The sequence below is a fragment of the Miniopterus natalensis genome, chromosome 14, assembly GCF_054644295.1.
Source record: "Miniopterus natalensis isolate mMinNat1 chromosome 14, mMinNat1.hap1, whole genome shotgun sequence".
NCBI classification, from domain to species: Eukaryota; Metazoa; Chordata; class Mammalia; order Chiroptera; family Miniopteridae; genus Miniopterus; species Miniopterus natalensis.
The window spans coordinates 14974145-15045715 of NC_142094.1; the positions used below are offsets into that span (position 1 = coordinate 14974145).

The following is a 71571-nucleotide window of genomic DNA, read 5'->3' on the forward strand; positions in this document are numbered from 1 at the left end:
GGACGAGAAGTGAGATATGGAAGCCCCAACTCCAAAGGGCTGTGTTGTAGCCAGTGACTTAGTTTCAGGCTAGCCCCTAGAACTGTAACCAACAAGAATATAGCTGAGTTATAGTGCAGACTGCAAGCCTGAGGTGTGGATTATGGGAACAAAAAACAGTAGAGGCAGGAGGAAAAGAAGAAGCTGAGAGTGTCCTCCCTTTTTCTTGGACCTAGAGTTGGCTATAAATAAAATTTGAAATGGAGGAGCTTGACCTTTATCTTCTTCTGACTTCCTCCTTACCCTCTGTCCAGATCTGGTCCAGTCTGGTCCCAGACCCAGTGCTGCTGTTACTCTTCCCGGGCTCCACTCTGCAGCACCTTTGTGTTTATTCAGGCCAAGGGTGGGGGGTGGGGGGAAGGAGCTTGATTAGAAGAGGGACTTGGTGTTCACCCTCTCCTAATTCTCAGCCTCTTGATCTTGAGCAAAACACTTTACATTTTTGAGCCCTACCTGTCTTACCTATAAAGTCAAGATAATAATAAAACCCACCTCACAAGCTTCTAGCAAGAATCAGATTCAATAATGTGTATAAAATACCGTGTAAGCTGTAAGGAACTCTGTTATTTGGGAATGTTGCCTTATTAGGGCCAGACTACCAAGGATCTTCACATTGGTCAGAGCGTTTGGGTTGAAAGTGAGAAAATCCCACTCCAGCTAGCTGAGGCCAAAGGAGGGGAGATTACTGGAAGGATACGTCACTCACAGAATCAAAAGGACTTGAAGCCAGACTGACTCTGGAAACTGGGGACTGATCACGCAGGTTACCCAGACCAAGAGCCCCATCTTCTGTCTTTCCTAATGCTCTGAATTTTCCCCATGTAGGAGATGTCACTGAATAACTCTACCCTCTAGGTTGGAATGAACAAATCCCAAGGAAATTTAGGAACAAATCCTAACTCTGGTCATATGCCCCTCCTGGACCAATCACTGTGGTGAAGGAGAGAAGATTCCATAACTGGACAAGGTCTGGGGCATGTTCCTATCCCTGTGGTTAGTAGGGCAACACCTATGCTAAGAAAAACGTTGCATATGTAGGACCAACATAATTCCTGGCACAGTCTTCTACGCGTATGCCTGGTATTACTTAGACCCTAAGCAGTCGCTGAAAGGTTTTAAGCAGGCTAGTAAATTGTTACTTTTGTGCTTTAGGATCCCTAAGGCTGTAGCAGGAAGAGTGGACTGGAGGAACAAGATTGGAGTAAAGAATGGTTTGGAAGGAAACTGTTGCAGTGGTTCAGGAAGGTGACGACAAGGATATGGAAAGAGGTGAACAGATTCAAAAAACATTTAGGAGGTAGGCCCTGGTCGGTGTGGCTCAGGCGTTAGCGCGTCAGCCCATGCACCAACAGAGTTGCAGGTTTGATCCCTGACTGGGCCACCAATCGATGTGTCTCTCTCACATTTATGTTTCTCTCTCTCTCTCCTCCACCCCTCTGTCTCCCTCCCTCCCTCTCACTTCCACTCTCTCCAGAAATCAATGGAAAAAATACCCTCAGGTAAGGATTAACAAGCAAAAAAAAGCATTTAGGAGGTAGAACTGAGAGATGAGACATCATCTGGCTTCATAGACAGTGATGCTGTTCACTGAGACAAGGAATCCAAGTGACCTTGTGTGTATGTTTGGTGAGGGGTGACGACTTGGACCTCTTGCATTTGAAGTGTCCCTAAACAGAGGAGGGAGGCCCAGTTTGCTGTTTGGAGTTCAGGAGCGACATCTAAGCAGAAGCTATAAATTTGGGATTTGTGTTCACCTCCTGTAACAGCAACCCAACTACGTTGCCTTTAGCCAAATGGTTTTTGTTGCTATTTTCTGCTGCTGTTGAAAAACTCTGACATAACAAAAAGTCTAAAGGTAAGCAGAGCCAGGCTGGCCAGCAGCTCCACAGTGTTATTCAGGCCCCAGTCCACTGTGTAGATCTGCTCTGGCTGGCCTTACTGGGAAGCTTTCACGCTCAGAGTCAGCCTCTGGTAATTCAGTGGCTGCTCCAGCTCTAGCTCCAGCTCCAGCTTCCCACCTGCCTTCCAGACGGGCGTAAGGACAAGCAGAATGCATGAAGGAGTAGCACCTGTGTTAGAAAGCAGACCTTTCCCAGATATCCCCACAGACCGCTGCTCATGCCTCACCAGTTATCTGGTCACATGGCAAGCCTTAGCTCCAAGGGAGGCTGGGAAATGCAATTTTTAAAAATTAGGTCCTTCAGAAAGAATATATGCACCCTCATGTTCATAGCAGTGCAGTTTACAATAGCTAAGCTCTGGAAACAGCCCAAGTGCCCATCAGTAGATGAGTGGACAGAAAAGCTGTGGGACATTCACACCATGGAGTACTATGCAGCTGTAAAGAAGAAGGTTCTTGTGCCCTTTGGGACAGTATGGATGGACCTGGAGAAAATTATGCTAAGTGAAATAAGCCAGGCAGAGAAAGACAAACATCACATGATCTCACTTATATGTGGAATCTAAAGAACCTAATAAACTGATGAACAATAGATTCAATGACATGGAAGCATAGATGAGACTGATGAATGTCAGAGGGAGGGAGGAGGGCGGGTGGGTGGAGGGGGAGAGAGTAACCAAAGAATGTATATGCATCTATGCACAACCCAAGGACATGGACAATGGTGGGGAGAGGGGCTGGAGAGGGGGGCAGGGTGGAATGGGTCATTGGGGAGATAAAGGGACATTTGTAATATTTTAAACAAACAAACAAAAATTAGGTCCTTGAGCCTGTTTGGAGAAAGGAGAGGATAGTGGATACTGAGAAAGCAGCACATGGAGGATAGTTAAAGTCATGGGAGTAGAGGAAGTTGTCCTGGGGCTGGGAAATGAGAAGGGAAAAGGGCCGAGGCCGAATCCTGATGAACACAAAATTGGAGAGGCCCAGGGAGAGAGGAAGAGGTCATGAGGCAGGAGGAGAGCGGGAGGGTGGCGTGTACAGACGTCAAGGGAAACGAGTGTCTCGGGAAGGAAAGAGTCGTCCTAAGTTTTCAGCACTGCAGGGAGGGCCCACGAGACACGGCTGAAGAATGATTATTGGGTTTGGCAGCTCTCATGAACTGTTTCAGTGGAATTGTTTGGTCAAAAGCCATTTAACGGTGGACTGGAGAATAAATTAAGATAAAACGGGTTGTTAGCTGGACGATGATGAGGGTAACAGCTGAGGGAGAGATTTCTTTTTTTAACGGAAGGAGAGATTTGAATATGTTCAAATGATGAAGAGAAGTAGCAGTAGAATATGAGAGACTGAGGAGTCTGGAGGAAAAGAGATGATGCTTGCGGGGAAGGTGGGAAAGATTGGGGTTCCAAACAAGAGGGCAGCCAAAGGCTGGAGGACAGATGGAGACAGAAGTAAGGAGGGAAAACGCAGTGAGGATGCAGATGTTTGTGGGTTTCATGTGAGTTTCTGAGCGAAACAGGTTTCCAGAAAAATGTAAGTGGGATTTTGGTGGGATCCAAGGATTTCAGATAAACTTAGGAGAAAATGAGAGAAGCTTCTGAGTAGAGGCGAGCAGGAGGGTCTGAGGAAGGACTGGGCGCCCAGCTGAGACTGGAGACCCTTCATCGGTACTCAGCAGCTGGGGTAAGTACAGGCGCAGAGAACACGGTAAGATTGATCAAAGGAAGGCATGGGAGAAAAACTGGTGCAGAGGATTCAAGGATATTGGAAGGAAAGCACTGGAGATGTTGTATCATGAGCCTTGGCAGGTAGGAAAGAGAAGTGACAGCTAGAAGGGCGAGTAGATGGGGAGAGAAAAGATGGGGTAGGCTGGAGGGCCCGCAGTGACTGCAGAAGATAGTTATGGTTGTAGGACGCTATGGTTTAACAGAGGTATGTATCCATGAGAGTGGGTGATTGAGATGGAATGATGGGATCAATGGCCCTTGGGGTGAGGAACTCAGGACCCAGAGACCAGTGGGAGGATGAGTCACCCAGGAATGTATGGAGTACAAGCAATGACAATAAGCCAGGTCGCAGTGTCTTCGGTGGACCTTTCATTCCAAGCTCAATTCTGCATTGATGTTGCCTTTCTTGAAAGAGAGGTCAGAGAGCCCTGGAGAAAGGCAAACAGAAAAAAAACATTAATTTATAGTCTGTCACCCAATGCCGCCTGCCCTGTTTGTCCCAGAGCAATCCATTTTAAAGAATCTGCAAACTTCCAAGGGCCTCTTGCTCCCATTTGCACCTACAGCCATGAGATTTCTGTCCTGAGACTGTGTTCCCGACAAGACTAAAAATCTCTGATAGGAGCACAGATATGTGTGAGCCCAAGACACAGTGGAGCACATTCTAATGTGTTAACAGATGGTGGTGACAAGGAGTCCAATCATCTCACCTCAGTCGTCCCATCCATAAACCAAAGGTGGGAGAGAAGAAGGTTGTACCTTCCAGCCCTGACTGTCTGTGAGTCAACTATACTATAATTACTCCAAATGGGAGATGGTTTTGCCAAAGAACAAAGTCCCAAATGTGCCCAGTTAAGACCTCGGCAGGAGAGAGCCAATCAGAGAGGTCAAGAGCAAGGAAGGATTCGTGGGTCAGGCTGCTGGGCTCAACCCCAGCTCTGCCCTGAAAGCTATGCCCACTCAGGGAGCTGTGGGATTTGCACAGATGTGAAAGTCACTTGACAGTATAAAAACTGTTTCTTCTGGAATAATCTCATGTAAACTGACCTCCACAAAGCTCTGAATTTGTAAAATAAATGTGAAAAGGAGCCTCAGGAACTCAGTCTATAAGTGATAGAACTAGAACTATCAGCTTTATGTCCAGACCTGAGTTTCCTATTTGTCTCAGTCTGCCACGCAAGGCTGTGCCCTGGAGTCATGAACACGGGGACTTGGGGATCAGCTAAGTCCCTGGGACCTCTATGCTCAGGCTCTGCCGGGATGGACCCTGATAGGACCCACCCCCACCCCCACCCAAGAAGGAGGGAGAGAGGTACCTGAAGGGGAGCAGAGCACAGGCATGCTGCAGGCATCACAGGTGCCTCGCCCTGTCCCCTTACTGCTCTGGGGGCTTTTAGCTGGTTCCCTGGGAGAACCTGACTCTCTCAGGGAGCTTGCTGCCACCATGTGCGCACACTGCCACCTAGGGGACAATTGGCTGAACTCTGCGTTTATAGAGCCACTGGGGGGGGGGTGTGGGGGGGAGAGGAGAGGAGGGCTTTTCAGTCCTTGTCTGATACTGTAGATCTCTCCTTCCTTCCTGGAGAACTCGTCCTCTTGTCTCTCCCCTTCCATTTACGCCCTCAGGAAGGACCACAGACTGCACACCCAACTCCTCTGAGTATCCTGAGCTCCCCTCCCTGTACATGTCGCTGCACCTCCAACACTCTGCACTGTGGGGGGAAAACCTAATTTTTCTCCCGTCTTTCTAAGTTATTCTGGCTTGACTAATATTCAAGTTAACATGAGCATCAATAGGAGAAAACGTCCAAGGATATGAGGCCCAAGGATGCACTGGGCAATTGAGGCTTACCTGCCATTCTGGACTGAGGAGAGCGGAGCAGAAGCCTGGGGTTTCAAAGGGAAAACAAGCAGTTTACAAGTAGATAATACAGAGCAAGTCTGTGGTAAACAAGTTCCTGCTGAGCCACTCAGAAACAATGGGACACGGGGGAGCCTAGCAAACAGGCTTCGCTAGATTTCTCCGTATCTGCCACGTTTAGTTTATATTACAATGGTAAGTTGATTCTCCCTTCCTTTAAGCAGGTTTATCTATCTGAATTCCGTTAGTCAGGTAAGGAAGAAGGTCAAAGATTATTTCTGCGTCTTTAATTTCTTGAAAATAACCAGTTTAAAATCAATACCCCAAAAAGGCATATTTCGGGAGTGGCAAAACTTTAGTACCTCTCAGCACTAAGCCCCCCCCCCACACACACACACACACACCATCTCTGCGAGCTTTTTGAGGTCTCAGCCACTCCTGTGTCTTTAGGTATCTCCTGTGTACTGGCCACACCGCATGTTTATCACCACACTGATCTCTCTCCTGAGCTCCAGCCCGTCTGGAATGAAAACTGACCCCATCATCCCCCTGCCCCAAACCATTAGTTCATTTCACTGAATATTCTACAGAGGCTGACCAGGCCTGGTCACTGTAACCACATCTCTAGCCACAGGCCCACTCATACTTGGTGACTCATCCTGCCACCTCAAGCATAGTGGTGGCCACACTGACCCCCTTCAAGACCAGGTGTTGGAATTTGGTAGCTCAGGAGGGCATTGCCTTGCCCAAGGCTCACCAAAGCCCCTTTCCTCATTTCTGGACAACTGATGAGTGATCCCAGCTCCAGGCTCCTGGGGGGTCAGCTGAAGTCTCCCTTGAAGTGGCCTTACAGTTCAATTTCTCCCGCCACATCCTGCCTCCCCCGCTTCCTGCGCCCACACCTCTGGATCAGCTTCTGCTTCCTGCGCCCTTGGCCTCCACACGTGCCATCACTTCATCTAATGTCTTTTGCCTGTTCCTTTTGCCTGCTCTTTAGGATAAGTCTGGAGGTGTCCCCACGTCACTGGCTCCCCATGTCTGTGGAAGTGGAGCTCTTGCGATGTCACGAGGAGAAGAATTTCCTGAGACTCGCATGGGAGGATGAGTGATATTTATTCAGATGGAAATAAACTCCTGGGTTTCCAATGTCCCACTTCCCTCAGTCCCGCCATGGAAAAAGTCCAATGGTGTCTTCAGTGGGGCCAGAATAAAGGCCACTGCCCATAGTGTCCGCTCAGGCCAGCCCGGCATCCTGTGTGCGGAGTCTGCACAGCCATGGCCACGCGCAGCTAAGGCCACGCGGCTATGAAGGGAGAATGCACCCACGCACAGGCAAGTGTCTTGGAGCAAGGGAGAACAAGGAGCTCTGCCTGGGAATTTTAACCAGGAGCTTCTTCACACTAACCAATCAACCTGCCGAGATTTTGCAGGCTTCTGATGGGGTCCACCCCCAGCCAATCCATTGTTCCCCAGGCTAAACTGACAGGCAAGCAGCACCCCGACTTTTACCGCGCATGTGCCATCTCCCCTTTCTCCCCACAATAATCCAGCACCAGATGGGGGGGCGGGGAGGAGTGCTAATCCCCTTGGAGGGACACTGCTGAGCGTCCCTGGGTGTGAAGCTGTGGCTTCCTGGTGAAACAAACAGGCTTATGCTTCCCTGCCGAGTGTGCTGAACAGCGCCTGACTGCCTCTGCTCTCTTCCTTTCATTAATATTAATAACTAGCTAGTTACAACACTGGTGTCTCACTTTGTTTCTACTGCTCCAGCTGCTTCTGGCCGACTGGTCCCAGCTTCTCCTCAGAGTTCCTGGCCTCCTCTGTGAGTCGTTGGCGTTTGCCCCCTGCCTCTCTGAGAGGCACATTCAGGTGTCCCAAGAGTGAGTTGCTGATTACCCTGGTCAGCTGTCACCATCCACGTCCCTTCTTGGCCAGGTGCCTGGCCAGCCCGTGAGATCCTGACAGTGTCCAGGACCCTCCCTGGTCCAGTCGCTGTTCCTGGGATGGAGGATTTGTGGTACAGAGCTCTGGGGAGGCACCTCTGATGAGAGGTATAGCATGGCCTGGGCTCTGAGATCCCCAGGAGAGGGCAGTGATGCCTGGCATATGGGCATGTAATGTCTATCCCTCCTGCTGCAGGGCTGCTAACTACAAATTATTAAAAAAAAAAATTGAGGTCCACATATTAACATTTGTAACCGGTTTTACTATGAGTATGCAGATCTGGTTTTGTGATGATTATATTCCTATTGGCAGTTTTCAAAGGTGTTTGAAACATTTATGAGACCGAATCATTAGAATTAGGAAGAGTGTAATTGATTACATTTAATGTTTAAATGTTCAGGGAAATCTACTTTATTAAAGTTACAAAATTTCAATGTGTTAATTGTAGAAGTCGTATGTGAATAATTAGAGAAACGTTAACTTTCAGTTTTCCTATATTGCACATTAGACAAGGTGTGGAATTGGATGTTTCTCTGTGGGCAGAGCTCCTGGGCCCTGAAGAACTGCTTGGGGAGCCCTATGGGTGCTGGGAATCCATCCAAGGAGCAGAACCTGTTCCGTCTGTGCTCCAGGGGGTGGGAGGGTGTCTGTCCTGTGCACTAGGATGAGGGGTTTGCTGCTGGTGGCCCCTCAACCCTCGACCTATGCAGGACTGAAGTTTGCCCCAAGGCTCTGTTGAGTCACGAAGGTTGGGGAAGAGATGAGAGCCAGGTGAGGGCAGCAAAGCCTCTGCCTGGCAGAAGCTCCAAAGGCTTTCCGCTTCAAACAGGGAGAAGGAGAAACAACAGGAGAAATTCCTTGCTGGGCGCATGCCCAAGAGAAGCCAAGGGCACAGGGGAGGTGCTTCTGCCACGAGGCATGTGCAGTAGGAGCCAAGGTGGGGGCCGTAAGCCTGTCAGTCTCGCCTGGGAACAGGATTGGCTTGGATAAGGGACACAGACCCCCCACCGAAGATCTAGGAAGTGGGTTGATCAGGGGAGGACCCAGTGCATCCCACAAATTGGGAAATTGGTTAGTTTGAAGAGATGCCTACTTCGTCCCAAGCCCGACAAAATAAGGCCAAAGAGCCTGGCCCGTTGGCTTCCGGAGCAGCCTTGGGGCCCTAGCCGTCACCTGGGCCTGCAGCAGCCGGAGCACAGCCGGAGACACAGACTAAGCGAGCAGGGACATGACAGAGACACGACTGAACCAATGGCACAAAATGTCTGGACACTGGCCCTCTTCTGGGCCTCGTGAAGGCAGGGCTGGAGATGGGACACCAGAGCTGAACCCAGACAGTTCTTTGGGTTCGCTCCAGCTTCCTCAGTAGACCCCGCCACTAAGCCTTATCCACCCCATGTGTGGGTCCCCGAGCGCTTTCCTCGCCACCCCATCAAAGGACACACTTCCACTGGCAGCATCAGCACTGTTCCTCAGCATACTGAAGGCGTGTGTGACCAGCCCGCGACTAAGCCGTTCCCAATGGTGTCTTACTCAGTGGAGTCAAGTTAAAAGCGTCTCCTCTAAAATTGGAAGGCAAGGATGGCCTCTCTCCCGGTTCTATTCAACATAGTACTGGAAGGCCTACTGGAGCAGCTAGACAAGAAAAAGAAATAAAAGGAATCCAAATCAGAAAGGAAGAAATAAAATCTTTGTTTATAGATGACATGATATAGAAAACTCTAAAGGCTCCACAAAAAACTGCTAGAACTAATAAATGAATTCAGTGAAAGTATAGGATACAAAATCAAGATACAGAAATCAGCCGCACTAGCAACAAAGTATCTGAGAGAAAAATAAAGCAAACCCAAGAACCAACTAAGTTAATAGCCACCTCCACCCAACAATAGCAGAATACGCATTGTCAAGGGCACATGACATGTTCTTCAGTATAGATCGTATGTTAGGCATTCAGATAAGTCTTAAACATTTAAAAGCCTTGAAATCATACAATGTATGTTCTCTGACCACAGTGGAATTTTTAAAATTAGAAATCATTAACAGAAGGAAATTTGAGGAATTCACAATTATGTGGATATTAAACAGCATGCTCCCAAGTAAACAAAAGGTCAAAGAAAAAAGTCACAAGGTAAATTAGCAAATATTTTGAGATGAATGAAAATGAAAACATAGCGTACCAAAACTTCTGCAATCGACAATGCTTAGATGGAAATTTGTAGCCGTAAACACCTATATTAAAAAAGAAAGATCTCGAACCAATAACCTAACCTTGCACCTTGAGATACTAGAGAAAGAAGAGCAAACTAAACCCAACACAAATAGAAGGGAGGAAATAATAAAGATTAATGCCAAAATAAATAAAATAGAAAAATACATAGAGGAAATCAACATCAAAAGTTGATTCTTCGAAAAGATTGACAAAATTGACAAATCTTTAGCTAGACTGGCAAAAAAAATACTCAATTTATTAAAGTCATAAAAGAGGAGCCCGGCCGGGCGTGGCTCAGCGGTTGAGTGTCAAACTAGGACCCAGGCGATCGGGGTTCGATTCCCGGTCAGGGCACATGCCCGGGTTGCGGGCTCAATCAATGACCCTCTCATCATTGATGTTTCTCTCTCTCTCTCTCCCTCTCCTTTCCTCTCTCTGAAATCAATAAAGATATATATATATTTTTTAAAATCATAAAAGAGGAACCATTATTATCAACTTTTCAAAAATGAAAAGGATTGTAACAGGAAAAAAGAAAAGCAGTCCCTTTTACAATAGCATCAAAAACAATAAAGTATTTAGGAATAAATTTGACCAAGGAAGTGAAACACCTGTACACTGAAAACTGTAACACACTGATGGAGAGAATGAGAGTCACAAGTAAATGGAAAGATCTCCCATGTTCTTGGATTGCAAGAATTAATATTGCGAAAATGTCCATACTACCCAAAGCAATCTACAGATTCAATGCAATCCTTATCAGAATAGCAAGGCGTTTTTCACAGCTATTGAAAAAACTCATAAAAGTTGTATGGAACCACAAGAGACCTGACTAACCAAAGGAATCCTAAGAAAAAACAAAGCTAGAGGTCTCGCATTTCCTGATTTCAAGCTACATTACAAAGCTATAGGAATCAAAATAGTATGCTCCTGGCATAAAAACAGGCACATAGAGTGGAATAGAATAGAGAGCAGATGATATGATTGTCTAGGTAGGGTTTTTTTTAACAGATACTCTATCAAGTTGAAGTTCCCCTCTATTCCTGTTAACTGAAGGTTTTTATTATCAATGGGTTTTGGATTTTGTTAAATGCTTTTTCTACATCTATTGACATGGTCATGTGACTTTTTCCTTTTGATGTGATAGTTCGCATGAACTGATTTTTTTTTTTTTTTAATTTTGATTTTTTTTAATTTTTATTTTTGTTTAAAATATTACAGATGTCCCTTTTTCTCCCCAATGACCCGTTCCATCCCGTCCCTTCCCCCTCCCCCGTCCCTCTCCCCACCATTGTCCATGTCCTTGGGTTGTGCATATATGCATATACATTCTTTGGTTACTCTCTCCCCTCCCCCCACCCGCCCCCTTCCATTCCTCTGACATTCATCAGTCTCGTCTATGTTTCCATGTCATTGAATCTATTGTTCATCAGTTTATTAAGTTCTTTAGATTCCACATATAGGCAAGATCATGTGATGTTTGTCTTCCTTGCCTGGCTTATTTCACTTAGCATAATATTCTCCAGGTCCATCCATACTGTCCCAAAGGGTACGAGATTATTCTTCTTTACAGCTGCGTAGTATTCCATGGTGTGAATGTCCCACAGCTTTTTTATCCCCTCACCTACTGATGGGCACTTGGGCTGTTTCCAGATCTTAGCTATTATAAACTGTGCTGCTATGAACATAGGGGTGCATATATTCTTTCTGATGAATGTTTCAGGATTCTTAGGATACATTCCTAGGAGTGGAATCACTGGGTCAAAAGGCAGCTCCATTTCTAATTTTTTGAGGAACCTCCATACTGTTTTCCATAGTGGCTGCACCAGCCTGCATTCCCACCAGCAGTGTACTAGGGGTCCCCTTTCTCCACACCCTCGCCAGCACATGTTGTTTGTTGATTTATTGATGGAGCCATTCTGACAGGTGTGAAGTGACACCTCATTGTGGTTTTAATTTGCATCTCTGATGATTAGTGACGTCGAGCATTTTCTCATGTGTCTCTTGGCCATCCGTGTGTCCTCTTTGGAGAAGTGTCTATTTAAGTCCTTTGCCCATTTCTTAATTGGGTTGTTTGTCTTCCTCTTGCTGAGTGCTATGAGTTCTTTGTACACTTTGGACATTAGCCCCTTATCAGATGCATCCTTGGCAAATATGTTTTCCCAGACCGTGGGGTTCCTTTGTATTTTGAGGCTGTTTTCTTTTGCTGTGCAGAAGCTTTTTAGTTTGAGGTAGTCCCATATGTTTATTTTTTCCTTTGCTTCTCTTGCCCTAGGAGATGGATCAGTGAAGAGTCCACTACGTGGGATGTCTGTGACTTTACTGCCTATGTTTTCTTCCAGGATTTTTATGGTTTCGTGACTTACATTTAAGTCTTTTATCCATTTTGGGTTTATTTTTGTGTGTGGTGAAAGGCGGTGGTCTAGTTTCCTTCTTTTGCATGTATCTGTCCAGTTTTCCCAGCACCACTTACTGAAGAGACTGTCCTTCCTCCATTGGATGCTCTCGCCTCCTTTGTCAAATATGAACTGACCATAGTGGCGGGGGTCTGTTTCTGGGGCCTCTGTTCTGTTCCATTGATCCGTACGCCTGTTGTTGTACCGATACCAGGCCGCTTTGATTACAGTGGCTTTGTAATACAGCTTGAAGTCGGTAATGTGATCCCTCCCACTCTGTTCTTTTTTTCTCAAGATGGCTGCAGCTATTCGGGATCTTTTCTGGTTTCCATATAAACTTTCGAAAGGTTTGTTGGTGTATTAAGAATGCCATTGATTTCCGGATGTTGATTTTGTATCCAGCTACCTGCCAAATTCGTTTATCAAATCTAGTAGTACTTTGATGGAGTCTTTAGGGTTTTCTATGTACAGTATCATGTCATCTGCAAATAATGACAGTTTTACCCCAATTTGGATTCCTTTTATGTTTTCTTCTTTGCTCTGAACTCTGCTGTGTCTGAACTTAATAGAGCTCTTCTGTTGCCTTTGGGTTAGTGTTAGCATGGTATATCTTTCTGCATCCATTAACTTTTAATATACATGAATCTTTACATTTAAAGTGAGTTTCTTGTAGATAACATATAGTTGGGTCTTGATTTTGATCCACTGTGACAACCTCTGTCTTTTATTATTGTATTTTGACCATTGACATTTAAAGTGACTATTGATAAAGTTGGATTATTACCTACCATATTTGTTATTGTCTTCTATTTGTTGCCCTTTTTTTTGTTCCTACTTTTGTCTTCCACTTTTTTTCTGTCTTTTGTGATTTTAACTGAGCCTTTTATATGATTTCATTTTCTCTCCTTTCTTAGTGTATCAGCTATGTTTTTGTTGTTGTTGTTGTTTTACTTTTTTGTGGTTTCCCTAGAGTTTGCAGTGTACATTTGCAACCAATCCAAGTCTACTTTCAAATAACACTACATTCATGGGTTGTGTCAGTACCTTATAATAATAAAATAATTCTAATTCCTTCCTCCCACCTATTGTATCATTGCTGTCATTCAGTTTACTTATACCTAAACATGCATAAGCATAGATGTGTGTGTGGGTTTGATCCCCAGTTGGGGCACTTGTGGAAGGCAATCAATCGATGTGTTTCTCTCTCTCTCTAAAAATCAATTTTAAAAATAATAAAGTAATTGTTGATAGATGCATATTTATTGTCATTTTATTATTCATATTTTTCATCTTTTTTTCTTCTTCTTAAGAAGACCCTTTAACATTTCTTGTAATACTGGTTTGGTGATGATGAAATTTTAGCTTTTTCTTATTGGAAAACTCTTTATCTGTCCTTCAATTCTAAATAATAGCTTTGCTGGGTAGAATAACCTTGGTTGTAAGTCTTTGTTTTTCATCATTTTGAATATTGTGCCAATCCCTTCTGACCTGCAAAGTTTGTTGAAAAATCAGCTGATAGTGTCTAATGGGAACTCCCTTGTAGGTAACTAACTACTTCTATCTTGCTGCTTTGAAGACTCTCTCTTTGCCTTTAACATTTGGTGTTTTAATGATGGTGTGCCTTGGTATGAGCCTCTTTGGGTTCATCTTGTTGGGACTCTGCATTTCTAGACTTGTATGTCTATTTCCTTCATCAGGTTAGGGAAGTTTTCTGTCATTATTTTTTGAAATAGATTTTCAATTCCTTGCTCTCTCTCTTCTCCTTCCAGCACTCCCATGATGTAAAGGTTTGGGACACTTGAATTTATCCCAGAGGCTCCTTAATCTATCCTCATTTTCTTTGGATTCTTCTTTCTTTTTGCTGTTCTGATTGGATGTTTTCTGTTTCCTTATCTTCCAAATCGCTGATTTGATCCTCTTCTTTCATCTAATCTACTCTTGATTCCCTGTAATATACCCTTCATTTCAGTTAGTGTATCCTTCATTTCTGACTGGTTCTTTTTTATGTTTTCTATCTTCATTTCTATGTTTCTTATTTTTTTGTTGAATTTCTCATTAAGTTCATGTACTCTTTCCCTAAGTTCATTGAGCATACTTATAACCAGTGTTTTGAACTCTGCATCTGGTAGATTACTTCTTTTTCTGAAGTTTTGTTCTGTTCTTTCATTTGGGACATGTTTCCTTGTCTCCTCACTTTGGCTGCCTCTCTGTGCTTGTTTCTATGTATTAGGTAGAGCTTCTAAATCTCCCAGTCTTGGTAGAGCGGCCTTATGTAGTAGGTGCCCTGTAGTGCTCAGTGGCACAGCCTCCCTGGTCACCTGGGCTGGGTGCTTCAGGTGCACCCCTGTATGGGATGTGTGCACCCTCCTATTTGTAGTGGATCTTTGGTTGCTGTTGGTATGTAATGGGAGGGCTTTATCCCCAGACCGTTCAGCTGTGATGACTGACCCCAATCGCCATAGAGGAGTTGCTGTGCAGAGGCTGACTCCATGGGGCAGGACTTGCTTCACCAGGGCTCCAGGGCTCTGGTGTCTGCTGATTCTGCCCTTTGACTATGTTGCTTGTGGAGGTGATTAGGTGGTGCTTCAACATGTCTAAAGCTATCCACAGGGTGTGCTGGCTCTTGGGCCTTCTGGAAGGTGCAGGCCAAGGTCAGCCACCACCTGTGCCCTGCCTGGGGCCACCCACCATGAGCTACAAAGTGATCTGCAGATGGCTGTTTCTTGTACCGCACTTGTAGCTGCCTGGGAGAGGCCAAGCTGTTGACCAAGGCTGGCTTCCCCGAGTGCCTGGCCTAGGGCCACTTAGCAAGAGGTACATGACGCTCTGAGGCTAGATACTGCTTGTTTGGGAGATTTTAGGAAAGTCTGCAGCGTGAGCCAAGATAGGCTGTTTGTATGGAAAAGCCAGTGGAAATGATTTGGGTGTGCCCGAAATTTGGGTGGGGCAGGTTGTCAGGGCAGGGCTAACAATGTTAGCCAGGTTGATGGAGACTCAGATATGGCACCTGCCCACTTGCTCTGTTGGGGGAGGGCTCAGCAAGAGAACATGCCTTTTGCCACCACTTCTGTCTGGAAGAAAGCTGCCCTTCTGGCTCTTGCCCTGATGCCAAACAATTCAATTCCTCCCCTTATGTCCCTGGTACCTTTCGAGCTGAGGTCCCTGCACTGGAGCTCAGAGCAAATGAGTCCTAGTCAGTCTGTGTGCAGGCCCTTTAAGAGAAACACCTGGGCCTCCAGAGGCCCTCCATCTCACTCAGCCACAATCTCCGCTGGTTTTCACAGCCAGAAGTTATGGGGACTTCTCTTCCTGGCACTGGAACCCTGGGCTTGGGGGCCTGGTATGGGGCTGGGAACCCTCATTCCTCAGGGGGGACCTCTGCAGCTGAGATATCCCTCCCGATTTTAAACCCCCACATGTGGAGGGGGGCACCAGCCCATTCAGAGTCTCTGCCCCTCCTACCAGTCTCGATGTGGCTTCTTCTTTATATCCTCAGTTAGAGGACTTCTGTTCAGCTAGACTTCAAGTGGTTCTGATTGATGGTTTTCCTGTAGATTAGTTGTAATTTTGATTTGGTTGTGGGAGGAGGGGAGCATAGCGTTTGCCTATTCCACCATCTGGACTGGAAGCTCCAAACTATGTTTTTTTTTGCCTTTTAGTATACCTTTTAATTTTTTTCTTGATTGCTGGACAAAATGTATCAAGTAAAAGGAATTGCTGTTAGTAGTATGGTGGTGAAATTTAGTAGCATGTGTGCGCACATGACCCATTGTCACATGTTTCAGAATACTTGCTTTTCTTCTCCCCCTGCCAGAAGCATGAGGAGACTTTTCTCTAATATTGTGAGAACCTGGTCAAGCTTCAGGAGGTGAAACTCACAAAAGTGTGGGGTCTGCCCATGACTTAGTCCTCCCGGAGTTGTTTTTTGTTTTATTGTTTTTTAAATATATCTTTATTGGTTTCAGAGAGAGGAAAGGAGAGGGAGAGAGAGAGAAACATCAATGATGAGAGAGTCATTGATCGAGCCCACAACCCGGGCATGTGCCCTGACTGGGAATCGAACCCCAATCGCCTGGATCCCAGGTCGACGCTCAACCGCTGAGCCACGCCCGGCCTGGCCCCCCGGAGTTTTTGGCTCTTGGAATTGTCCACACTGAGCCTCCAGCAGTTCATCAATTACAGCTGAGGTATTTCCATCCTGGGATTGGTACCCGCAGAGGCTTCCCACGTGGATTTCTGCTTTGATAAGTTGTGATTCTCTCCAGATTTGGGGACAGCAGTTTGCCCTATTTACTCACTTGTCTTACAGCTCTAAGAGTTGTTGATTTTCTAGTTTGTTCACCTTTTTACTAGTTGTTAGGACAGAAAGTTAACTTCCAAGCCCCTTACATGCAAGCAGGAAGCTGGAATTCTATTAACCTTTTGTTGATTTGTGAGAGATGGTATTTGGAAAAGCAGCCCTTTGTGCTATGAGTTCCCAGTGTGCCTTCCCAGCTACTTGTTGGGCTTTTGACTTTGCTTATGGTTGCCTTTGCCATCCAAGCTGTGTTAGTTATTGAGAGTGGGCTCAGTGCCGGGTGCTGACCAGGAAGAACAAAACCAACATGTCCCTGCTTTCCTGGGATGTCCAGTCCATTGCTGCAAAGGAGCATCGGTTCAGTAACAGCAGCACCAGAAGTGAACAGAGCTTTGGACTCCAGGTTTGGTCCTGATGAAGAAACTACAGGGCCTATGGCACCAAATCTAGAGCAGCACCTACTCGGCACAGATGGAGAACCAGGTTCAGTGAAGGAAGAGAGCAGCCCAAGGTTTCATGTGGCACAGCTCTGGAGACTTAGCTCAGAGCTCTTTTCTCTTTATTAAAAAGCTGCTCCTGCCCAGCTTTGGTTCTTGTAAATCATCTCCCCAGAACTCTGTTTTCCCTCCATACGGTAAAGGGGTAAGATCGAGATTTCAGCGGACTCAGCCTGTGCTGGAGGAGCATTTGGAGTAGGGAGTGGGACCAGCGCATCTTGCTGGATGAAGAGAGCATAGTTCAGAGTTAGAGGCATCACCTGCCAGGAGAAACGCTCCGCAGGGCCCTCACCGCCTGATGGACGGACCTGGAGAGGCCTTTCCAGGGACTTGGCCCCTCCCACGGGCCACTCCCTTGGCCTCTCTCATTCTAACTATGGCCAGACAGGCTCTGAGGACTCCTGGAACGAGAAATTTCTCTCATCAACTCTTTGGTTACTTTGAAGTAGCAAAGGCAGATAAATGCTTATTTCTTTTTCTTTATTTTCCAGGTTTTAAAATGAATTGATGTTTTTAGCATCATCCAAATATTTTTTTTTTTTTTTAAGGATCATTTTGAACTCATGGATTTGAACATATCTGGTGTGTTTTAATCCAATGCAATTATAGGTGTTCAAATTGTCTCATCTTTAGCAAGAGAGGACCTCTTCCAGGTAGGTCCTGGGTCCTTTCTTTCTATCAGCCTTCAGTGGTCTTTAAGAGCTCACTTGATATCTAGCTTGACAATATATTCCAGCCTCATCTTGTACATTTTCTGCCCCAAGCCTGCAATCAGCCATTTCTCCAAGGAGCTCCTTGGATATTAAAAGCTCACAGTCTGGGCTCAACCGTCTCTTGGGAGAGTTTTTTCATGTTTCTGGCTGAAACTTGAAAATCAGAGCATGAGTGTCTCTTGCCTAACTCCAAAACACATAGTCTGTCCAAGGTTTAAATATAAAAAGGGGAAATTCCTTCTGCCTCTCTAAGACTTCACGTTGTTTCCCAATTTAAGGCAATGGTTCTTCACCCTGCCTCCATACTAGACCGCCCTAGGGAGCTTTAAAAAAAACACTGGCACTTGGATTAACTCCAGAGATTCTGGTTTAACTGGACTAGGATCTGGCCTGGGAAATAGGCTTTTTAAAAGTGTGAAGCAACCAGGTGGTGCTCAGCCCTGGCTGTACATTGTTTATCATTCCATACGTGTTTTTACACTTTACCAGTATGTGTGGAGCTCTAACCAGTACTGTTGTGCATGCCTTAAAAACGTATGCAGATCGCGTCCGACTGAGCGTGCCATTCCTAAGCTCGCTCTTTCCCCCGGCATTGCCTTGATGCACCCCGAATTGATAGTTACACCTCTGGGATATTCACTGTGACTGTCGTAGCACATTAACGCCTTCCCTTTCTCCATCATTTTCTGCCCCCCTTTCCTGCAAAATGCACGTGCAGTTAGCTGCTCAGGCCGAGAGTCTTGCAGTCGTCCTTGACCCCTCTTTCTCTGACATCCCGCATCTGCTCGTTCAGGAAGCCCTTAGCTCTGCCTGCAGATACGCCCAGCACCTGACTCTCCCCCTCCGCTACCCCCTGGTCTGCCTGCCATTATCTCTTGCTTGGATTATCGCGATCGCATTCTAAGTGGTGTCCCTGGAGGAGCCTTTGATCTCTATAATCTGTTGTCTCGGAGCAGTCAGGATAAATAAATCAGGTTATGTCGCTCCTCTTCTCCACACTCTCCAATGGGTTCCCATCTGTCTCAGTAAAATTCAGAAGTCCTTACACGCCCCGCCAGAACCACGTGGCGAGCGTCCCTACCGTCCCACCACCTTCCGATCTTCCTGCCTCTGCTCCTGGCTCACGTTGCTCTAGCCACGCTTCCTTCATAATGTTCCTGGAATGTAACAGCCCCGTCCCCACCTCTGGGCCTTTACACTTGTTGTTCCCTCTGCTTAGAATGTCATTCCTCCAAAATTCGTAAGAGCAGCCTCCTCACTTCTTCCAAGTCTCTGCCCAAATGGCACTTTATGAAGGAGGCCCTCCCTGGCCAACCTGTCTGCACCACTCCCTGTGCGTGTTCTGAATGATAGGAAGAAACTGATGCTACTCTTAGTCAGCTGGGTTGGCCGGGACCATCATTATATGAAACGGAAAGGGGACCAGAGGTCCCTGGGAAGGGGCATGCCCTTGAAAGGATCGCCCTCAGCATCAGGGATCCCTCCCACGAGCGCCCTTTACGTAATTGTTTAACAAACCAACCAAAACAAGAAAGGATTTGAGGGGTTAAAGAAACCTTTTCCTTCCCCTTCCCTCCCAAACATAAACTCACAAATACGTGCCTGCCGACCTGACCCACCGAGACATCAGTAACCGGGGAGGGCGGGAAGGGGGCGCAGGCCGAGACCCTCTGCGTTCATCTACCAGCCCCGCAGCCTCTCCGCACAGCGCACCTTCCCTTCCCGGCCCCGCCCCAAAGGTATGCCTGGCGCTGGCAGAAGGGAAAGAAAGGAGCCACAGGCCCTGCTTTGTTCCCTCGGTAAAACGGTGTTTTGTCCTGTTTCGTTTTAATTTTAAAATAGTCATGGATGTGAAAAGGCAGTTTCTGAGAACTCGGTGTACTGGGGAGGACATCCATCCAGCCCGTAAACAAAACAGACGTCTCCTCCCTGTCCTCCCCTCCCGTCCCTACTGCGTGCTTTCCCTCTCGCCATGCCCTGGCTCAGGGCCCTGATCCTGCCTGAAGTGACCTCACCCTCTCCACATATCAAAATAGTCTCTATTTTGAAGGTTCGGTTCCAGACCGGGTCCTCCCACATCCATGTCCACACCACCCCTGACCCTTGCCGCCTAAGGCTATTTTCCAAAACGCATCAGAGGTTATTGGAAGCAGCCTGGTTTGGGGTAAGTTGCGCTGTGAGCTCTGGGGTCCCCAACTTGACACTGAGCTCCTTCAGGATGCTCCTCAGCCTCGGATGCGTGTTGGACTCACCCAGAGCTTTAAGAAATATTGTTGCCAGGTCTCATCCCAGAGATTCTGATTTAATGGGCCTGTGGGTGTGGCAGGGGCATCAGGATTTTTTAAAACATCCTTCTCCAGGTGGTTCCACTGTGTATCCAAACTGAGCACCTTCAGCCTCTCAGCAAGGGCTCTTTGTTGCTTTCTGCTGGTAGTTTGCATTAAGATGGGTTCTCGATTTGTTTATCAGATAACGAAAAGGGAACCTGCTAATGCTGTTCAGGGACTTGCTGAAGCTTCAAGCCGCCCAAAGTCCACAGATATTGTCTTTGATTTATAGGGTCATTGAGATTCCTTTTCTCAGTAGAGCATCAGCATCCCCTGGAGCTTGTCAGAAATGCAGAAACTCCAGTCTTGAGGACTGTGAAATGCTCAGCACAATGGTTTTGTCCGCCTCCTACACTAGACTTGCACAAGCAGCTCAAGGCTGTTCCCCTGGGACAACCCAGCCCTCCTGAGTCCAAGTCCCTGGCCTGGGAAAGCTCAAGGCTGGCAAAAGAATTTAGTTTGTTCCAGCCAAACATCTGACTGTAGGTCTCTGACCTCCCTTTTCTTCGAGCATTCAAAAACTTGCAATTGTAAATCATTTCTTTGTCTCTCTGAGATGTGTAAGTTTGTATCTCCTGAAACCCAGGAGTGTCTTTCTCAAGGACCTGGGAGCCAGCCCTTTAAAGTGCAACTATCAGGACAGACAGGGCTCCATCTCCCAGTCTCTGGGAGGGTGGATGCCTATGTGATGCCCAGTTAGACACAGATGGCCCATTCACACGGACCAACCTCCAGCCCGCTTTTTGTGATTTTCCGCCTCCCTGACTCCGTTCAGGCCCCCACATGTTCCCCCTCACTATTCCATTCTCCCCTAAAATTCCAGTCGCCTCTATGGAGCCCAGCTAGGAGCTGTTTCATACTGAGGCCTCTCCTCTGCTGCACCTGTTACTTAATAAAATCTGTCTTTACTGCCTTGAACTAGTGTCTGGCTTTTTCTTTAACAGTATCCACTTTAACAAGATCCTTAGGTGCTCTGCATATACATTAAAGTTTGAGAAGCACTGTTTTATAACATATATCATTCCCTCAATGACTTCTAATAAACAGCCCTGAATGGTAGACAGGAATTATGATGCTCATTTTACCAGTGAGAGGGCTGAGGGCCAGAGCGTTGCTCAAAGTCACACAGTTAAATTAGCACTTAAGCCCATCTCACTGTGATGCTCTTTCCATAATGCCATACTAGTCATGAGGACCCAGGAGTGACACAGCTGGTGAAGGAAATCATAAGGTCTCTCTTTATGCATCCATTGCTGCAGTGTCCTCACAGGGTCTACTCTTCTTTAGCTGCAAGAGAGCCATTTCAGAATCAAGTGTCGTCCAGGCACCAGAGAATTCTCACCTGAGTTGTCTTATCAGTAGCTGGAGTCCCAGGGATCACAGCTACTGGGGGGATGAGTCACTGTACTGACCCAGTTCAAATACTGAAGAGTGTTCCCTCGAGTCTGCAGAAGCCCAGCCCTTCCAGGCCCGTGCATACACCACACAGCTGCTACCACCTGAAGTCAGACCAGTCACCATCTCAGTCCTGAACCAGCAACCTCACCCCACACATATGGAAAATACTGACTTTTCACATTCACTGTCTTTGGCACAGATTATTTAAATTCAGCCATCATTATGCTAAATATTTTTTTCTTAGCTTTATCAGAAATACTTGTATTATAGGCAATTTCTGCTGCATAATTTTATTAAAGCCAGAGATGATCATTTCTTCTAGAAAAACAAACCTCTGAGGTTAGAATGGAATACAAAAAACAGATTTCATTTTATAATCTACCTTTATCAAGCCATCCAGAGCACATCAATTTCTTTATCTGAGTATTACTTTAACATTATATAACAAATCATTAATAGAAAACACATAAGCCAAAAGCCTTATATCCTTAATCTTCTAGTCAACCATCAACTTTTCTTAGATTTTTAAAGACATGAAAATAAAACACTCATTTCAAATAACAGCACATCAAACACCATATACATTTGTAATGAGGTGCCCCGGTCAACTTTAAGTCTCATGTTTTCCAAGTTTTAGCTGAAATACCCCTCACTCGTTTCTTAGATTTTTATTAAGCCTTATTTGGGGGCTATTGTGTCTTATTGAGCCTAAACAGAGTACAATGTTAACAAAATTAATGATCTATACTGAGAAGATGGCCTAAGTAGGTTCTAACCCTTTAGAGACACGCATGGAAACTTAGCATCTGTGAACACAATGAGCCCCTAGTTGTCCCTGAGCTGGGCAGTCACACAATCAGTTTTTCTCTGAGGCTGAAGTCTGTGGTTTAATCTTCTTAGCAGCTTCCAGAACAGAAACTAGGTTTACTTTATCTCCAAATTCTTTTTCTCGGTGCTCAAGAAGAATGCCCTAGAAGGAAAGGAGAGGGAACATCAGTCATCATCCTGAGTCATTCATTCACGAGCCAGACACTGAGCAGCAGCTACCTGTAAAGCCCTGTGCTCAGGCAGCAGGGAACGAGGCCAGAGTTTGGCCAGGCTGTTCCCGAGGAGGTCAGTGTTTTGGGGGAGGCAGATCAGGGGACGGCCACGTCACAGTATCTGGACTGCACAAGCAGCGCTCTGGGAGCGGGAAGTCGGGAGTGATCACATATCATCAGGCGATTGGAGAAGGCTTCCCAGGTGAAAAGCAAGAGAGGTAACCAGATGTCTATAGGCAGAAGTGAGCTGAAAGAACGTTCCAGGCAAAGAGGACTGAATGAGCAGGAAGGTGTGGGGCCCAGAGGCCAGCCCCTGGCAGGTGTTGAATGACTGTCCTGAAAAGAGACCCCCTCTTCACTTAAGTTTTCCTAAGATACTGGGGCCCCTCACTTCTGATACTGTGATGAAAAATGCACTAAGACACAGGATACCCCAAAGTACACGGAAGTGGTAAGAAAGATAAAATAGTGTGCTTGAGGATCAGAATCAAGGGGTCCTTGTTAAAGAGTTCCTTGACCCAGGGCATCTGGGAATTCATCTTAAATTAAAAAAATAGCTGTAAACGTGTTCATTGCACCATTGTTTATAAAGCCTTTAAAGAAAACAAAGTCTAGCGCACTGTGGCGGCTACAGGGGAGCTAACCAGGAAACTATTTACTTGCCCAATAAAGCAGCATGCGGACATTAAAAATACCGAGGAGGAGTATAAATGACATGGGGAAATGTTCATAATATATTGTTAAATGAAAAAGAACATCTAGTTTAGTAAGTTACCATTTTCTGAAAACAAGAAAACAAAGAGCCTCTCAGCTCAACTCTGCTCTGCCAGGCTGTCCGTGGTAGCTGAGTGTATAGAATGGCTCTCCCTACCTTCTGTTTTGTTTTCAATTTTTTATGTAGGAAACACATTCTTCTTTAAAATAATTATGCTTGAAAGATTATTACAAAGGAAATCCCACTGAGCGGCACCTGACACAGAGAGACTTGCAAAACTCTGCTCTGAAGGAACATGGAGGCCAGTAGTCCCGAGGCAGGAAGGAAGAAGGCAGGAGCTCCAGGGAGCACCAACAAAGCAAACACCACGCCTAGCAACCCCAAGGGCACTCCAGCCAGGAATGGGGAGCCCGTGAGCACCTGATGAGTCACTGCCAGGCAAGAGAAGGCTGGCAGGTGAGCCAAGCCCTGCCCTGGAGGCTGAGGGAAGGCAGAGAGGGAGGGGAAGGAAGGCAGAGGGTCAGAGTGGGAAGATGCTGAGCTATCCTCTGAGAAAGTGGCTGCCCAAGTGCAAGGGCATCTGGATGGGTCTTTGGGAACCACTCCTAAAGAGAGGCTAGGCTGAGGGAAGGGCAGGCTTCTGGAGGACAGATTGAGTTCCTGAGTTTCATCTCCACTGCACCACTTATGAGCCCGGTTTGTCGCCTGTGATTCAGATCTCTGGGCCCTTTCCTTACATGTAGATGGTAATCAACACACCTAACATCCCAGTCGGGCTGTGAAGACCTGAGACCGTGGATATGAGCACCGGGAGAAGGCAGGCCCCCCTGGCCATCACTATCACAACCACAGTTTGATGTTTAGCAGAAAGTTAGCAAATAGGTTTATGGTAAATCAGATACCATCTCATGCTAGGTTCTAACACAGGCCAGCAATAGCAGTTACCAAGCTTTAAAGAAAGAGATTAGAAATAAAGCTTAAAATGGAAGGATTCTTATTCCCATTAGCTTTTATTCCCCCTAATTAGGAAAAGTACTATGTAGTTATCAGTTTTAGCAGCAAGATCCACCAACGCAGACAGCCTGTCTTTTTACAGATTAGGCCGAGTGTTAATGTCATCCTTAGGCGAAGGCTGTCAGGACCAGACTGGAAGTCAAGCGCCCTGTCTCCAGGTCCTCCTGCCACTTTACCCCCTCCCTGCTCTGTGTCCTCTGGCCTCTGCTGGCACTGCCCTCTGGTGCAGGGGAGTCATCAAGGCTCGGGGCTGTGTGACTTGGAGCAGTCACCTGCCTGCCTGCAGGGCCCACAGGGACCTCATCTCCCCACACCTTCCCCTAGGGGCCCCAAGTTGCTTTGGATTGTCATAGCCAGGGCCCGAGGTAGCCTATGTGGTGAGAAGTCTATTACCCCTACAGGGGCGACTCTGACACCAGCACCCCCTCCCCCATGAAAAGCATGATCTCTCCCACACCTCCTTGCTATTTCCCCTACTTAGGCCTGGTTTAAGTCCTTCTTTCCCCTTCACTTTTCTCTACCGTCCATCCTTGATAACCTGGGAACACTGCAAAGTCCATTGGCGACAGGAAAGACCTATGCTTTTGTTCAAGCACAGAAAACAGAACTGGACATCAGCACGCATGGCTCAGGCACCCGCAGTGCCACCAAGAAGTCATGCTCCGCGGTGCAGCCACTCCCCTCTCCTGCAAACTGCGGCTGTCTTGGGATGCTACTGTGAAGAGTGAGATGTGTGATAAATAACAATTCTCTCCCTTTCCCTTCCTCCCGTTCCCTGGCTTTCTGGAAGGAAGGTTGGGAGACTGAGTGGGGAAAGTCGCGCCCTATTGGAGTCTCACATTCACAGACACTGGCACCCACAGACCCACAAGCGAACGCTAGTAGTTTACCTGCTTTCCTGATCCCACCACAAAAACTCCCCCGAGGATGAAGCCTTCGCCTTCCAGGTTTCCCGAGAAGCCTCCGCTCCGAGCTCGGAAGAAGTTGCTCCAGACCCCGAGCCGTACAAATCCCATGAACATCATCTTGCGCCTTTGGGGGCCGTAGAACTTCTTCTGTAGCAGCAAGGACACAACCCACTGAGTAGCCTGTAGCCTGCCTTCCCCGGGAGGAAAGGTTCCCAGCAGGATGCTGGCTTTCAGACCAAGACCCAAAGCCTGCTGGTTCCTGTCCTCCCCCCAACACACACACAGCCCCCCGCCAGGAGCACTCACAACTGCCGAGGAAACGGATTCTGACCTCCAGGCAGACTGACCTAGACCGCTTTCAGCTCCGATTCTGACCTACTGCTAGAGACGTATAGGGTTCTCGTGCCTGACAGGTGACTACAGTCCTACATTCTGCAGGGGACAGAGTAGAGGGGAAGGAAATATGACTAATGAATTAAGGGACAGGGGCTTGCGCTGGGCCCCCACCTGTGTGGTGGGGAAAACCAACCGAGTTTCAGCCACTTCTAGACTCCCCTTCCCAAGTGACAGTTAGGAAGGGCTCAATTAATTCGTGGGAGGACAGCTTTTCAGTGTCTAATCAGCTCATTTCAGAGGACTGGGAGGGCCCCAGCAAGTTCAGGGCAGCTGAAAGGGAGCCCAGCCCAGCCTCCAGCTCCAGGCCAGACACACCCTAGGGTACCAAACTCTCCACACCTGAGCACAGTCCCCCTCCAGTCTGTGCCACAGGCTCACAGCAGGTACCTTTTCATCCAGGAAGATTTCCCCTTTGAAGTAAGGCTGGAAGTCCTTCACTTCAGTCCTGATCTGCTCCTTCACCACTGCGTAGAGGGGGACACCCAGCTCATCCAACTTGGGCTTCAGGGAGGACAGGTCTGCAGCCTCCTGCAGAAAACAGCGAAGGACAGGGGCACAAACTCCTGCAGCTCTGCAGCCAACCAGCACCCACTTCCCTACAGCCCAGAGCATGGCTGGCACCGCATGCAGAAGAACAAGGCAACTAAATGCCAGAAACAATTAAGGCCTGTGTAGCCCAGCATGACACTGTCCCAGCTGGGCACCAGGCCTCAGTACAGGGTGTTAGGCTTCTTGTCTTCTCCATGGTGGGAGCAGGGGTTAGGCTCCTGTTATGGGTGTCCTAACCACTGCCCAGGGAGCACCTACTAACTAAGAGATTGCACCCAAATATGGTCCTTTACGCCTAGCTATGACACTTCTCTCCTAACTCATCTTCGAGCCCCTCCCCTGCATTGGACCAAAATAGCACAAGGGCCTATTGGACAAAAAAGGAGGCACAGGGAGAGCTGCCTCCACACCTTTGCTCAGTTGGCTTCCCCTCACTGCAACAACCTTCCTTCTTTCTCCAGCTCAAATCCTACCCTCCAGGAAGGGATTCCTGTTCTAAGAAGTTCTCCCTGACTGGTCCAGGCTAGGGTAAAGCCCTGATTCTCTGCATACTCCATCTTTCCTGCTGCGTGACTTTTTCTGTACTGAGTCTGTGTGTTCCCACTAGGCTGAGCTTTGTCTCTTAAGTTCCCAAGTGTGTCTCATAGTTAGCAACTATGTCTTCCACTTCTTGTATTCTCAGTGCCTCGCACACGGCTGGATATACCATGAACTAGAGGTGAAGTGGGAAGCTGTGACGGTGGATACTGAGGGGAACGCAGCTGAGCTGAAAGCACAGACATACTGGACTCTAGAACCACATGCCAAGTGACTAATGAAACTGCCTGTGTCACGGTCAGGCTCAAAGCTAAAAACAAATTCCTTTTTCACATTTGGCATCAGAATTAAAGAAACAGCAGGAAATCCTTTCAAATGCAGCTCACTCGCCTCCAATATAAACACACTGCTGTACAGTGGCAACTACATTTAATTTTTCATTTCTTTCCTAGAACAACCACCAAAGGATAGCTAATGAAGCAGCATTCATTACAATGCTTTTATCAAGAGCTTCAGTGAGTGGCAAGCTTTGTCCCAGAGCAGAGAGGACTACAGGCCTATGTGTAGAATGAAAGGCTGTACTACTCACTTTTCCTGGGCTCTTTACTCTGGGTGTGTCACTGTACAAAGCCATGAAGTGGACAGTCACATACCTCCTCCCCAGGCGACTCAAAATAACTCAGACTGCCAAGCGACCATCCTTTCAGAAACAGAAGTTTCCACAAAATGCTCTGCCAGGGCAGAGACCAGAGCACAGGAAACAGGCTGGAGCCTTTTGGGTTAACTGGCCTTGAGAAATCAAGTCACAACAGGCCTCCATGTTGGCATTTGGAGGCATCACAGATTCGGAATCAAAAGCTCTGAGTTAAAGTTTGGGAAGCAGAGTAACACCCTCGGAGAAGATCCACAGCCTGATCCCAGGGACCTGTGAGTACGTGTTGTTACAAGGGGGGGAATTAAGGCAGCAGGTTGAATTTAGGTTGCCCACCAGCTGATCTTAAAGGACACTATCCTGTATTATCCAGGTGGTTCCCACGTGGAATCACAGGATCCTTAAATGCGAAAAAGGAAAGCAGAAAAGGCTGTCACAGTCATGCCCTGCGAGAAAGACTCGCCCAGCCGCTGCTGGCTTTTAAAGTACAGGAAGGGGCCACGAGCCCAGGGCTGCAGGCAGCCTCCAGAGGCTGGAAGAGGCAAGGAAGCTGTTTATCTCCCACACCCTCCAAAAGAAACAAAAACCTGCTGAAACCTTCCTTTTAGCTCAATGAGACCCATTTCAGAATGCTGACCTCTAGAACTGTAAGAAAATAAACTTGTATTGTTTAAAGCCACTGAGCTTGTGACCGTTTGTGACAGCAGCCATAGGAAATTAATATCCATCCAACCTCTATACCTGTTTCCTCCTCTATAAAATGAGGATAAGAAGCAGCTGTATTTCCAGGGATATGGTGGGGAATGAATGAAATTCCAGGCATGAACGTGCCTTGAGAGCAAGGTGCAGCAGGCTGCCATGTCCTGCAAGCAGCTTCTTTGCCAGCCCCACCACACAAACGGGGAGAGATCTGCAAGGCTGAAAGGAAATGCCGCAGGGGGAGGGAGCACAGCCAGAGGAAGGAGGGCGACAACTTGGATGGGGCCAAGGCCACCTGAGAAGCAAAGTTGTCTCAAGAGCAGGAGTACTGTCATTCCCAGTTCTCCCCAAGGCAGGGCAGTGATCTTGGAACCTGGGTCTTCCTCCACTGACTGACTAGTGTGACCAAACCAGTATGGCCCTTGGTTTACCTACCTGTAAAGTGACAAGCTTCCTCACTTACTGAACAGACAACAATGGCCTCCCTTTGAGGGTCCAACCTTTGAGGGTCACTACCCAGTCAGTGAGTCCCAATTTTCACCAAATTCTCAGGCCAACTCTACCCACACTATTGCCATGACTGAAATCCCCTGAGCTCCAGATCCAATGCTGAGAGCACAGTCAGGCAATGGAGCTGCCACATGAAAAAATATGTGGTGCTCAGCTGTCCATCAGGCACTCTAGGGGGCTCCCCAAGAACAGGGAGACAGGCAGGTCCATTCTAAAAGTATAGCCCCTGCGCTCCCCTTTGTGCCTCAGCTGTACCACAGGTGAGGGCTTGAGGGCGGGCCACGCCTGTACCAGTAACAACCCAGACACCCCTTTTAATGAGCATCAGGAACACAGAATTGGACCTGGTCCCATCCTTGATTCAATAGGAAGATGGATCAGGACACAGACAGTGCAAGAGTCTGGGAGTAATAAAGGAAAGTCAAGTGTGTTGCTAACCCCAGGATATGGTGAGTTGTTAAATGAACAGAAACAGAGAGTAAGTCCTAAGAAATACCTAGAGCAAATAACAACAGATGAACCAGAGTTGATCAACGGCTAAAGAGGGGCTACAAGTCCTTGGTCCCAGCTGGAAGTGCACTGGCCCCACCTACTAGGGTCCTTTTCTCTGAACAGAACTCCAAATGTACTTACCTCTCGACAGAGAAAACAGCCTGGCCTCCGCACAGCCATAATCACAGCTCCATTCTTTTCCCAGAGCTCTTTTGCTTTGAAAGTCCTTGGTTCTGGGGGGTGAAGGGAATTCAGCATCATATCTACCCATCCCTGCCTCATCCGCCCCACCCACTCAGCAGGTTATAAACGGTACCAAGTCTAGCAGAGGGCCTGGGCATGCATTTCACATATGGGAAAAGCAAACAGGAAACAGGGAACAGTCATCCTCGGAGGAAAATTTATATAGTAAGGATCCTACTGTATACTCCAAAGGCCCCTTCTCCTTAAAAAAATCTATTTAAAAACTTGAACATCCCAAACTAAAACATTTCTGGAAAAGTGGCAGCTAAGAAAACCCCAACTCTAAAAAAAGCATTCAAAGGGATTAAGTCAACAAAAATTATTTTAAAAATTTTACCCTACATGTTAAGTACAATATTATCCAGAGGGGAGGGTAGAAGATGCCTAACGAAGACACGCCTTGGGGTAGTAGAGCACTGTAGGCTCAAGCCTGGCCCCCAGGTCAGAGTGAGTCTGCCTCTAGCTGTGTGACCTTGGCCATGCTGTGTCTCTGCCTGAACCTCAGTGTCCTCGTCTGTAAATGCAGATGTCTGGGCTGCAGGCAGTATTAACAGATGGCTATGTAAGTGCTCACCAAAGTGTCTAATCATATAGTTAGTGAGGGGTCAATAAGTATGGACCCTTATTATTTCAACATTTCTCAGAGGACTCCATGTCTCTGTGGGATGTTATAGATATAAAAAAAACAAATCACAAAAACGGGGGTTGGGGGTGGTGGGTGAGACTGGGAATCCCTGAGTTGAACAAAGCACAACAGGTCTCTTCAGGGTTTCTTAATCCCTTAGAAAGAAAGGTGACCTACATCATAAACCCCAGTCACAGTTCCTGCCTTCCCTTGACAAGATTCCTCACCTACTGAACAGACAATAATGGCCTCCCTTTGAGGGGCCACCCTGAAGACTGCCCAGTGAGCCCCAACTTTCACCAAACTCTCACTCCTCCTCTGCCCACACTATTGGCATGACTGACAGCCAATGCTGAGGGCACAGTCAGGCAATGGAGCTGCCCTCAGCTGTCCACCAGGGGCTCCAGGGGGCTCCCCAAGCTGGTCCATTCTAAAAGTGCAACCCTGTGTTCCCCCGTGTGGCACAGCCGCACCACAGGTGAGGCAGCTATGCCTGTACCAGTAACAATCCAGGCACCTTCCAGTGAGCAAATCCCTGTGCTGAACACTAGGAACATGGAATTGGATACAGTATTTCTCAAACTTATTTGGCTCAGGAGCTCCTGTTTTGTGAAGATCTGGAAGCCCAGATTCCTCAGCACACACTGTGTTAGGGATGGTTTAGGAAATGGTGGTACAACATTACTAAAGAGTATGGAGCAATTATCATTATATTTAGATAATGCAACAGCATAGTACTGCAACAGCAATACAAAGTGAAAAATGATTTTGGTAAGAAAAAGCTAAACTGTACACTGAGATAACAAATACAGGGTGTCCCAAAAACATGTATGCACACTTTAACAACTGATAGCTCAATTTTGAAAATGAAATGTATTTTAAAAACACTGCCTTTATAATTATTCAAAGTGTGTGCATACATTTTTGGGGATAACCTATATACAGTAATGTGTACATATGCAAAAAATATGCAAAAATAGAAACAATTATTATTAAGGTAATGAAATTATCAGTAATTCAAAAAGTGTTATTAAATTTTTCCTAACGTTGTTATATTACCTTTTCAATTAAAAAAAAGAGAGGGTATTTTACAAAGAAAAAAATACGTAAGCCTGCATCTCAGTGCCTTGGAAAAGTACTGAGACCAGAGGGGTCACTGCTTACCCTTCTCCAGTGTTTTCAACTCTGTTTCCTCCAGATACTCCAGGGTTGCTCGCTGGGGCTTGGACAGAAATATGTCTGTGTTGGCCAGGAGCAATGCCAGGGCAGCAGCCCCCAGGGCCCCTGCACCAATCGACCACATCCCCATGGTGAAGAAACTTGGATCCTGCAGGAAAGACATTTCTGGAGATTGAGAGGAAGGAAGACGATGTTACTGCTCTCACAAGATAGCTGGAATCTGATCTCCCAAAGTGCAAGGCTCCAGCTGGGCAGCCACCAGGTGGCCAGAGGCAAGGGGAGGGGGAGCCACAGCAGCAGAGATGGGACTGGACCAGGGCTGCTGAGCACCTGCCATTACAAGAGCTGGATGCAACAAACACACGGAGGTTCCTGCCCCAAGGAGCTCACCAGTGATTCAGGAGCGATGACAGAGAAATGACAGCCCCCTCAGATCCTCCTCTTGCTGTTTCCTCTCCCATGCCCAAGGTGGCAGCCTCCCTGCTCTGTGGTGCTCATCCGAGCTGTGCCCTCTCTTCCCTCCTGGTCAATGCCTGCGGCTCCTTCACAGTCCAGGAGTCTCAGCTATCATCTCCCCAGGGAGGGGCAGCTTTCTCTTCTGTGATCAGAGGGTACTTACCTCATCCCACCAATCACAGTGTCCCCTGTGTCCCCACCAATCACAGCATCCCATTACCCTCTCCTTCTTCCTCTCCGTGAATCCCTCAGAAATAGAGACCGGGTCCTATTCATCCGGCCTCCAGTTCCCAGCAGGGCCTCCCTCGTGGTAGGCAGGCAATCTCAGTACCTTTCTCTCAACTGAGAATAGCTTTATTTTTCACTCATTATACAAATAAAACAGGTTCATGGTGAAAGCAAAACAAAAACAAAAAAGAAGCAATGCATAAAACCAGTCGACAAGAAAACAGATTATCTTCTGAACATCCACCACCTATTAAATTACTCAGCTGAACAGAGGTGGCCACTATTAAACACCAGTATCTCATCTGACACTTGCCCCCTATGAAGAGAGCTACACAGAGGACTGTCAAGTGCATGGGAGCAGGGATGGAGAGCAGGCACAGGAAGAGCACGGTTCTGGGTGTCTGCTTCAGAGAGGCTGGGCAACAGACAGAGCTCCAGGAGCATCCTGGAGAACCAAGTCCAGCCTCGTTCTGAGCTGGCGCACCAGTGCCTCACTACGACTTCCTATAGTTAGGAAGCCTCATGCTTATGGGTGGGGGCTCCTGGACGCAGCCCACCCCTGTAACAGCAGCAGGTACCCCATCCAGTCTTCCTTCAAATGACAATCATTTACAAAGTCTATCTTTCCACCTGGCCCTCTGGCCATCCTAAGGATCTTACACCGGAACCTTCCTCCTTAAATACCAGCTTAATTCTTTGTGCTGAGATCACCAGGTACAGACCTGGTGTGTGTGTATGGCCCTCCTAACAGAAGACTTACCTCTCCCCTGCAGGATATGGCTGGGGAGAGGATTTCTCAAAGGATTCAGCAAATGCTCAGATATCTCCTTTTCACTGCCAAGAGAGGGAGTTGTGAGGGATCCACCAGTGCCTGGAGGTGGGGCTGGGAGTAAGTTGGTAGTGATGACTTTGGGAAAAGGGTAGGCCAGACTAGTGCTAAGGTCGGCCTGGGAAATTCAGATTTAAGAAGTAACAAGGAACTTCTAGGTGGGGTGAGAACGACCAAATGAAAATAGCATTTGAGGGAGAAGGATTTGGTATCCTTGTATATTAGGGGAAAGGTGGAAAAAGGGGGAGGCCAGTGTGTGTGGTGTGGGAGGGAATGCTGCTATGGCATCTCTGATGTGAGGGACTCAGCGGGGAGAGAAGTTTCTTATAACCTCGCTATTCAAAAACTGGTCTTGTGGACTGGCAGCATCGGCATGGTGTGGGATGCTGCATCTCAAGCCTCACCTCAGAACAAAGGAATCGTACGCGCCATTTTGGTCAGATTGGCAAGCAATTCACATGCACATAAAGTCTGAGGATCATTGTCTTGGAGCAAAGAATTCAGGGTTTTGTGTTTGGTTGGCCATGAGGGTAGGCTGGCCTTGGAGAGCTGGGCCCTCCTCAAGGCCCAGACTTCTGTTCCCCCAGCTCACTGTGGGAGGGCAGCGATGGTTACAGTGACAGTAAAAGGTGGGAGCACATCTCCACACCTCTGCCTGGAATGTCCTATCCCACTCATTCTATTCTTCAAGGCCTAGACACCTCTTCAAGTCCTTCTGGATGCTCTGCCTACCCCGACCCCAGCCCAAGAGGTGCTAACTCACCCCACCTCGATACCGTGTCCACATTGCACTCACGATCCATCTCACGTGCTCGACACAAGGTTGGATCTACCTGTTCCGCGTTGACCTCTGACCTCCTGTGCCTAGCACAGTACCTGACTGGTATACAGCAAGCTCTCCATAAATGTGTGCTGAAATAAATTCAATAGAACTGAATGATGAAGATGATGACTCATGGAAGACCAAAGTTCTCGGGCCAAGCAGTAAAGAACCTTCCATGGCTTTGGCTTCCAGTTCTTTTAGGTAGCAAAGTTACACATTACTGGATTACTGTTCACAAAACAATTAGGAGGAAAACCACAGCTCTCACCTGCCTGCTGTAAACAAGAGACTCCTCAGGGTCTGGAACAACTGCTGCATGTTTACGCACTTCCGACACGTCCTCGGAATTCTGACATATGTGTATGATTCAGGAACACGTCATGGTCTCTGATCACAGGCCTGATAACATTTCTGCACCAATACTCAAAGGCCAGCTTACACCCACCCTACAAAAGGACTCGCTTAACTCCTGGAACACATCAGTGCACTCCAGGAAGTCCGGCGACCCCTACAGTCAGCTCCACATCCTTCCAGCACCCCACAACTATTCTCAGAGGCAAACAGGCTCCATCAGCAACCATGTAGCCTGTTTGCTCAAGAGTGCAAGGAAATCAGAATCAGCTAGACTCACCATTTATTTCCAAATATTTATTCAGCACAGATGTAATAGATGGCAATTTAGGGGACATAAAACTAAATGAAACACAGTCCTCAAGGAGATACAGGCCTAGTACACAGATAACAGAAGTTCAGGAGGAAAGCTAAGGCAGCTTGGAAAAGGTAGGAACATGGGGCTATGGCAGTGCAGGGCTAAGAGCTGGTTATGTCTGCTCTGCGAAGTCACAGAAGTAGGCAGAAGGAGGTGTCTTTGGCGCACACATAGGACCCTGGGGGCAGGATGGAAGAACTAGGTCAGGCAGGGGATGAATAAACCTGGGGAGCAGCAGGCTGGCTGGGGGTGGTTGTCCATGTCTATGCTGAAGGCACTCAGAGTACAAATTTCCACATCCCAAAGGCCCCTAACTCTCTACCTCAAGTTCAAGAGGTGAAGTACAAGATGCAGGCTCCAAAACCATCAGGAGAAATGTTTCCCACCTCCTCTGGCTGTGATCCAGAAAGTGTGAGCAGGGAGCAGGGACCTCATCCTGAAGCCTTGCAGCACTAATATGCGAGAGCCTTGTTAGCACCAGAGGTGAGAGTCGGACCTCTCCATGAACATATGCACCCAGGGGCCTCTGGCAGCTGGCCCTTCTGCTGGTGAAAAGCAGTGAAAATTTACTTTGGAAACACCTGGAAAGTATGTAAGTCCAGCCCCTCAGCCAAGGTCCCGTGAACTACAAAGCAGTTTCTATCCTGGCCTATCTTAGACTATGTACCACTGCAATTTGCTGCACTGGGAGAGCTGACTCTGAACCCAAATCACCTATAAAAAAGGGGGTGGGTAGAGGGAGCCTTAAGAGCTAAATGGGAACAATGCATTTTCACCTGGGTCTCTAAGGCTACTAACTAGAAAGCTAGGGAGGCCAGGAAACCAGCACTTGCTTAGTGTCACTGGACACACACAGCCTAATTTCATTCCCTCAACAGTCTCATGATGCAGAAATGATTCTGTCCTATGGCTGACAGCTCTGAGGTTCAGAGACGTTCAGTACCTTCTCCAGTGTCACAAAGCCAGCAGGCAGCAGTGCTGCACCCTAGACCCATGTCACCAGGACCTCGAAGCTGGTAGTCTTTCTACTGTCATACTTTGTCTCCCCACACCATCACTTGTGGGTTTCTGGAGGCAAGGGGTACCATCCCCTTTGTCTTAAAGAGAATTTAAAAAGATCAACTTACTTTTTCAGTCACCGAATACAGTCAAACGATGTTTACTCTAAAGGAAATTTACCATATGACAGATGTCCCTTCTCTTTCCTCCCTTCCCAGCCCTTTCCCTTAAGGAAAGGGTCAGTTTCTCTGAAAGATAATGGCAAGGTTGTTTACAGAAGAGCCAGCCCCCACCTGACACAGCTACAGTATTCAGTTCTCCACTGTGGGATTTATTTGATCTGTCCTCCCACACAAGAAGGTGACGCGCGTTAAGACCACAAACCAACGACAGCTGTGGCAGCTCAGAGTGGCAGCTCTGGTCTGGGAGAGCATGGTGCTGGGGGGAGGAGGCCCAGCTAGACTCCCTAGGCCAAGCTGGGTTGATTCCACCCTGCAGCCCTCTCAACCCCCAACCCCAGGCTCATTTTCCTCAACTCCAAAATGAGGGAGTTGGTCAAGGTGAATGCTAAGGTTCCTAAAGTACCCCCGTGACATCCTGTGACTATCAAAAACAGCTCAGTTTGAAGTCTGCACATTCTTGGTTCTTCATCATAACTCTACCCTCTCTTCCCCATTCCAATTTACAGAGTGTTTCTTCCCTGCTGGCCAGAGCTTCACAAGGTATCTTCCCTCCCAACACAGGGTCCCTTATCCCCAACCTTGGGCAGTTCAAACCTGGGCACCAGGCACTCACCATTCAGAGCGTCCAAACTCCTGCTTCTGCTGACAAAGGCTTACTCAGTGAGCAGACACAAATTGGGTGGCTGGGGAGGGCTGGAGGCGGAGCTCCAGAGACCTGCCTATGGCCCTAAGCTCACTCATTCCATGGGGCAGGAGCTGGCCACCCAGAAACCCTGCAGCTCCTTCAGCTGCCAATAGTCAATTTCCAGAAAGCTGCAAAGGCCCCCTAGCCCTTCAGAGAGCTGAACAAAGTTTGAGTCATCTGCAGTCATGCAGATTATAACATTTATCAAGTGCCAACAGACTCCCTCTCTGCTATCCGGTATAGTCTAATGAAGCGAAGCCCTTAATACAGCCCATGTGTCACACTAACTGAAGTCAAAGGGGGGTTTCCCTTTCTCCCTGGCTGCTCATGTAGCCTGAACCCTCGCCCCATTTTCCCCACCCCCGGAAAGTCAGCTGGCACCACTGAGACCCCTCACCTGCTGTCTCTTCTCTAGCTCCTTTGCCTTCCCTTCTTTTTCTGCCACTTAAGTGGCTTCTCTCAACCTGCCCTCCCTTCCTGGGCAGCCTCACCAACCTCCAGCACTTCACCCACAACCTTGGTATTGACTTCAGGTCTATTGCTGTTCCTGACTCAGTTTCCACTTGGGTGTTCTGTAGGTTATCTCTGTTGCACTATGTCCATAAGCGACCTCCACTAAAGTCAGTTTCTCTTCCAGAGTTCCCTAGCTCAGTGAATGAATGACACAAGCACCTAGCCAACTGCTCAAGCCAGAAAGGGACAATCACACTTCACTTTTCTTTCTCCCTCCTTGCCCACATCCATTCAGTCAGGAAAATGTGTTTGCTACGCATGCTCTTCTTAACCTCATGGCTTCTGTCCATGCCCAGGCCCCTACTGCTCTGTACCTGGCCCATTTCAGTAACCGCACAACTGAGCATGGCTTAGTTCCAGTCAGGTCCTCTCCAGCATGTTCTCCACGCTGTAGCCAGAGCAAGAGTAACACACCGACCTGATCACCTCTTTGCCTTGTTTTTGGACTCTCACACTGAACTCCTCAGCAGTCGATGGAGCCCTTAACAGCTTGGCTTCAGCCCACCATTTAGCCTCATCCCTGCCACTTCAGCACCCTCGCCAGACCACTCAATGTGCGAGGATTAGAACATGTTTTGTTAGGCTCTGCACAGCTGCTTCCTTTACCCTGAATACCCTCCCCATTCATGCCAACTAGGTAAAGGCCCAGAACAAGTAACACTTTCTTTCCAAAGCTTTTCCAGAGAGCCCGGCAACTGACTGCGCCTCACCTCTGATTATATAGCGTGCGTGCATATGCAAACACACATACCTTTGCACACTGCACAGCAAATGGGCTTAGTGTACTTGAGTTCTTTACATGTCTGTCTACACAACATGGTGGAGCAATATGAGGGCAGGGGCGACTTCTTACTCATTCCTGCATTTTTAGCACTTAACACAAATCCTGGTAATTAGTAGACACTAAATGTCTAACGAAATGATCTGATTTTTTGTTTGTTTGTTAATCTTCACCCAAGGATATTTTTTTCCATTGATTTTTAGAGTGGTAGGGAGGGAGGGTGGGGTGAGAAAGAGAGAGAAACACTGACAGGAGAGGGAAACATCGATTGGTTGCCTCCCACATGTGCCTCAACTGGGGCCAGGGATGGAACCTGCAACCCAGGTACATGCCCTTGACAGGGAATCAAACCCACAACCCTTTGTTGCATGAGTCAATGCTGTAACCATTGAGCCACACTGGCCAACGCCAAAATGATCTGAATTTTACCCTTTAAACTCCACAGTGAGGCAGAGCTGGAACTAATTTGTAGCCACCCAATTTCTGCTCAGTACGGAAGGTAATTGTGGACAGTGCTGGCATGACCTTAGGTAACCTTAGGTTGGGCCCTAGCTCTACTGCTCACTGGCAGGGCAATCCAACATAAGCTATGAAGGCATTCCGGGCCTGGGTCTCTCAATTGTACACAGAGGAAGGAACTAGAAAACTATAAGGTTATCTCAGCTCTGACATCCAAAGACACTAAAGTACCACATGACTGCCACTCCAGGGTTCTGACCTCCAGAAACCTATGGGCCAGCTGCCGCTACTGTTCTCCTGCTGGGCGTGCTACTGTTCTCCTGCTGGGCGCGCATTCTCACTCCTAGGCCTAACTCCTGCCTGTTCAAGGACCCATCTCTGGGCAGGAACTGATAAAGTCTTAATAAAACAAAGTACCATCACTGGGTGGGTTAATTCATGCCTGAAACAAGTAGAGACAGCATCACATCCTAAACACTGAGGGTACACCTGCCCAATTCAGCCCCACCCAGGGAATCCTTCCTCCTCAGAATGAGCTGGCCTGAGGCAGAGCCAGGGCAGGAGGAAGGGGTGCTGAGGGAAACAAAGGAAGCTAAGGGTGCACGTGGGCTGCCTTGCCTCGGGCCCTCAGTGAACAAGCCTGGAGAGGATGCTTCATCTCCCTTCTCTGCTCTCCTCCGTTCCCCTCCCCTCCTCTCAGAGATCTAGTTCAGCCCTTCCCTCACTGAGTAAATAAGGAAACTAAGGCACAGAGAAGAGGTACCTAGTCCAAGATCACATGGGGGTGGGTTGGTCCATGATTACTTATCCCGCAATGGACACACCTGCAGACGCTAGAGCAGTGTGGGAGGTCAGGGCTCAGGAAGGGGGGCCTGCAGGTCCTAAAGTCTACTCACTGGCCTAAAGAAGGCTGAACTCAAAACTGCTCCTGAATAGGGCTTGGGAATTTGGTAGCTAGAGAGAGCACCAGCTTTTCCCAAGCCCAGTGCTTTGCAAGCAGTTTATAATCCAAAGCCAATGTTTTAATAAGGGCCACATTGTCTATTCTCAGCTGAGAAGCCATAATGCATCTCTCTGACCCATAGTAACAAGGTCCTGTGAATTCCGAATGATAACACAGGCTTGAGAATGCCAGTTAAACAGCCTAGTGACATGGGCACCCAGGGCACCACGAACACTAGGGAATTTGCTCACCCACCCTTGTCATTGAATATTACAGAACTAGCTACTTGCAATGAGTTGCCTAGTTCTGGCCCAGCTCGCCTTTCAGATGCCAGATTCAGAAATTTCAGAACAGATGCTAAAAGCAGAACAAGAGGACATAATCTGCCACTGGGAAACTCAGGCACTGCCCGAGGTGGGAGAGGAAGGGGGTGGCTAGGGGAGGTCCTTTCCTCTGATTAGTGATCCTGAACCTACAGAGCACCCCTCCCCCCCCCCCAAAAAAAACCCTGGCCATTCTGCCACTCGCTTGCATAGCCTCCTGACTAGGCTCAGAGCACCTCATCTACCAAGTTATATGGGTGTGGATGGGAAGGCAAGAGCGGTACCACAAGACCCTGCGCTTCAGAACAAAAACCCTGGATTCCCACTCTGACTCTGGGAGGTCACCTTGTCCCTTTGAACCTCAGTGTCTCATTAAAAACACCCCCTCGCCTGCCCGGCCGGGCGTGGCTCAGCAGTTAAGCATCGACCTAGGATCCAGGCGATCAGGGTTCAATTCCCGGTCAGGGCACATGCCCTGGTTGCAGGCTCGATCCCCAGTCAGGGGAGTGCAGGAGGCAGCCGATCAATAACTCTCTCATCATTAATGTTTCTATCTCTCTCTCCCTCTCTCTTCCTCTCTCTGAAATCAATAAAGATATATTAAAAATAAAATTAAATAAATAAATAAATAAAAAATTAAAAGGGCACTTTGAAAGGTTGTCAGGAAGAATATATGCGAAGCAATGTGAGATGCGGTAGAGCACTTCCAAATTCTAAGGCGGCATTATCTTTCCCTTTGCAGGACTCCGTTCACTCATTCCCCTGCCAATAGGACATCTGAAAAACACAAACCTTGAACGATTTCTCCAGCTGTGTCACCCCAGCTGTGTCACTGCAGACTGGCCTCCTGGGGGGGAAAGTTCCAGGTCTGGAGGGAACTCTGGCTTGTCTCAGGCCCAAATGCCCACTCCACAACACACACTCCCTGCTGCTCCTTCCGCAGCCCGCCAACACTGCCTTCTGCACTAGCAGCACCAGAGAAGGCAAAGGGCACTGTTCAGCGGTAATCTCCCTGTGCCAGGGGCCACTGAGCTCAGAGGTGAAGCTGGTTCCCTCACAGTGCTCCAGACAGTTCTTGCCACACAAGCTCAGCAGAGGGCGGCTTGGAGTCTCTGCTCAACATGTCACGAGGGAAGTAACCTGGCAGGAGAGTTGCTTTACTTCTGGGATATTGATAGATCACTAAGTGACAAACCCTAAGACTCGTCCTCACCAAACTTTCCCAGCACCATTTCAGTGATACAAGCTGATAAGGCAATCACCAGAAACGTCTTCTGTACCCACTCAGGAAAAATGCGTAAGATCTCAACTACGTGGGACATCTTACAAAGGAGCACGACATGGGAAGAGCTGGACCAACAATAAAATCTAATTCAAATTCCTACGAGATGTAAGAACACAGACAAGGCACTATTTTTTGCATCAGTAAAACAGGAATAATTCCTAAATTACCTTCTACAGCATTGTAAGAATCAAAGGATTAAATGTATAGGTGGTGCTTTGCAAACTACCTCACACAGAGTGACAAAAATGTGAAGTATAATTCTTACTTCTAGATTAGTCAAGAACTGCCCCTAAAATGTTGTTTGTACACAAAATGAAGAGTTTCTGATGACCCGGTAAGTTCACATTTTGAATCCCAATTCTCAGTCTCCAAGGCTGGGCCAGAGCAGGAGCATCCCAGGCTGTGCAAGCTGGCTCCTTGACAATGCTTTTCAAAATAAATCCTGAGTAATTATTCTCTTTTTATTCATCTGCCAAGCTCAGAGGAAAACACATTAAAATAAAAAAAACAAAAACTAAATTGAGGTCTAGCTAATTGGGCTGTGGAAGGCGCATGGCGTGGTAAGGAAAAGAGGCTGAGTCTGCTGGGCTTGACCCAGTTGGCTCAGGACTCGCCGGGGGGACTGCTTCCCCCCATCCCTCACCGGGCTGGGCCTTCACCATCTTTTCCATCTCCTTCCCCTCCCCGCCGCTGCGACACCCTCGAGAATTGGTGCTTTTGTCTGTCTTTTCATTCTTACACTTCAGCTCGGTGTTTTAAAATGTATACTTGGGCTCTTTCCAATTGTGTCAGGAGTTTGCAACCTTTGGGGAAGGGAGGCAAACAGGTGCCTACGAGCTTCTGAAAAAGCTGGAAATCGCGGTCCCCTAAAACACAGGGCCCTCTGCAAGTGCAGAGCCAGGACGCCAGGTCCCTCGCCCTGCGCCCGGGCACCTGCAGGCTGCTCGGCCCGCCCGCCCTCGGCAGCCCCCGGGCCGCCCCGCGGGCCCCGGCAAAGTCCCTGTCTCAGCTTTGTCTCAGCGCTTCGGGCAGCTCAGGGCCACCGGCCTCGCAAAGCCTGGGGGCGGGGTACACGCGGCTCCGGGCGAGTCACAGGCGCCGTCCCGGCCCGGGTCTCCGACCCGAAAAGCGGGGTTTTTCCACTGCCCGCGGCGAGCCGGGGCGGGCGGCCGGCGCCGCGGGCCGAGGGGGGCATCGTCCGCCGCGCGCGGTGGGGGCCGTCTCGGGCCCCCGCAGGTACGGCCGCGCGCCGCGGGCTCGGAAGGAGCTTCTCCCCGGCTCCCGACCCGCCCGCGGGGCGCGCAGAACAAGCCCCGCAGCTGATCCATCCGCGCCCCGCGGACCCGGCTCGGCCTCAGTTTCCTCACCTGCGCGGAGGCGGAGCCCACCTTCGCGGAGGTCACATGCCTCGCGGAGCCCCGAGGGTAACGCGTCCTGCTCGCGCGCCCTCCCGCCCGGTTTCTCCGGAGCCCGACGCGGGGGGGCCGGAGGGACAAACTCTTCCCCGCCCCTCGGGCCCAGGGGTGGGCCGGGCGCCTGCGCAGAGTCGCGCCTGCGCTGCGGCCGCGCCGCGCGCACGTGACCTCGCCCCGCCCCCTTGGGCGGAGCTCCGGCTCCGAGCCCGGCGCTTTAGCGCCGCTGCGGGCGGGCGGGCACAGAGCCAACGCCGGGCTCCGAGCCCCGCGGCCGCTGGCGCGCGGTCCCGCGTGTCGGGGTCCAGCTTCGTTCAGTCCTTGGGAGCGGAGACCCTGGACCCCTGATTCTTCCGTTTGAGGCCCTTTCTGCAGCAAAAGAGCTGCGCTCATTGGACCTGGACACACCTGTCCTGTAGCTGAGCACGGTCACCTTTCAGTCTTCAGAGCAGTTTTTTTGTTTTTGTCTGTTTTTGTTTTATTGTTTTTTTTGCATCGGTAGGAGGAATCTTTAGGACCAGCGCATTCCTATGAGTGTCCCTTTAAGCTTTAGGAACAGCTTCAGAATTGCCAGCCTCTGACCCCATCCCACCCTCTCCTTCATCCCCAGATGCTGGCCGCTGGGCAGGGTGGGGAGGGGCAGCCTGGGGCCCAGGCCCGCCCGGCCCCTCCTCCCAGATTCTGAGGAACGTGGGCTAGTTGGCCCCCACTCATTCATCCACGCATTCACTCATTCTTTTACTCCTCATACATTAAGTGTCCACACTGTTTTATAAACATAGGTAGTTGGGAGAACACCTTTTCAGAAAGAGGAAGAGCTGAGCCACACTACAGCGCTGAAACCATCACAGGGACAGCAGTTCGATGGCCGCAGGGCAGTGTGCAATCAGGTGGCAGAGCAGGGCTGACCCTGCCCTGGTCAGAGGTGGCCATCTGCCCGCGGTGCCCGCCCCGACTTCACCTGGGCACGCCTACTGGCCTACAAGTCCAAAGGCTTCCCTGATTCACCTCCCTGACCCCCACTCAGACTCCAGGTTCCTTACAAACTTACGGACCTCTAGAGTCTTTTCAAGAGGCCTCTGCTTAACCAGAGGGTGAGATCCTTTGCTTCACCTGTGGGACCCCAGAGCCTGGCCCAGAGCCAGCACTGAGATGTTCTTGGGAATTGTGGTGAAATAAAGGGTGTTTCTAGATTGGGGGTGAGAGCAATAAGCTTGAGTGATCATGCAGGCTTCTTACAGGACCAGGTATTTGATCAGAAGGCCCAAAAGTGTTTGGTACAATTTGATACAATATGAGTGTAGCATAAGAAGGCAATTTACCCTCAGAAGACCTTTCTCACTCCTGCCCCATTCCTCCTTACCCTGTGAAAGGGAAGAGGGAAGAGGAGACGCTTCGTTCTCTCTGTCCTGAAAGATGTTTGGGAAACAGTGAGGAAGGTTGCAGGGAACAATGGCCACTTAGAACAAAACAGGAAGCCAGTTCCTTTGCGTATGGGTCCTCAGAGACTGCGGCTGATGACAGAACCATTCAGAGGTCAAGGGTAGCAGAATCCTGGGGCAGAAGGATTCCTGAGACTTCAGCTGTGATATAATCACAAAATGCAAAAAGCCATGATTATGTTTACATTCCTGCAACATTCCAGCGCTCTGGACTTCAAAAGCCAGGCTAGATCTGATAGCTAATTATCACACTCTTCACTAACACGCTCAGCACACTCACAAATTGTCCCAGAGGGCACAGGCTGAACTCATTAAAAAGCAGTCATCAGACCAGAAGTCAAAGTTATGGGCAAGTAGGCACAGGAAAACTTACTTACAAAGATCAAGATTAAAAACAAAAATAAAAAACAATCTGCCAAGTTTTAAAGATTCTAGAATAACCTAGAATTTGAACTTAAGGGAGTAGCAATTAAGGTAACTTACATACCTCTTGACAGGGGCTAGGAAACTTTTCTGTCCTTCACAAACCTAATAGGGGAGGCAGAAAACATTGCTAGCAAGCGGCAGATGTGGGTAAAGACTTTGGATTCTTTCAGCATCACAACCACCTCTAGATTCAGCTAGCTTCATCTACTCACTCAGCAGTGATTCATGCCAGTAGCATAAGATGATTATTTATTTATTTATTTATTTATTTATTTATTTATTTATTTATTTTTACTATATCTTTATTGATTTCAGAGAGAGGAAATGAGAGGGAGAGAGAGATAGAAACATCAATGATGAGAGAGTCATTGATCAAGCCCACAACCAGGGCATGTGCCCTGACTGGGAACCAAACCCCGATCGCCTGGATCCTAGGTGGACGCTCAACCGCTGAGCCACGCCCTGCTGGGCAAGATGATTTTTTAAAGCTGATGCTCCTGCAGTGTGTCTGGACTCAGTGGCATCTGTTAGGGAAGCAGTTAGCATAAGAGTGAAAATAAAGTAAAAATAGTGCTTGACTTCATTGTGTCAGGCCTAGATTCCCATTCGGTGGGTGAGTGAAAGTCAAATCAAGATCTAAAAATATGAATGAACCACAAAAATAGATGTGCACTGGTCAGCTCCAAATATCTTCCTACTTGTCAATATCCATGAATTCCACTCTTTCTCATTTAAAAAATATATAAAGGTGCTGTGCTTCCACAGTGTGCCTCACAGCAAACCCTTTAGGGTCTTATTTCTGGAGCCCTCAATAAACAACTATCAGTGGTCACCAGGTGAATCAATAACTGACTGGGCTTTGGATGGTGGGATCATTCTGGCCCCAGGTTGGGGAAATAAAGCTTCCTCGAGTGTCCTCACTCATTATCATTTGTTCTATTGATTAATATTTACTGAGCCTTCATTCAATTAGGAAGCTTTGGTTTGCAAGTAACAGAAATTTCAACTCGAACTTGAGGTAATCTTGCAGTTCAATAATGCCATCAACATAGATAGTTACTTTGCTCTGCAGTCTATGAGTTGGCTTCCAGTTAAGGCTGGATCCTCTTTGTCATAGTATGGCTTTGAAGATCCAGCATGGGGATGGGGGCAGTTAAACCAGTGAGTGAACAAAGCCCAGAGTGATTGGCCAATCACTGTGGCCAAGGTAGGGCTGCCTTCTGAATGCTCTAAGTCTGGGTTAGTTCCCATCTCATACATGATTGTGTACACACTTAAAAGGAAAAATAAGAGTGAAATAAACATGTTAAGGTGTTCTAAGACATCTTCATATTGAAAGTCCAACTCTATCATTTTGGACTCAGAGTCACTGATGTCTAGATTTGTCACACAATAATATTATTTGGCTATTAGGAACACTGGTAATGCAGCCTTTCTTAAAGAGTGTGTCACTGTTGTCTTCTGCTCAAAGTCAGCAGGAAGTTTTGATAAATAGATGCTTGACATCTTAATGATAGTCTTTCAAAACACGAATTGGTGACAACAACCTCTCATTGCTTTGGAATTTCTTTATCTATTTCAAGAGATTTGGCAAATTTTCCACTGCATTACAATACTTTTGCATGCATCTTAGTAGCAAAACATAATAGACTTCATTTGTGTGTGGGAGTGTGTGGAAGATGGGGGATAGCTTTCTCTCTTAGTTCTATAAAGCTCAATTGTTGCTTTGGAAGAAAATAGGAAAATGAAAGCATTCTTCTAATGACAAAATTTCCTTTACTAATACCAAATTTATGTTCCACTGCTGTTTCCATGAATTTAGACATTCACAATAACTTTTTCATTTCAGTGCCCAAACATAATGTAATCTTTGAGATTTTTATACAGCAATTAAACTCAACTCATGGAGTACAAACAATGTGTACTTGTAAAAGCATGCAGTGGAACTCATACAGAATTCAAGTTTTAGAAAGACAGTAGTTGTGAAAGTTTTATATGAAGTAGTTATGAGAGTAACATGAAAGAACAAGGTGAAATTTGCCTCACCAAATATCAAAATATGCCTTAAAGTCATTGTAATTCAAATGAATATGCTATTGGGTTAGCCAGATGGTAACAATGTGATTTGGGGTGGGGACTTTGAGTCACACCAACAGTGTGATGATTTAGGGTGGGGAGACTGGGGTCAGCCATAGGACAGTCAAAGAGGTTTGCCTGACTGAGTCCCAAAAAACACTCTGGAGACCACGACCCAGGTGAGCGTCTCTGGTTGCTGTCACACATGGCCACTGGAAGGCTAACACTGCTCCCTGACTCCACAGTTAGAGAACAACCAGAAGCTCTGAGCTTGGTACTTTTGAGGCAGGTTAGTAAGAAGCTAGGAAATTCCTTGGCAACTGGAATGGGGAAACTGAAACAGATAGCTAAACAAGCCGCCAAGCAATTAACAGCCAGCTAATAAATCACAAGATTTTACTTTCCCTAACCAAGGACACTTGAGAACAAATGGTTTACACCTCTCCTTCCCAACCAGAGGATGAGTAGCTTAAATCACCTTAGGGAGATAGATAGCAGAGGCCCAGTTGGTGCCATTAGCACCAACCAAACTCCAGAACGTATGAAGTCAAAGGAATAAATAGCATTAACACCCAACTAGAGCCAGACAAATCTAAGATAAAAGTGAAGCTGACCAGAGAATGATCCCAAAGCCCCACTATAAGCTCATTCTGATGCATCAGCATATTAAAGGACACAGCTGGAAAGCTGATGAATATTCCTCCGAGATATTCCTCTGACACCCCCCCCTTAAGACTCCCACCTTTAGAAAACAGATAAAAACTCTTAAGACAAAGGATACCAGTGCACACTCTCCCTTGAGCATACTTGCATCCCCCCTTCTTTCCTCAAGTGTGTATATTTGCTTTCTTTCTGCTAAGCTCGAAAGGTTCCCATGAGACTTGCAACCAGGGGAATAGTGGGAAGTGCCAGCTCATCCCAGCCTAACATCCAAGGGCTTTCCTTCTGCCTTGGTAACTTGTTTCCTGAGTCCACATGGCCCAGCTGGCTCAGTTCTTCTGCCTCTGGGATTTTCTAAAGGGCCAAGGCAGCCTCACCCAAGCTCAGCTCTTCCTCATGTTTCCAAAGGGCCAAGGCAGCTCTGCGCAGGCTCACTCCTGTTTCTATGATCTTGATTTTTCCATCTTAAACCCTTCCTTTATTTCAGCTTTGATAAACATATTCTCAAAATCACCTGGACTCGTTTCTTGAAATCTTTCCTGCGCAAAGTCAAGAACCCACACATTCCAGACCGTGCCAAGGCACACTGCTTCAGCCCACCCCCTTTCTGGTGACACTTTCTTAGACTCTGCCCTATGCATTTCTTCCCTTGGCTAATTTTAATCTTTAGCCTTTCCTTATAGTAAACCATAACCATGGGCATAACAGCTTTCAGTGAGTCCTATGAATTCCTCCAGTGAATTATCAAACTTAAGTGTTGTCAGGGGACCCTGGGCTTGCATTTGGTGTCAGAAGTAAACATCGTCTTGGGAACTCCCTCAAACTCTTCACAGTCTTTGATAGGTTTAGGGGCATCTGGGTTATGTTAGCATGGTAACAGCCAGTTAGGAACTTTTCTATTGATTCAGTTTATTAAATTATATTTTTATAAAACATTGTCCATTTCAACTAAGTTTTAAGGTCTATTCATTTTATTTATTTTTTTAATGTTTTTTATTAATTTCAGAGAGAGGAAGGGAGATGGAGAGAGAGACAGAAACATCAATGATAAGAGTCATTGATCAGCTGCCTCATGCATGCCCCCTACTGGGATCGAGCCCAAAACCCCGGCATGTGCCCTGATCAGGAATCGAACCTGTGGTCTCCTGGTTCATTGGTTGACACTCAGCCACTGAGCCACGCTGGCTGGGCTAAGGTATATTTCTTTAAAGTTGTTTCTTAATGATTTTCTAAAAACTCTGTTTTATCTCCAGTTATATCCCCCTTCTCAATCCTGATATCAATTTCCTTCTCACTTTTTTTTTGCTTGAATTAAAAAAAATTTTCTTGGCTTCAGTAAAATATGCTTTTTAATTAAGTTACAGTTAAGGCGAAATTCACCAATTTTAAGTGTGCAATTTGAAGTGTGGCAAATGTATCCAGTCACGTACCATCGCCACAATGGTCACATAGAGCATTTCTATTACCCCTGATAGTCCTCTCATGCCCTTTTGTTGTCAATTCCCTTCCTCTAGCCCCAGGAAACCACTGATCTGCTTTCCATCACTATAGTTTTGCTTTTTGTAATGTACCTCATGTAAATGGAATCATGCAGTATATAGTATTTTGTGTCTGGGTTCTTTCACTTAGAACAGCGATTTTCAACAGGTGTGCCACATCAGGCACACGGGTGTATCACGAGAATTTTAAAAACATGCAATACCTGACTATTGAGTCAGGGGCACTGACCTCTTTCCCCTTAGATTGTCAAATTTTAAAAAGTGACAACAGACAACACAACACTAGCTGTCTGGTGTGAATTAATCAAAATTATACCTATTTTTTTGTCAGATCGGCAAAAATATATATATTTTTTGGTGTGTTGCAGAATTTTAGTAATTAGTGTATGTGCCATGAGACAAAAAAGGTTGAAAACTGCCGACTTCAAATAATACTTTTGAGGTTCATTCGTATTGCTGTGTACACAGTACTTTATTCCCTTTTACTGCTGAAAAGTATTCCGTTGTATGCCAAAAAAAAAAGCATGCCAAAATTTGTTTATCCATTCACCTATTGATGGATATATTGGGATTGTTCCTCATTTTTTGGCCTTTATGAATAAAGCTGTTAGGAACATTTGTATATAACTTTTGTTTGGACATATGTTGTCATTTCTCTTGGATCAATATCTAGGAATGGTCCTATAATGAGTGTATGTTTAAAAGACACTCTCAAACTGTTTTCGAAAGTGACTATCATGTCCATTCCCACGAGCAACCTCTGAGTTCCAGGTGCTCCACATCCTCACCAGTACTTGGTCCTGTCCGTCGTCCCTGCGGTTGCTCCACTGCCAGCACACTGGCCATTAAGACCCTGAAGCGACTCTCAGTGCTTCAGTGCACATGGTTCGGTCTCTACAAAGATCCTGCAGCAGGCAGGGCCCCCAGGTCGGGCACCCTGAATCTCACCTCTCCTGTTAGGCTTAGAATCTCAGCCTCTCCCCACACACTGGCTTCTCCGTCCCCAGGGGAGGCTCCATGCAATTCCGCTCAGCCAGCCAGAAACAGAAAACATCTGCTCCTCACTCTCCATGCCCAGGAGCCAGGCTGTTCCTGGTGAACGGGAAAACCAACTGACAGCACGTGTGCCTCTGTCCCAGCTCTGGTCCTGTCTCTCTCTGTCTATGCCCAGCTACGCGCAGGTCCGTATGGACACGCGGACACTGTGTGTGCACAGAACAAGGCCTAGAAAGAAGCCCTGCAAACTGATAACAATGATTACCTTTCTGGGGGGAGGAAGCGCAGGGGTAAAAGATGAGAGGGGAATTTACTTTCCAATGTGTAGACTCCTGTTGGCATTTTTAAAGCAATGTAAATTTTAAAAAATTGCTATTATGTTAAAAAATAAAAGTGCCCATATCTTGGGCACCTCCTCTCCCCCCCCACCCTGGGAGATTTCTACAGTTCTTCCCAGCTCTATCTCTCACTTAATTGTTATTATTATTTTTTATATATATCTTTATTGATTTCAGAGAGAAGAAAGGAGAGGGAGAGAGAGAGATAGAAACATCAGTGGTGAGAGAGTCATTGATCGGCTGCCTCCTGCACGCCCCCTACTGGGGATCGAACCCACAACCCGGGCATGTGCCCTGACAGGGAATCGAACCCCAATCACCTGGATCCTAGGTCGACGCTCAACCGCAGAGCCACCCCCAGCCGGGCCCTCACTTAATTATTAATTATTATTTTAAAAATCACCCGCACTTTCATTGAGGTTGGAGAGACTCTCAGATCTCCCAGACAAAGAGAAATTTGTCTAGCGAGACAGGCTGCTCCATTCATTAGAGGCTCTTCCAAGAGACTCTCAGTTTCATTCTGAAAATGTTTAGAGGGAATAAATAGCATCCCAGAGAGATTTCAGGTTTGCCTGACACTGTCTAAATTTTCATCTCTTTGCCTCATGTCCCATTCAGTATAGCATGTGTCCCAGAGAGAAGAGCCTCAAGTGGGACAATAAAAATCATTGTCTCCCAAACCACAGATAACTTGCTTTGGACAATAACCTGCTGCCTCCAGCTAGTCCTCTGAGAGAGGAGAAAGGCTCCTCCCTGCCTCCAGTCACCTTGCTGTATGTTCTCTTGCTGATATCTCAAAGTATCAACAATTTCCCCTCATGGGCACACTGTCAGGACACCCAGGGACCTGGCTGGAGCGAGCAGATGCTGTTTCTGCATCCTAGGGATGTTGATGAGATTCAGGTCAGTGGCTGGGTGGTCCGGCTACTGCAGGAAGGAGCTGAGAGGTAGGCGTTCCTCACACTCACCTTGGCTCACCCAAAGAAACATCAGCACAAATCTGGTAAGGTGCACTCTTTGGTGACTGAGTATCCTGCACCCACCCCAGTTGCCATGAAAGTGTTACCTGTGACGCCCACGAAGCAACACCGATTTTCCATCCTTGGTTCTGGTCACTCAGGCCCACTGTGAAAGCTGTGACCCAGGGAGGCCAGGAATGGAAGTGGATCTGCACAGGACTCCTGGCAGGGGTCCCTGGGGATTCTGTAGCTGTGTTCTAGAGTATTCACACTTTACCAAGAGGCCTTCACAAGTGTCAACCTCACATACCCTCAGTTATTCAGCCACACTGACATTCTTACACATTTCCAAACATCAAATATCTTTGCACACATGCTGTTCCCCTAGCTTAGACTGCCCTTCCATGTGCTTTTCTGCCCGTAAAACTCCTTGTTCTTCAATGCAAGTCAAACATCATCTGTGTGAGGCTTTTTCTCATGCTCTGCCTGAGTTAGTTCCCCTCTCTGGGCTCTCATGGTTGCTTCCTACTTCTAACAAACACTACTTCTCTCTGCCTCCCCCACTGGACTAGGATCTCAAGAGTAGAGACTGCTCATCACATCCACAATCCCAGACAAGGGCTTAGTAACAGTTATGGAGAGTGGCTTGGCTCTCCCTGAGACAGGAATTCTGACTGTGGAAATGAACCCAGAAAGGCAAGTTTCAGTGGATCAGCTGGGCTTCACTACTATTTTACGTAAAGAGGATTCTGTGATTAGTGATTTCAGTTACTTCCGTACCCCAATCAGTAGGCACACCTACACTAAAAAAGGCAGCAAACAAACTCCCACCACACCACTGAGTCATTGTGCTGGAGGGGCAGGTTCCAATATTTAGGAACATGTCTATGGGCCTGATCTTCAGCCATACCTCTCAACCATGCTACTCAGCATGGTAAGCAAACCTTTCTTTCAAAGAAAAATGTATGGATTATAAATGGTTTTCCCTGGGGGCACAGCATACATAACTGAATTTGAAGGATGTTTTTCTGCACACCTGACATGCATTCTCCCGTATTTTCCAACAAGTCAATGCTTGCTCATTCAGCAAATGATTTATATTTACAGATACCCATTATCTCTGCTGAAAGCATTTGTTTTCTAGATAATGCTGTGACTGAAGTTCATAACTATGCTACAGAATGCCAGGACTCTCTCTGCAACGCCCAAATGTAGGACTGTTCCAGCTCCTTCTGGGAGTGTGGCTTTAGGAGTTTATTGAGTGTCAAAATCTTAGCTTTGACTGTTCAAACTTCCCAAAATAAATGTCACCCTGCAGCATCTCCAGTGTTAATTTCAATTTGTTCATTATTCCAGAGGCCCTGTGTTTGTTTGCTTTTAAAAATAAAAGAGGTAATTGGCCCTGTCCGGTAGTTCAGTTGATTAAAATGTTGTACCAATATGCCAAGGTTGCAGGTTTGATCTCCAGTCAGGGCACATACAAGAAGCAACCAATGAATTCATTCCCCTCTCTCCCTGTAACGGGGAATGAATATGCTATACTTATATAAAACTACCCATGTTAATTTTAGTTAATGTTAAACCCAGCTTGTTACTCTGATTTTTCCTCTTGAAACTAGAACTTACATGTTAAAAGTTTCTTTTCTAAGTGTACTTTACTAGAATCAGCAGTTTCAGTTCCTGTGTAAACCTAAGGAGCAGCCTGGCCTTCACTGAGGAATCCAGACATAGGAATCCAGATGGCCAACTCAAGGACACTGACCATGAAAATCCATATTGGGACTAGCAAGGACACTGCCTGCATGTTCACAGACCCTCCCCCAGATTTCTTTGTTCTACTTTTCCTCTCCCTCCTCACAAAAACCTCTGCCTTCACTGAGATGTTAAGATGGGTTTCTAAGGACTGGGAAAAGTCCCTCATCTTCTCTAGATGCCGGCACTCAAATAAACCTCTTTCGTTTTTCACCAGCGCTTGCCTCATGAGTTTGGCTTTCCTTACGGCAGGCAGCCAAACCTGGGTTCGGTTACATCCTTTCCTCTCTCTCTCTAAAAATCAATAAATAAAAAAATTTAAGTAAAGCAGTAATTAAAGATGCAGCCATACTGATTGCATCTTAAACCTGAGAGTCAAGCAGTGTTTTGAAAAGATAATTTGCACATTTGTGTTCATAGCAACACTATTTATAATAGCCAAGGGGTGAAAGCAACCCAAATGTCCATCAACTGGTGACTGGATAAACAAAATGTGGTATATACACATATACTCAGCCTTAAAAAGGAAGGAAATCCTGGATAAAGCTTGAGGACATTATGTTAAGTGAAATAAGCCATTTCACACAAAAACCAATATTGTATGACTTCGCTTATATGATGCATCTAAACTAATAAAACTCATAGAAACTAAAAGTAGAATGGCGGTTACCAGAGGACAAGGGGTGGACATGGGAGTTATTGTTTAATGAGTAGGAAGTTTCAATTTTGCAAGATAAAAATGTTCTGGAGATCTGTTGCACAACAATGTAAATATACTTAGTATTACTGGAATGTACTCTTGAAAATGTTTAAGATGGTAAATTTTTATGTTATGAATTTTTCCACAATAAAAAATTAAAACAACAAAGCAAAACCCTGAAGACTCTTCAGGACCACCTGGTCTGTCCTATTCTATCGATGGCACAGATGTATTTGCCCAAAGTCATCCTCCCTACATTCAAGGTGACCTGACTCACAGCCGGATGCTTTTCTGCTCCGGCAGCCTGCTTCTCCAGCAGTTCTGGTGAGTGTTTCCTTCTTCTCTTCCGTAGGGGAAAGGAGGAGCCCTGTGATGCTCCCAAGCAAAGCCAGGACAGTGGCGAGAGACCCTGCGAGGCACTAAATTCTCATCAGTCTCTCTTTCATATCCTCAGCAGCCTCCTGGGTTGCTCATTTTCACTGGGCACAAATATCTGTAACTATGGAAATAAGTCAAGTGCCATCTTGGGTCCTGAAGATAACAGAAACCCAGAATGTTGCCAAAGAATGGCAGAGTGAGAACAGCCAGCACCTGGGAAGACTTTCCCTGTGCCCTGGATCTGCAATCACACTCCCAGCAGACACTGCCCTATCTCAAATCAGAGCTTTTATGGCATCATGTTGGGTTGTTTGTTGGCTTGGGTCTGCATGTACCTGTCTGCTCAGGCTTAAGAAGTGTCCATTACAAGCTTGGAGGCCTCCAAAATGTTCTCAACCAATACTCTTTGCTAGGTGTGCCAGGTCCTCTTTGACCCAATCCTAAGGTACTTTTCTAATCATATCTCAGTGGGAGCTAAAGTTGCACAAGGACTTGAGGTTGGACTTGGGGTCAGGGTTGAATTCCAGTTTTAACAGGCTTTATCTCTGTAATCATAGTCACTCATAGTCACTCATCTCACAAAGCCTATCTGAAAGAAAAATGAAGATAACAGGGGTGAGGATTTGATGAGATAATGCATTCCAGACTTTAGCCCAGATCTGCTCATTTAAGTACACTATGAAGCACTTAGAAACTGGAGCTTTTGTCTTTGGCACTGGTGTCCTCTGCTCCAGCAAACTAGGCTTCTTTGCCAGATCTAGACATGGTCTGTGCATTCCAACCTCTGCCTCTGCTCTGCCTTGCTTTACTCTCCTTCCTCCCTAGAGCATCTCCCCCAAATCCCATCGAGGCCCGCTTCAGTGCCATCCCCTTTTTAAGCCTTCACTGATACTTCCAGCAGGACAGTATCTGTACTAGAGATTGATCTGTGTAGCTCTGGGCTATAAGGTAGCCACAAGACGTGTCTTGCTGAATATGTCCTCAGAGGTGGCCATGGAATGCAGGAGGCTCCAGGACCCGAGAGAGGTGCTTAGTCTTTCTCCAGGCACGTAGGAAAGTTCTCCGAGCAGATCGCACAGTTCCGCTCTTCACAGGAAGTCTGTGAAGCCTCAGGGAGGTACCTTTATGACCTAGGTTGTCAGCTCTGCAAGCCTTGGAGAAGGAGACTTTCTTGAGGCTATTGCATGGGCCCTCCTCGCAGGCTGCAGGCTGGGTTCTGATTTACCCAGTAAACGGGACCCTGGGCCATTGGGTTCGCTTCCCTCTGCACTATCTTGGATGCATGGATCTGACCTCCATCCCTCCATCCCATACTTGTGATTAGATAGATCCAAAGGCTAATTCGTCTTTCCTACATTCGCAGCAACTTCTGCCTTGGATTCTCTTAGGACTTGTAGTTCCTCTCTTGGGACACAATTCCAGTCAGTCTTGCGTGATTATTACTTGGTGTATGATTTGCTCCTCTATTGGATTAGAAGCTCCTTTTAGGGCAAGGATTGTGTTGGACCAATTTCTCTGTTATATTCAGAGGCAAGCACGGTACCTGGCTCATGCTTGGTATATAATGGTTTTGTGTTAACTTAATTGTTATATTAGTGAAGGTAACTACCAATGACCACATGCTCATGATCTGCCTGGCCCAGTGCTCAGGCTTTACATACATTATCTTGGGTAATCTTCACATCAGTTCTGCAAAGAAAGCATTACTAACCTCCTCTTAAAAATGAGAATACTGACTTAACCAAGGTCAAAGAGTAAGGGAATGGTAGAGCTGAGATTTTAGTTCATCTTGACATGAATGGATACATGCATGGATGGCCAAGTGAAACACACATACATTGACACACCTTTGCATTTGCAAAATTTCTATCTCACAACTGAAATCAAGTCTGAAATCACACCCGTCCTCTAAGCCTGAGGATAGCTGGCTTCCTTCAGACGATCTGGCCCAGCATCATGATGTTGGCTACCATCGGATCAGACCCAGGCTGGAGCTGCCCCAGTTATAAGCTACTAGACCACACAAGGTGATCTGCACAGTGGCTTCTGTGCCTTCTCTAGCTTCATCTGCATAGCTGGGCTCAGCTTGCTCTGCAAGCTCCAGGAGCGCAGGGAACTTGTCTCACCTAGAACAGTGCCTGCTCCTGGTAGGTGCTTGATAAATAACCATTATTTTCAAGTTGTCCCTTGGTCTAGTTATACCTTCTTAGCATAATTAATGAGAAATATGGAGGCTAAAGCAGGGGCATTTTACACAAAACTAAGAGCTAAGTAAACCTCCATGAAAACAAACACAAGAAGGAAACCTTCCTGCAATGTGTGGAAAGGTCCTTTGTCTAGGCCTGGGTCTTTGTGGAAGCAGACATGTGGTCCGGATCGAATCCCTGCTGAAAGGTCTCCTGAGAGATTATTTATCAGCTAGCCTTTTCAGGTGAGTGTTTACGAAGTGCTGGTGACACCACATGGCTGTGAGAGGAAACACAGTTTGGGGCTTTTGTCAGTGTAGACAGAAAATGGTGGAGGTAGCGGGGACCTGGGGGAACCCCCAGCAGTAACACAGACACAGGTTTAGAATTACGGGGGTCCGGCCTAACAGCAACAACAATGATGACAGTAGCAGCCACAGCTGATGTTGCTGAGGGTTTCCTATGTCCCAGGCACACCACTGGACGTGCTTTATGTGAATCAATTCATTGAAATGTCACAGTGGATAGTGGAAGGCAGAGGTGGAGGTTCATGGGTAGAATAGCTGGAGACTGACTTGCTGGGTATGAGGCGCCTGAAGGACTATGCCTGGTAGGAAGGAGTCAGAAGCATTTCACTCATGATGATGATATCAGTGATCATAAGACTAGCCATGAACAATGGATAACAGAAATTGCAAAGGACGTTATAGTAATTATAATATGAAGTGTTATGACAAGAGAGCAGTTCCAGGGAGTTCTTGTATTTTGGTGGAGTAGTTGTTATTTAGGGTTATGTTCAGAGGGGTGGGCAGTCAGCTAAACTGAAGATTGTGGTAGTGTCTCCCATGTCCCACTGTGAGCCTGACTTTCCCACCAAATTGCAGGTGAGAGCATGAAGACCTGCTGAAGTCTGGCACGTAGAGACAGATTCAAGAGAACAATGGGGAAAAACAAACAGTGTGACATTACTATGCTTAGTCTGTCCAGCAAAGAAATGTGAGCCCAAGACTAGCAGATACCTAACAATCTCAACAACTGGAGAGGGGACAGTTTTCCTCCTAGAGGAAGGATTGGTGAAGAAAGCAACTAGAATTATTGTCTCATTCTGGAGGCTGGTGTAGAAGAATCCTGTTGAAAATTAAAGGCTGGGGAATTATGCACCCTGTCTAACAGTCACAGTGAAAGCAAAAGTTATAAATGTACATTTCATACTTTTGAAGAAACTGAGCTGCTCAGACTTATATGGATACATTTTACTTTAAAAAAATAAAATTTATTGCCCCAATGGTAAAAAGAACTATTTCTTTTTAATTTTGTAAAGCATTCATGATCATTATAAAGTTTAAGTGATACAGAAAAGTATAACAAAATAAAAATTCAGCAGTAATCCTATTGCTTAAATGCCTTTCTATATACTTCTCTAGGCATAGAAACATGCATGTGCACACACACACACACACGCACACACACACGCGCACACACACCCCATTTGCTGTGTTATCACATATCTTCCTACATTATTACTTTTAATGGCCGCATAATGGTCACACCGGGATATTTCCATGATGAATTCCAGCAATGCCTTTGTTCTTTCTATCTGCCTGTCTATCTGAAACACACACGACATGAAGTACCAAATCAAAGTACTCTTTTTGCAATCAGCTTTGAAAATTGTTGTCAGCCTAGGCGTGTTTTTACTTTTGTTCTGTGAAGTTGTTTGGGAAATGGTCACATCTTTGTTTTACGAAAAGGTTCGATGCTCAGCAGATTGGTGCCTGGGATAGAATGCCACAAGATTCTGGAGCTCAGTCTGCCCTTTACGGAAAACAAAACCCTTGGGGGGAGGGGGAGCCGGCAGGGCTTGGAGAAGTTCACTCAACTAGGAGCGCCTCCCGGTGCATCTCCTTTGCCTCTCCCGTACTGCCCCCTGGTGGTGGTGGTCAGTCAAGGTTGGGCCCCGCAACCTCCAGTCCTTGTCTGTCTGTCCTAGTTCCCCTTCACTTTGTTACTGGAAGGGCACGACTTAGGCCGAAGGAACAAATGCTCAAAGGGAGAGAAGGTTTCTTTTTAGTCATGCAGATTCTGAGTCTAATACAATTTTGGAATTCAAAGCTCTGGAAAAAGGTAAAAGACCCGAACCCTTTTTATTGCATCCTTTCAAACCCCCCTTCTTTCCCTCTCTCCCTCCCCTCCCTTCTCCCCCCACCCTCACACACACACACACACACACCCTCACACACACACACACACTCACTCAAACACACACACACCCTCACACACATCCTCACACACACACACACACACACACACTCACTCACTCAAACACACACACACACCCTCACACACACCCTCACACACCCACACACACACCCTCACACACACACACACACACACACACACTCACTCACTCACTCACTCACTCAAACACACACACATACCAAAATCACAAGATTGTTTAGCCATTGGTGACACTGTGATTGCCTGGGGCTTTCACTATCGTAAACATATATTGATGAACAACTTTGTACATACATCTCGATAGATTAAAAAGCTTTCTCTCAGGCCTTACCACCTCTGTGGGAGCAGAACGACTGCAAACAGGAGCTGAAAGAGCTCTTTCAAACCTTTCAAGAGAATTCTTCCACACTGGGGTCAACAATGACCTGCTTTTACAGCCAGGTGAAAGCAGGTGGCACAAAGTGGCAAGAGGCTCTCTTCCTCGTTTCTGCCAACATGCCCCACAGCCTCAGGGCTCCGCCTCTGGGGGGCACGGCGCCGCTTGAGCCCTTTGAGGGTGAGCTGTGCAGCTCCAGATGAAGATCAACAAAGATGACATATCTTAGCAGACAAAAATCTAAGCAGTAAATGTAGTAGTAAAGCTTACTAGTATCCTAATTTTAGCGGAGGCAGGCATCTGGGCACAGAGAGGTTAGGTGACTTGCTCGTGGCCGGACAGCTAGTAAGTGCCATGTTTTGGATTTGCACCCAGTTCATGCTGAAGCCAAAATTCTTGCTCTTAATACTTATGGTGCTTGCTTTGCAATGAAATAATCCAATTTAGGGGAAAATCAAGTAGAAATTGACCAATCTTATCAATTCTTTATTTTTGTTTTGTCTCCATTCGCCTTTGAACAGACCCCTCTCATTTACCCATGAGGTACCCACATAGTCATTTGATTTTTCCCTGGGAATTTCTGAAGTATTTGTTGCATCTTTCGACCCTGGTATTTTGTTATGCTGTTGATAATCTCTTAAAAAATGGCTTCTTCGATAATTTCACCATCATTATCCATGCCTAAGGAATATCACTTAACCGCAGTGGTAAAGTTAGTTCCCCAGAGAATAGCTACTTTTGAGAAGGAATTTTCCTCAGATTGGGGGCTATCAGAAGCAATTCAATTTTGATGAGCAGCCCCAGGGGACTCGTGTCTTGTGATGAAGCGTGCCCGTGAGTGCGGCTGGCTTCTTTTACTCCTTCTCAGAGGGGCCTGTTCCCTGGCTTGGCCTCCCTCCCCCTCCCCCCCCCCCCCCCAGAAAGGCAGCCTGGCCAACACCCCCTCTCAGCTGTCAGCTGGTTTCTAAAGGGGAAGCCCTGGGAACTGCCTCGCTTTCTAAAGGGAAGTCTCTGGGCATGATTCCTCGTAACTGCATCCTGACTTCATTCTTTGATGCTGTGACTTTCTTTTTTTTTGCTAAGATACATCATCTTTGTTAATCTTCATCTGGAGTTACCTCTTGTGAAAACTTTTGAAAAGATTATAGTGGTCCCCCTTATCTGTAGTTTCTATTTCTGCAGTTTCAGTTACCTGTGGTCAGTCTTGGTCTGAAAGTATTAAGTGGAAAATTCCAGAAGTAAACAATTTGTAATTTTTAAATTAGGTGCTGTTCTGAGTAGCGTGATGAAATCTCGAACCATCTGGCTCTGACCCTCCTGGATGTGAATCATCAATTAGTCTAGTGTCCCACCCTGTATGTCACTTCGTAGCTGTCTTGGTTATTAGATCGACTATTGTAGTATCACAATGCTTGTGTTCAAGTCTCCCTTATTTTATTTAATAATGGCCCCAACGCCATTCACATAACTTTTATTACAGTGTATTATTCTATTCTATTTTATTGTTAGTTATTATTGTTAATCTCTTACTGTGCCTAATTTATAATTAAACTTTTATCATAAGCATGCAGGTACAGGAAAAACATAGTATGTATCGGGTTCTGTACTATCTATGATAGTCCTCCCATAGGTAAGGGAGGACTACTGTACTCTTGAAGCACTAAGCATAAGCACATTAAACTTGGCACATTAAAATCTTCACACCATCCTGGAGGTTGAGAAAAGGGGCACAGAAGACTGAAGGCAGGTCTTCTAAAGCTTTCGCTTGGGTAATAGTGACAGCTGAGCTCGCTCTGTGGGAATAATCGGCCTGGATTTACTTTACCTTGGTTGTCTGTTTTTCCTGAAAACAGATGAATCGAGATGATGGAACCAAGCTCAGGAGAGGTAATTTCTGGAGGAGAGCAAACAGAACACTTTTCCTGGTAGGCAGGTGGCATTGTGAGCCCAGCGTCAGCTGGGTCTCACTTCAAACTGCTGATCCCCAGGACGTTGTGCCTTGGCTCTTTCTCTAAAGTGCTTCTTCCCTTGAATGGTGTTTGCCAGGGCATTTCACTGAGCTGGATCCTCTCCATAGACGTTCTGGCAGCATTTGCTGGGGAGAATTGCCTGGCTCAGACTATTCATTACTCGTTTCTCTCCTGAAGAATTGCTCAGAAGATTTTTATCCCAACTAATCTTATACTTGAGTATTTTTATCTCCAGATGGCATTATTTGACTAGACTGACATACTATTATCTGTGGTGACATTCGCTGAGAAATTTGTTCTTTATTTAGGGTTGTTATTGAGTAGCTTTACCCATGGAAATGATAATTCTTCCGATATTTTGCTTCAAGGGATCGGAGATGAATATTAATGTTCCCAAAGGCATGTTCTTGGGAGTGTTACCCTGCAGAAGCTCTTCCGCAAACCTGGCTGCTCCTGAAGAGTTGGCCCAGGAAACCGCCTTGGCATTGCCCTTATACATTGGTTTAACTCCTCCTGACTTCAAGATTTGTTTAGTTTTATCTCTTCTCATTGAGGCAACAAGTCATCCTGCAGAGCCAGCCTCCCTTTAGGTTTCGTGCTGAACATATTGATCTTAGGCATTGTTTTTCTGTATAATCTTCTTTCTGGCTAATCAGTCGATGGAAGCTTCTCTTTCTAAGGCCATTTTATCAGTAATTATGTTCTAAATGTAGGACTGGAAATGTTTCTTCCAGACCAGGGTTTTGGGGGAATTTCCCCCTGCATGTCTCTGTCAATTTGACTCAAATGTTCCTGAATAGACGTGAGGAATCATTTGTTGGTCAATCTCTTTTCTACATGGTAATCTCCCTGAAAAACTGCTGAGGGAATTGGGTCCCAGCTCCATTTGTCCATTGGTGAAATAGCCATTGATGCCGCCCCAATATCCTTTTTTTAATGAGCTCATATATAATGAGCCAAATATATATTCATATATATTAAATTATATATGTTTAATAAAATTACATCAATGAAAAATAAAATTATATATATTAAATATGTATTATAGAAATATGTATTTGTATATATTTTAAGCATTGCTTTTTTTCTTTTTTGTTAACCCTCAATAGATATTTTTTCCATTGCTTTTTAGAGAGTGGAAGGCAGGGAGGGGGAGAGAGAGAAACATCGATGTGACACATTGATTGGTTGCCTCCTATATGCACACTGACCAGGGGTGGGGAGCAAACCCACAACCCAGGTAGGAGCCCTTGACCGGGAATTGAACCCTTGACCCTTGACCCTTCCATGCTTGGGTGATATTCTAACCGCTGAGCCACACCGGCCAGGGCAAGCATTGATATTTGAAGAGCCTTGTCTTGAAAGCTTTAACCAAGGATCTCAGGCCTTCAAGGGCCCTCCTGGGCTAATTATTCTGTGGCTAATTTTATTCGTGGAATCTCTTTATTGAGCAACTGATTTTTGAAGAGTCTCATAAACACTGACTTTATGCACGGATTGTGACAGTGATGAATTCTGAGGAATTTTTCCCTGGCTGGCTTTTCTCATAAAGTCGCTTCTTACTGGTCATTATTCAGCGGGGGGTTTCCTTGGCCGGGCTCATGAAGAATTTACCTTCCCTGGGGACAGTTCTTGCAGTCTCTCCTCAGCTGGTTGCATCCATATAGTTAATTTCTTCAGACAATTGATTTGGAAGTTTTTCATTCTGGCCCAGTATGATCTTGGAATATGTCCCTAAAATGGTGACTTTGGGGGTGGGGGTGTGAGGAGGTAATTGTAGCCTGGCTGAAAACAGCTGTTTCATCACTAGGGGCACCGATTTCTCATCAGTCCCCCTCCTTGGCATTATATATGGATCTTCCTTTTCTGGTGCCTCTTGCGGAGCAATTTTTGCCTCAGTAACCCCTATCTGCGAACTGTATCTCTCCTGATATTTTTTATCTTTCCATTTCACTTCAGCTAAACTTATCTACAAGTGTGATATTTTCAGGCAATGATATCTTCGAGCCTGTAATTTTACTTCAGGAGGTCATCCTTTTTGACAATGGCAACCAAAGAATTATTTTTTTCTAATGATTTCTTTGGAATGGGTATCTTTTGATCATGACTATAGAGAATAGCAGACCCAAGAGACCCCATCTAGTGCCAGCAGGGCTTCTGATCACAGCTTCCAAAAGTCTGCTCTTAGGAAACTCACTGAGATTCTCTGTCCCTTGTGCATTTGGACTTGGCTTTTGTCGAAAGACATCAGAAGTTTCTCCTTGACAAATACAACCCCACCATGAAAGACCAGAGAACCTGCTCTTTACTAATATGAAATGTGCCGTATGACTCGGCTGTAAGCCATCCTTGAGGGACTGTTGGCTCAAGCATTGAACTGTCTTCATACAGAGCATACATTTTAATTTTGCCACCACAATCACTCACTGGTTTCTCTTTGCTGACAAGCATCTTCTTATAGCTACATTTTTAGTTGATGTACCATTTTATTTTCATATCCTGAAAATGTCTGGTTGTGATATCACAGCTTTTGTAGCTGTTTCCCAAAAGTCATTCTTCTTATTCCCTTTCTAAAGATAGGAAAAGGCGATTTATTTCTCCATAGGCTATTATTCAACCTTTTGAAAAAGATATTTACAATCTTCATAGTGATGATGAGAATGATATCGCTCAGTAATAATTATTCAAAAGAATGTTTTTACTGGAAGATATTACTCTGTCACTGGGAAGAACTTGACTCTATGGACTTGATCACTTATATGGTTATAATCGTGTCTTTAAAAGACCTGACATGAATTTTTGAAGCATCCTGTTTGGTATCGTAAATGCTTAGAGCCTCAGCTGACTGGGGCTGGTAATCAAAAAAATAAAATATGCATGAGAGTGAGCTTCAGTGTTTCTGGAAACGATCATGTGAAAGCTCTTTGAAGATTTCATTTCATCTAAGAGGTAAGAAAAAGACCGGAACTGGCTTGGACCAAAACGTCGACGGGCAGGGAGTGCGAGGTCCTTCATCCCGCGTGCTCCCGGCGGAGGCCCAGCGCCTCCCGGGGTGGCCCAGGCAGCCGCGCCCCCGGAACCTCGGATGTCCCCTCTTCCGTACGCGGGGACGATGAGAGTGTTGTGAGGCTTAAAGGTGATCATGCAATTAAGCGCTTAGCGTAGTGCCTGGCACATATTGAACACCCAACATAAGGCAAGTATTATCACCGACAACTGAGAAAATGCTTTCCAAACCATGTCTGTTTCTTTCTTTAAACACGTGTGGGGGAATAAACTTGAGTGGTAAGTGGAAATTTCCACATTCCCTTTGGAAGCGTATAGACCTGTGACGAGCACACAAGCTTTGGGGAAGGCGTGCTCCATCCTAGATTCCAGCTCTTTGGGCATGGTCCCGGTATTAAAGTCACTTCTGAAGCAGGCATTATTATAGGAAAAATTTACTCAGCCCCTTAATTTCCTGCTAAACAGATAAAAGCTGAATTTCTTCCAGACTTCTCCCTCCCTCGCTGTGGGTTCCTACTCCCCAGCCTGACTCAGATCCAGCCTTTTCCCCGCACCCCGAGCCTTGCCGGCAGCTCCTCCACACACACCCTGCTTATGCCCCAGTGAGTGCTCACTCCTGCCTCCGGGCCTTTGCACATGCTGTCCTCCGGCCTTTCACCGCCTTTGTTTCGGCCACCACCTCTCCCTGCACTGGACTCCTGCTGTGGCCACTGAACATCTCCATATGCTCAGCGCTGAATCCCTTACTGCTCCTGCCCGTCGCAGCTGCCCTTCGTGGGCAGACGGGCAGGTGAAGAGAGCTGCCAACCACAGAACTGGGAGGAGATGAGTAGAAGTTTAGCCTCAGTTGCTCAGTAAGAGCAAAGGAAGCTTGGGTAGAGGTGAGCTACATAATGTGTTGTTAAAGAGAGAGGGGAGAAGACTGTACCCTGAGTGCAGGCATCCAGCTCCCTTTGGAAAGAATGTGTCCGTCAGAAGGGGGCAGCACTGCCCGGGGAGCGAAGAGGGACCTGGCCATTTGACTTGGCCATTTTCAGTTGGTGGGCAAGCCTGGGCCTCGGGAAAGCTGGTGACAGCGTGGTAACCAGTCATGACGTGGTCTGTCCTGGGCCGGTCTGATTCAGGTGTCCCCAGTTATACGTGTGTGTGTGTGTGTGTGTGTGTATTTAATTCCAAGCAATGTTTTTCAGATGTGAGGTTTCATGTTCCCACCACCGCAATAAGTATATGAAACAGTTCCATCTCCACACCCATTTCCCTCCTTCCCCAGCCCCTGTCCCTAACCTTGGCAATCACTGGTCTCCATTTCTGTAATTTTATCATTTCGAGAATGTTATATAAGAGGAATCATACAGTATGTGACCTTTTGGGATTTGATTTTTCACTCAGCATAATTTCCTTCAGATCATCCAGCTTGCTCATGTGTCAGTAGCTCTTTCCTCATACAGCTGAGTATTGCAGGATACGGGTGTACCAGTTTAACTCTCCACCCGCTGAAGAATGTCTGGGTTATTTCCTGCATCTGCCTATTCTGAATAAAGCTTTTTATAAACATTTACATACAGGTTTATGTGTGAACATAAGTTTTAATTTTTCTGGGATAAATGCCCAAGGGAACAATTGCTGGGTCATACGGTAGTTGCACGTTTATGAGAAACTGCCAAACTGTTTTTGAAGTAACTGTGTCATTTCACCTTCTCACCTGCTGAGTCTGAGTTATCCGGTTCCCCCCATCCTCACCAGCATTTGGTGTTATTGCTCTATTTTATTTTATTTTATTTTATTTTATTTTATTTTATTTTATTTTATTTTATTTTTTTTTTTATTTTATTTATTTTATTTTATTATTTTACTTTATTTTTAATCCTCACCTGAGGATATGTTTATTGATTTTAGAGAAAGAAACATTGATGTGAGAGAGAAACATCAATTGGTTGCCTCTCTCTGGCACCCTGACTGGGGATCAAACTCACAACTTAGGAATGTGCCCTGACGGGGAATGAAACCCAACCCCTTTTTGGTGCACAAGGTGACTCTCCAACCAACTGAGCCACCTGGCTGGGGTGTCACTACCTTTTAACTGTAGCCATTCTGAAAGGCATGAAGTGATGTGTCACTGTGATTTTAACTTGCATTTCCCTAACGGCTAATGATGTTGAGTGTATGTTCATATGGCTGTCATGTGTACATACTTTTCAGTGAAATGTCTGTTCACGTCTCTTGCCTCCCAAAATGCAAATACAGTTGACCCTTGAACGACATGGGTTTGAACTGCGTGGGTCCGCTTATACTTGGACTTTTTTCAATAAATACTATAAAGTATTTTCTCTTTCTTATGATTTTCTTAATAACATTTTCTTTTCTCCAGCTTGTTTTAAGAGTACAGTATATAATACATATGACATACAAAATATGCGTTAATCGACTATTTACATTACCGATAAGGCTTCTGGTCAACAGTGGGCTATTAGTAGTTAAGTTTTAGGGGAGTCAGAAGTCATTTATAGGTGGATTTTCGACTTCGTGGAGGGTCAGAACCCCTAAACCCTGTTACTAAAGGGTCAACTGTATCTTTTAATTTAGCAATCCATAGATCAGCAGAGATTTACTAAGATACATGTACAACAAAGTTCACCGTAACATTTTAGTAATAAAACAACAACAAAACCAACCCTGGAAACAGTATAAAGTATGTTAGTAGCAATAGATTAAATTACCACAGGCCTCAGTATAATCAGATACTGGACCAATAGTATGGAATCCTTTAAAGAAGACAAAGGTTACAACTTACTTCAGGCAGGGCGTGAGGTCCAAGACATAAGGGCTCCAGGTAGAGGACAAGCGTCCTGGACTCCTCCCTTGGCTTCTGGGCGAGGCTTTGGGATCCGCTGGCCTTTTTAGCTGCTCGGGCCCCTCTGGCTGCTCCCATTTGCATCTGGGAGCGCCAGGGGCAAATTAGTGTTGATGGCCTCAGCGCAGGCCTGGGGCGCTTTACCGAAAGACAGGATCACAGCGCTCACAGCTTCCTACTTTACCTTCTTGAAGGAAGTCTGGCTCCATTTATCTCTTTGTTATTTATTTATTTCTTATGCTTCACAGCTGACAGCTTTTAGGCTTCAACTCGCCCCCCCCATGCCCCACATCTGGGCAAGGCTATAAGCTCAGGTGTCCCAACCATGCAAGCCGCCTCCCGCGCATGGGAACTTCTACCTGGGCTCACTCCCGAACAACACAGACCCCAGGCTAGTCTCCTTTCCTAGCTCTCTCAAGCCATGGTCACACCAGCCTGGAAGCCCGTCCTGTTCACCTTGAACGCTTCTGTATATGGCTTTGTCTGTTCACCACCCAAAGGCAAGTCTCCTTCCCTCATCATATGCTTGACCCCCTTTACACTCTTTTACCTCCCCCAATGCCCCTGGCCCTCTAGAATCACCATACTTTCGTCTGTGTGATTAGGTGTTTTTGTTTTGCTTTGTTAGTTTGTTGCTTCCTGTTTTATATCCTACATGTGAGTGAAATCATGTGGTTCCTGTCCTTTTCTGTCTGACTTATTTCGCTTAGCATGATACTCTTAAGATCCATCCATGTTGTCACAAATGGCAGTATTTCATCTTTTTTATGGCTGAGTAGTGTTCCATAGCATACATGTAGCGCATCTTCTTTATCCAGTCACCCATCAAAGGTCACTTAGATTGTTTCCATGTCTTGGCCCCCGTGAATAATGCTGCAATGAACATAGGGGTACATATATCTTTACAAATAAATGTTTTCAAATTTTTCAGGTATATACCCAGAAGAGGGATTGCTGGGTCATAAGGTAGCTCTTTTTAATATTTTGAGGAGCTTCCATACTGTTTTTCATAGTCTGTACCAGTTTACATTCCCACCAGCAGTTTATGAGGGTTCCTTCACAACCTCTCCAACACTTATTTCTTGTCTTGTTGATAATAGCAACTCTAATGGGTGTGAGATGGTATCTCATTGTAGTTTTTATTTGCATTTTCCTAATAGCTAGTGAAGTTGAGCATCTTTTCATATATCTGTTGGCCATTTGTATGTCTTCTTGGGAAAAGTGTCTATTCAGATCCCCTGCCCATTTTTTAATTGGATTACTTTTTGTTGTATTGTTGTTGAATTGTATGAGTTCTTTATATATTTGGGGTTTTTTTGAAAATATGTCTTTATTGATTTCAGAGAGACGAAGAGAGAGGGAGAGAGAGATAGAAACATCGATGAGAGAGTCATTGATCGGCTGCCTCCTGCACGCCCCCTACTGGGGATCGAACCCGCAACCCAGGCATGTGCTCTGACTGGGAATCGAACCACAGTCTCCTGGATTATAGGTCGAGGCTCAACCACTGAGCCATGCTGGCCAGGCTTCTTTATATATTTGGACTCCAGGTTCATTTTGCACTGAGCCTCACATATTACGTAGCCAACCCTAGGCTAGAGGAAGGGCTCGGGGGTCTGGAATTGCAAGCTAATTCTTGTGCCCATCAAAAATGGCTAGCTTGCCATTTTCACTTTTGGTGTGAGTTTCCACCCCTTGGATAAGTTCAACTCATTTATTCACTTATGTGACAGATATTTATTGGGCACCTCTTGTGTGCTGGCACTGTTGTAGGTGCTGGGGATACAAAAATAAACAGATAAAATCCCTGTCTTCATGGAGCTCATGTTCTACTGAAGGAGACCGACAGGGAAGAGGATATTAAATGTATGTGGAAATCCAAACAGGATGTATATGTATATATAGGAAGTTCAGATAAGATGTATATAGTATATAGGAAGTATAGATAGGATATCTATCTATCTATATCTATTTACAGACATCTGTATTTATGAAGCACAGATAGGATGTGTTATATATGTATGATCTCCAGGAAAGGCCTCATTGAAAAGGCACCTCTGATAAAGGAAAAAGGCCATTTCCCCAGGGTGAATGCACAAATCCTGCTAAGGTTTTGAGAAGAGCCCCTTTCTTGGCCTTAGAAATTTACTTCAGAACTACCAAGACCACACTTCCTTTTATGTAGTGGCTGAGGAAAATCTTTCCAATTTATAAAAATATGGCACACTGGAGAGACGCATGTAATTTTACTGCATGAAACTGCCGTTAGAGCCTACATGCTGCAGTATGGTGTTTCATAAATAACACATAAATACAGAAATAAATAAGAAAAGGCGACTTTTTAGAAAGACCTGAAGGAAAGAGGACCTGCAGACATGGCGGGGTGCGGGTGGACTGGAGAATTCAGGGCAGAGACAAGAGAAAGCAAGAAGAAGGCAGATTCTGAGGTGGGGCCGGGTGGGAACAGGGCCCCTGAGGCGGGCAGAGCAGAACGAGAGTGAAGACGCGGGAGGCAGATCTTAGAGCCTGGCGGGGCATAGGAAGGGCCTGAATGCTTCTGTGGCTGAGGCACGGAGCCACTCATTAGACAGGGTCTCACTTACGTTTTACTAAGATCACCCTGGCTTCAGTGATGGGGACAGACCAGAGAAGGTCAAGGGCAGGAGAAGGGAGACCAGCTAACAGGCTATAGTAATAATCTAGGCAAAAGATAATTGTGGCTCGGGTGTTCAAGTGGGTGAGTTCTGGTTTTATTTTAAATGGAAAGCCAACAGGCCAAAGGTAGGGTGACCAAAAAAAGAGCAGAGTGAAAAATGGAGCCAAGAGTTTTGACCTGAGCAAATAGAAGAAGGAAGACATATGGATTCAGGGGGAATATCAGGGATTCCATTTGGATAAGTTCTGAGATGCCCATTGGTCATCTAAGTAGATGTCAAGCAGGCAGTCAAGTTCAAGAAAATCTTGATTAAAGATATAAATCTGAAGTCATCAGCATATACATAATATTCGAATGAGTATAGATATAAAATAATTTTTAAAGTGTTCAAACCTTTGAGTTTTATTGACACTGCAACTGTTTTAAAGCACGTGTTGTTAGTGACACAGGTACACTCCAGGACATGTGTAACACTCTGTGGGGCCTGAGGGCAAAGTTTAGTAAAGTGAACACATGAACACATGAGACAGCTGTGTTTTCACTCATCTCCAAACAAATGATCACACGAGAGGCAAACATCTCATCAGTTCAGTTACTTACTTTAAATCCTTATTATGAGATTATTTTATCCCGTAACTAGTTCAAATTTTCATTAAGGAATTTTCGTGGCTATCACAATAGGAGCTGGCCTGGCAGTCCCTGCAGACACCTCCTCCCACAGCCCCTCAAATATTGGTCTAATCCACATAGTATCATTGTTAGGTAAGAGCTCTTCCAGATGGCTATTTTCTCGGCTTGCAGCTTTGAGAGAAGCATCATTAGGATTATCTACCTTCTGATAACCTAAGAAGGAGATTTGGAGCCAAGATGTGTTTTGGGAGTATGTCAAGCTGAAAAGCCTAGTAATTTATCTCTTGTGGAATTTCAGCATTCCAGTCAGTCTCGCCAGATGGGTCAGGAGGAGGAACCTGTTGAGGCACCCTTCCCGGAATCGTACTGGAAGCACCTGGCAGGCATTCCTGCTTCAAGACCTCCTTTTCATGGGGCTCTGTGTTCTCCTGCATGAATATGGTCTCCTTTGTGGAACTAGCTACAGATGCCAGTGGCTAAACAGAAAACAAAAAAGCAAAAAGTCACTAAGAACAAAATGGAAACAGATTGCTCTAGCAAAGCATAAAACAAAAATCTGATAGGCTCAAGATAATTCAGCAATAATTTAACTGCCTGCCAGAACAAAATTAACCCCTTTTAAAAGGAAACACAACCTAGACTCCCACAAAGTATCACCTACAATGTCCAGCATACAAATAATAATTATTACACATGGGAAGAAGTAAGACAATGTGGACTGCAATACAGAGAAAAAGAATTCAATAAACAGACCCCGAGATAATAAAGATGAGAAATTAGCCAATAAGGACTTAAAACAGCTATTACAAATATTTTCAAAAATTTAAAGGGGAAAAATAAACTTAGTGAGTGAAAAGATAAAGTATATATCATCAGAGAAAATGGAAATTATAGAGAGGAACCAGGTAGAAATCCTAGAATTGAAAAATACAATATCCAAAATGAAAAGATTTACTGAATCCCTAAATAGGATGTTGGACATCGCAGAAGAAATCATCCAAATTGACGCACAGAAGGAAAATGATTGAAAAAAATGAACAGTCTCACTGGCCTATGAGACAATAACAAACAGTCTAATATCCATGTAATTTCAGTCCCTGGCTGAGGTAGGAATCCTTGGAGCTTAACCCTACTGGCCATCTCCAGCTCTCTATTGTCCAGAGGTCCATTCTGCAACGGACCCTGTGGAACAGTGCAGAGAGGTCCGTGAAGTACTTACCCACATGATCTCTAAGACCCTTCTAACTTCAAAGTGCTATGAGTCTATGCGGCACGTATGTGTATTGATTTATAAAAATGTATTTCAAAAACATCTGTATGGCTCATATCTTTATTAACAAAAGGATTGCTTTCAGACTTAGAAATAGAATTATGGTTTACTCACGCAAAGCTGCTTTTGCTTAATGAAGAGAAACCAACACAAGGGCAACTTTTGCCAGCTCTCTTCTAGGTCTGACTCAAATGCCACCTCCTCTGTGAATCTCTTCTTGATTGCTATAATGGGATATGATCTCTGCCACACATAGTGCTCCATCTGTTTCTATTCCTCTTTTAACATATCCACTGGACCAGTAGTAGTCAATCTGGGGTACTCAAGGGCTTTCTAAGGTATATGCAAGCAATGATGGTTTTAAGATATTAACATACATTGCTGACCAGTCAAGAGTATACATGTGTTTCTATGTCCGAACGTTGCTGACCTGTCACGAGATAACTTGTGTCTGCACTTACATTAATTTAAGTAATTTTAAACACCTTGCTTGCTGACCAAAGTAGCCAGCCACATGGATGAGTTCTGGCTTAAAAGAGCTGGTCAGCAAGGTGTTAAGGAAAATCTTGCAAAGCTTTGAGTATGTGCGGATGGCCAATCAGCTAAATCAGCTAGCATGCTGAAATCTTATGCAATCCATCCCGGGCCTGTTTAAGAGCAGGTTTTACAACACAAAATCTGAAAGCGATCAATAGCAAGGAATAGTTTGCAACTCAGCTCTAGTCACCAAGAAACCAGAACTTAGAATCTTGTCTTACTTGATGGGTCCCCACCTCTTTGCCCTTTACCTAGCTCTTTCAATTTATACTAGCAGAGTAACCCGCACTTGAATGGCCTGGCTCTCCCTGGCCAGGTAAGCAATAAATTCAGCTTTGTTTTAGATGACCATTAGGTTCTCTTTATTTCCTTCTAACAGAGGGAATCAATTTCCATAACTACAACTTGCATATGAACTCTTTCCTAAAACTGAAAACTTGCTCATAGTCCAGGCATCATGCTGGCTCTCATTTCCCATCTTCCCTTGCAATTGCCTTTGTCTCACACTTGGACTCATCTAAATCTTGCTGAGGAATGTTATTACAGGGCGTAAAACCCTTCGAGTGCAGCACAAAGGGACAATTCAAAATACTGATGTGAGCAAAGTTTTTTTTCAATAAAGACACTATAAAACTGGGGTGGGTTTGGAGAGTCTTTCTATGAACAATGAAGCCTGTAGTTAGACAAGGATTTGAGTGAGCAGCAAGGCGGTGAAAACTTTTGCCTCATAATCTCACCTTTAACATCTCCCAACAACTGGTCTAAGACTATTCTGGTGGAAGGGCTCACTGAGACTACTGTTTAACAATAATATAAAACCATCTTTGTTTTGATTCATTTATGAAACACCCAGACTTTTTAAAAACCTATTAATTGTTTATGAGGAAAGCTAGCCATATTTGTATAAATGTAAGTAAGCTTAATACTTTCATGTTTTCATCAAAGTGGACTTTGGAAACCAGCAAAAGCTAGTTAATTGTATAAAACTGCATTAAAGGGCACCGGATGCAGTGAGAGTTATGAAGATGTCAGATATCAAGCCCAATAAGTCAATTTCCTATCTGGGTATCATGTACTCTGTAGAAAACACAGAATGACATATTTTTCAGAAAATTGTGGGAAAAATTATGG

General features: G+C 46.1%; 2 protein-coding genes across 3 annotated transcripts in view; both read right to left on the minus strand.

Annotated features, from left to right (window-relative positions):
- Positions 1 to 21672: 21672 nt before the first annotated feature.
- On the minus strand, positions 21673 to 41471 carry PRXL2A (peroxiredoxin like 2A). Of its 2 annotated transcripts, none has more exons than XM_087824286.1 (6): positions 41450 to 41471; positions 30853 to 31015; positions 28962 to 29053; positions 25769 to 25909; positions 24968 to 25132; positions 21673 to 22278 (listed from the first exon to the last, which is right to left on the minus strand). In XM_087824286.1, exons 2-6 carry the CDS (start codon positions 30995 to 30997, stop codon positions 22165 to 22167), a joined length of 657 nt encoding a protein of 218 aa, XP_087680412.1. In that variant the 5' UTR covers positions 30998 to 31015; positions 41450 to 41471; the 3' UTR covers positions 21673 to 22164. The 2 variants fall into 2 exon arrangements, with proteins under 2 accessions (XP_087680412.1, XP_016051019.1); XM_016195533.2 differs by lacking the exon at positions 41450 to 41471 and adding an exon at positions 35707 to 36077 and having other exon boundaries at positions 30853 to 31032.
- A 26913-nt stretch (positions 41472 to 68384) lies between these two features.
- The window catches only part of DYDC2 (DPY30 domain containing 2), a 6408-nt gene continuing 3221 nt past the window's right edge, over positions 68385 to 71571 (minus strand). Inside the window, exon 4 of the mRNA XM_016195548.2 lies at positions 68385 to 69109. Within this exon, the coding sequence (XP_016051034.2) occupies positions 68903 to 69109 (207 nt within the window). The 3' untranslated portion in view covers positions 68385 to 68902. The remainder of the gene's footprint in view (positions 69110 to 71571) is intronic.

Coding starts and splice junctions, on each gene's coding strand:
- PRXL2A (XM_016195533.2), bottom strand. CDS start 31,030: ATGTCTTTCCTGCAGGATCCAAGTTTCTTCACCATGGGGATGTGGTCG. Junction 25,910..28,961: donor GCTGTTTTCTCTGTCGAGAG/GTAAGTACATTT, acceptor TGTTTTCTGCAG/GAGGCTGCAGACCTGTCCTC. Junction 22,279..24,967: donor TGGTGGGATCAGGAAAGCAG/GTAAACTACTAG, acceptor CTTTCCTTCTAG/GGCATTCTTCTTGAGCACCG.